Below are 53,475 nucleotides of genomic sequence, written 5' to 3' on the forward strand. Positions count from 1 at the left end.
TAATCTTGTTTCAGTTTCCAACCAGTTTCGTGTAATAATTTTTATCTAATGATATATTGAATGTTTAAAAGAAAAATTAACAAAAATGTTGAAGGATTCAATTTAGAAAATTAAGTTTTTCACTTGTACAAAGTTTTTGCAAGTATTATCAAGACTAACCATACAAAAGAATTGCATGGTAGGATGTTGTTAGATTAAAAATACTCGAGCAACCCCTGAAAATTCGGTGATCATACAATATAAAGCATGAGCCTACTGTGGTTTTATGTGATTAGGCCCAATAAAGCGGCTATAATCGGAATTCCTGTGATAAAGGTAACCGGGGATTACATGTGGCTATCATAGCTTGGAGTGTTTCTTTCTCCCACAGTAATGAGATGAATGTGGCTATCATTACGTATGTTATACATTCATTCCAACACATAGGACACATCCTTGGAAGTAAAACAAGAAAAACTGTCTTACAGGTTTCAATTTGGTAGGCTGTTGCACGTTGTTTAGCTCATCTTACGTCTATTTCTCTGAACACAGTTTGTAAATGAACTACAGTACTTGTACTTCGAAGAGGCGAATTTCGTTGAAGAATTAAGGAGTTTGGATAGATCATCCTTGTTTAACAGAGTAGAAATCAAAGATAAATAGTTACGTGTAGTTGTAGAAAGGCATCATTATCACGCATTAGTTTAACTATTTCCATCCGGATAATGCAGGTAATTCAATTAAGGGGGCATGCACACATGCATTTAAATTTCTTACATCTAACTTTCAGTCGGCTATTAACCCAATTCTAATGACACTCGCGGACCATCTCTTTTCAAGCCAGCGGGCCTAGTGTAGAACATCCCATATCTAGAGTTTTGTATTCTCCGAAAATGTTTTAGGATTAAAATTTCTTTTCTTATTTTCCAAGTTAAGGTAATTAGAGATTTAGAGTTATATTAGGATTATAATCTTATACTAAGTTTTATTGTTTTCTCTATAAATAGTAGATAAGTCCAATGTAATTTCTCACCTTATATTACGTTAATGTAATATTTAGTTTTCTCTGCAATCCGTTCTGCATTAGATGGATCCAAAACTTACAGAAGTCGCACAATCATTCGAGAGATTCAAAGCTTCTTTAGTGAGAAATGATTTGGAAACTTGCAACAATCTTCTCTCTCAGCTGAAGGTAATGTAGACAGGATTCAGAAGTCTTCCACCATTGCTAGAAGAAACACCAAACTCAGTTCATGAATTGACTACAGCATGGGATATATATGAGCATGCTGTTTTTCTAAATGTCAAAGCAGAAGATCAAGATGCATTTGAGAGAAATTTCTCTCAGTTAAAACCTTATTATATTGATACAGCTGGACGTCTCCCACCATCAGCGCAGGGGTATCCTATCTTGGGGCTTAACCTTCTAAAGCTTCTCGTCCAGAATAGGATTTCGGAATTTCATACTGAATTAGAGCAGATTCCGTCTGCTGGTGCTATGGAGAATCTTTGCGTCAAGCACGCCGTGGGATTGGAACAATCTTTCATGTAAGGGGCTTACAATCGTGTGTTGAGCGCTAGAGAAGCTATTCCAGAAGATACTTATGTATATTTCATGGATCTTCTAGCAAAGAAAGTCAGAGATGAAATAGCTGGATGTACCGAGAAGGCATACGACTATCTGTCACTTGCTGATGCCAAACAGATGTTGATGCTCTCTTCGGACAGAGAGTTATCTGAATACGTCATAGAGGAGCGTCCAGACTGCTGGGAGATCATTAAGAATGGGGCCGTATATTTCCAAAAGGCAAAAACTGAGCACCTTGCAGGGAGATCCCTTCCCAGCAACTCATTAGTCAAACCTCAGTTAAGCAAGAGAGTTGGAGCAAATCATATAAACCTAAATAGATGAAAAGATTACTCAGTTCCTTGTGTGAGCCATTATATGGATCTAACATACGTAGGATAACCACTGTTGTTAAATGATACCTGACATGTCTCATCAGAACTTCGATGTAGGTCGGTATAGACCGGGGTACGTGGTTTTACATAAACTGCCGTCTTATTTGATAGTGGTGGAGGGAACTTAGGTCTATATGCTGGTGGTTTTAGCTTATATATAATCTAATTCTGCTTCAAAGATAGTAGTGCTACAAGCCTACAAGAAGAACACTGGTACACAGCCATTCTTGATGCTTTCCTCCCTCCTTTGTTTTCCCATATTCATTTCTATTAATCTTTGGTGTGATCTCAACCATACTTCCTGTAGCAACTTCCTCAAGCTAGAGGAAGTGTGGAAAATTCAAAGATAGTAGAAAGTTACCGTTTCACCAACTCGGTAACTCGCTATATTTATCACTTTCCAATTACTCAAAAGAAGACAGATTAGATATTTGATATTGGATGACATTAGTTCGGCCATATATATAGATAAGTTGTTTGGTTAATTATTACTGCTCTCCTTAATTTAGTCCATTTCCATAGTATTATTTGAACAATGTAGGTTCTTAGAACTAGTTGGGATGAAGAATGAGGGTAATTTTGGCTCTGAATTGTTCCTAGCACGTACTTGTATGGTTTGGTGGTTCTACAAAACTCATTAAGATACTTCTTGTGATTTTTGAACATAAAAGTGATAATAGATGAATTCCAATAGACAAAAGAAAAACAGAGGAGAAGTTTAGATGACATGTCAACATACTTCTCCACATTCTTACAGATATTAAGATAAACATCTTCCACTCCGGACTAGGTATGGTTTAGATGATGACTTGAAAGAGACATACATATTACATGAGAAAGAAGGCCGACTCGATAACATTTCATATTTAATTAAAAGGAGATCATCACTGAACTGCATGCACCAAATATGCCAGGTCTTCTCTGCCATTTTTATTGACTCAAACTAAGTACTTAAGCCTTCGCTTAGTACTGTGGTGGAGGTTTCTTCTTTGGTGGTGGAGACTTTGTCTTTGGTGGCGGAGATTTTGCCTTTGGTGGTGGGGATTTAGGCTCTGGAGGTGGTGATTTTGGCTTTGGTGGTGGAGATTTCGGCTTTGGTTTTGCTTGTAGGGACAATTGGATCGCTCTGATACCAATTGTTGGTGCTAATCTTGCGGAAACATATTAGCTAACAAGAAACACTTGATCTCTTGGATTGCTCTATGAACCTTACTATGATCTAGGATAAGAAGAAGAGAAAGAAAACCACATAGATGCAAGCCACAAACAAAGCAACAAGAAGTAAAGTACTCACGGATTTAACGTGGTTCAACAATATATACAATGTGTGTAATATTTTCTACATCCACCAAATGGCTACGACCTCTTTATTCATTATAGAATCACCACTGAGAATTATACGATTGATTGACTAAATCAATCCATCGACTCACCACAACGTGACCGAACTTAAGAACTCTCACAAGCACCCTATAAGATCCAAAGTAGCATCTTCACCCATACGAGATAATGTTTACCACATTATCTACCACAACGAGACGATCTTCTCTGCACACCCTGATATAGATTATCATGGACGCCTTTAGATCAACACCAATAATCTAATCCAGCACCACCATGATGATCTTCTCCTCAACAAGATGCCTTACCAACATCTCCATACGAATACTCCATAACGACATATCTTCCAACATCGATAAGTATCCCATAAACACCATAATGATATACTCCTTCCACCATTAGGTCTCTCACATAACCACCTCAATAGGTGGGATGAATCCCTCACATATCTACGAGATTTACATTGAGGATTGCATGACTAAAACACTTAGCCTAGAGCTCCTTATATAGGAGTCACAAACTTGGTTCCCAAGTCATGGACTCCTTGAATTAGGAAACCAACTCATACTAGGAAACCGTGGTCCATTAGGAAACCCATATTATATATGGAAGTTGACCAAATTTTGGAAACCCACCGTTTCCTTACAATTCTCTAACTCGGATCATGCATTCATGCATGAGACGATCAACTGTTATCCCTCTATCTTCTGAACATCGATTGCACCATCATTGGTTTCCTACATATCCTCAATAGGAATTAAACCGAAATGTAGTTCATCCAAATTGTTCCATAGAACCTCCACCAGAAGAGAGCAAACCAAACTTGAACGTCACCAACTCAGACTCAACAATCCAACCTACCGGTGATTGTACAAATCTCCACCATGGTGAAAAATCTGACCATCTCAACAACTATCATCATATGATCATACGTTATGCAACATCTTGAGAAACACCTTACTCCTTTATGTTCACAACTCCACATTGATTGGCACCATTCTAGGTGTATTGCATGCCAACTCAATCAGACCATACGCGATCGTTGTCCATATGCTACCAATCGGACTTAGTTACAGTCAATATGCGCCTTTGAGCCTTCGCTACCTCTTGAAACTTGCTCCACCATGAGCGCAGCTCCATCTCATCCTACCTTTCTCCACCTAAGTTAATGTTCCACTATTCTGAGCCACTAACTCCAAGTTGCGCACCACATCCATTAGGGCTGACATCCATAACTACTCGATAAGCAAATGAAACTACCACATTAGCCTCCATGCGTCTTCCTAAGCATTATCTTAGCAGAACCATAGTCTTCATCTTCGTCTCTAAACTCCAGCCGAGTCAATTGCTTATTTAAACAAATGATCACATACTTGCTCCTTTCCACGGGCATGTCCACCAAAGCGAGTTAACGAGATACTTTGTATTAGTTTGTGATAAACCAACTTTTATGTTAGCTTCCAAGAAAATAACCATCTTGTATGTACCAAAGCATATCGAGCATGACCCTAACTGCGCACCAAATACAACCAATCCACGGATCATTGCCACTGCGTGCCAATCTCGAGCTCATCTCTATGAATCTTGCTTTACAAGCCTATCTCCGATTGGATCATGATTATACGACCATATTTCCCCAATTGATTTTTACTCCTTTTAAAAAAGCTCATTATATCTTCAACCATTGCATACATACCAAACACGTGTCCAGCTTCATATAGACTTCAACAACTAACACACCATCATTTTCTACATCACCTCAGTAAATTCAACGGGCTTTGACAACAATGTCCTTTTACAAGCATAATTGTCAAGATAGTCTTTTATCAATTTCTTAAGCAAGCATGTAGTTTCGACTTCATGACAGTCATACCACAACACAATCGGACTCGAATACAACTGTGACAATTGTCGAAGAATTCACTGATACCCTCGTAACAATGCATAAAGTCACACATTCTGTCTTATGCATATCCCTTTACCAATCTTGTTCCAAAAATGTACACCAACGTTCGAAATCTGATAATCCGTCCTCACACAAAGACCCAATCACACCCGGCCATAATCTGAAACCTTAGGTAACTTCCTCAAGCTCCAAGAAATTCAAGACGTTGTTGTTTTTATAACTTGACAAAAACTATATCGTTGCTGAACAAAATTTCTCAATAGAAATTTCTACCTTCATCTCTACAGGCTCTTTCACTATTGAAATCAATTTCAATAACTATGGCAGATGAGCAAACCCCCAAATATTATCATTGCTATAATGTTTCTCTCTCCAACAGAAAGTCTCACACTGATCATCGGGAAATCAAATAGCCAATACATAATAAAAGGTTGATGGAAAAACACGCCGAAATTGTAGCCCGCTCGAATTCATGCACCGTGTTTTCTCCAAGTAGTGTGCGCTAGCTCCCTTAGCCACACCACCATACACATTGTAGTATTGTATATTTATTCTTTAAACTCTTGAAGTGTCCAAGTGATACCTTTTTAATTCCTCATAATGGGTCTTCACCAAAGTAGGAACGCATCCGCAACACAAATAGACCAACCTGTTTCTCACAACGGTCTTGCACTTCAACTAGCTCCGATCGACTTCAAATGGTGTATAACAAAAACAACTCTTCGATTGAACGTCATCGACAAGAATCAAAAGATCACAAACTATCTAGCTTCTCCATCGGAAACAGTACGAGAGAAACTCCAGAAAACATTGTTCAGACCCTACTTTTTCAGTCTCTTAACACATTCACTTTGACTGAATGTATTGCACACTGCAACCTCATTGAACTAACAACCCATTGATAATAATATGGATAAGTAGATAAGATATACTGCAAGTTGTTTGCACATCACAGGAGCAACAGTCTTTAGTCTTTACACACCCTTGTGAGAATCAGATCTCACATTTCATATTTACATGGTCAGTTGGAGCCGTACTTTACACTTCACGAGGGTGAGATGAAATTAAAATCACAAGTCTACTAGTATTCATTTGCTAACAATAAGGCAAAGGGTAACTCTACCGTTTATGTTTTGGATGCAAGAGATTAAGAAACTTTCTGAATGTTCACTAGGAGAAACTATTTACACAAAATTGGTTAAAAAGACCAAAATCAACAATTCCTAGGTGAAAAGGACATTTAGATTTGATACTGTTTAAATGGACAAAAATGTAAAAATTAGCAGGACGTGAACAGTTTCATCCTACCCATTTTCAAATACTTTTTCTTATTTTTAATTTACATCAGGATACATCCAGTTTCATCCTTGTTATTTTTTAAGTTTAAGTCAGGATGAATCCAGTTTCATCCTTGCTATTTTTTTGGTGTCCATTTTACCCATACTAATTTTTACTCGTCCATTTGAACCATGTTCTCAAAATATTTGGACAAATAACCCATTTTCTGAACTATTTAGGCCCTCATGCCTCTTGGTACTGCCACGGTTCATGAGGCTACCGTAGAAGTAGGGGGAGAACACAGTAGAATGTACGAAAAATACGGAAGAGTTGTGGAAAATGAAGTCTTAATACAAAAACTCTGTTTGAACCGTGGAAACAGACTACGGCAAAACAACTACTCAAATAATTTTCTATGGCCCCACCATAAGCGGGCCCCCCTGCTATCCTCTGGCGGGGCCCACCGGGACCTACCAAGAAATCTGTGAGAGTTTTTTGAGATGTTGTTTTTGTGTGGTTCACACGCTCGGTCTGTTTAGAACCACTGGTCTTAATAATCATCTAAGTTGGGCATTTTCAAATTTCAAGCCCTGTTTCAAGGTTCTTTGGAAGATAACTTGGATTCCAACCTAAAAAGTCAGTTGTCGTGACGCTGACGTCAATTGTTTTGACGCTCAATTTGGCAGTTGTGGAGGCGGTTAGTTACTTGACCCTCCTCCTTCTCTTCTGATCGCTAATCTTGTAGTTTAAGGTCTCTACCATAAACTTGCATTACTGCTCATATACCATTTTGACAGAGAATACGACATTATCCATTAATATTGATAAATAAACTGTCTCCAACTTATTATAGCAGGCTTCAGTTTGGTAGGGCCGTTGCAAATTGCTTTGTTCAGGTCATGTCTATTTCTCTGCAAATTACCAACTTAATGAATGGCCAAGAACATGGAAAAAAAATAGTATTCATTCTTTCAGGATTTAGCATTTTCGTCCCCATTTCTTTTTTTTTAATGGTACTTGATTGTTTTCGGAACAATATTTACCTAGCTACGTACGGAGAAGAAACCACCACTACCGTGGATCACTGCCTGATTGACATGTCTATGTCTACGTGTTTAGCTAAGGGTGCACACGGTACGGTTTGGCTCGGTTCTTGCCGAGACCGAGTACCTGCACTTCCCTAGCCTCGGTTCCAAAATTTTGGACCGGTACCTGTACCTTGTACCTCGGTTCCGGTACCATTCGGTACACATACGATACCAGGTACGGTTCCAGTACCAATCGGTACTTTCTGTCAGAATTCCACACAGATTTTCCTGTCAGTTTTCCAGACAAATTAAGTACCTATTTTACCTGTTTTTCAATATATTAAGCAATATCTCAATCAAAGAACAAAGTAACAACTAACAAGTAGCAATAATACTAGCAAACCAAAGTGCCAAACAACCAAGTCTTGAAAATCTGAAAAAATAACAACTAACAAGTAGCAGTAGCACACAAACACACACACTGACCAACACAAACAATACTACAAAAATCTTAATTCTTAAGTTTTACTGTCTTAACAACTAATAGAAAGTTAGTTGAAGTTGAAGTTGTAGCATTGGTGGTGAAGTGGTTGTGGAGATCTACTCCATGGCTGCACTGGTGGTGGCATTATTTTTGATAGGACCCAGTAACTCTGCAATAAAAAGTAACAACAAGTTAGGCAGTAACTATTACTAAAAAAGTAACAAGGAAAAAGAAATTTGTGAATAGAATATGTTACCTTCTTTGACTTCGACATCGTCATCTGGTATGTAGTCACATAAAAGATCAAGTTGTATTGGCTTCCTTAGCCAGCTTTGTGTGCAAAAGCAATGCCTCAACTGTCCTTGTAGATAAAGAGCTTCTACAAGGACTTAACACTCGCTTTCCTGTGCTAAAAGTAGATTTAGAGGCAACAGAAGACACATGAATGGCTAGTATGTCCTTAGATGACAATCAAAAAGACAAAGATTACCTGCAAATTCAGCAACTAATCAACAAGCATAAATCAAGATTACCTGCAACAACAACCAAAGTGAATGATGAGAAAAGAAAGACAAAGATTACTTGCACTCTATTAGATAAACCTTATATGTTGATAGTATATATATCTAAGACTTTATAAAGCATAAATGATGAGAAAACAAAGACAAGTCTCAGTTATTTACATTTCTGCTACATATGGACACCCCTAATAGATTGCTAGAGATTTCAGTTCAATAACCTCTTCTCTACCCATCCAAATTGCAACTCCGAGTTTCAAAAATTCAACCCATTATATATACATTAACACAAAACATCCCAATTGCAAACAAAATCACTCTTGACTAATGCAGCTAATCAAATGCATAAGTAGGTCTGTCAATGGAAGAATATCCGTCGGATATTCAGAAATCCGATATCCAACAGGTTAAGCACTATAGGATATTCGATATCCGATAATATTCTATAGGATATCAAAATCAGATATCGATTCCGATATGCTAAGCTATCTGATATCGGATATATATCCGATATTATCCGGTTATGAAAAAAAATGCTAAAAACCCTTTAAAACATGTTCACAATTGAAATTTAAGTTCAATTTTTCAAACATTTCATATCGGATATTGGATATTAGGGTAAATCACAAATAAATCATAAATATGGTTAGCGTAAATCACAAATAAATCATAAATATGGTTAGCGTAAATCACAAATAAATCCATGTTCTATCGGATATCGGATATCGGATATTAACCAAACGGATAGAGCCTAATCCGATTCTGATAGGTTAAGGAAGAAATATCCGATAAATATCTGTATCCGATATCCGATAAAACGGATAAAATCCTATAGGATCCCGAATACTCGGAAACGGATTTCGGATATCGGACATATATTTACAGGCCTATGCATAAGATCAAATCAACTCTCCACTACTCCTAATTCAGTTGAATTGAATCCATCCAAGATTATCAACTTAATTGACTATTCAACACTCATTATAATTACAAACCAAACCAGTTTAATTGACTAATCAACTCCTAATGCAGTTCACAATTCACTATTCTATTAAACATGACAAAAAGCTATAAACTTACACAAAACTAAGCAGAATTGAACTGATTAAAAGCCTTCATGAATCATAATGGAAAAAAATAAGAAAAATCAATAAGATTACTGAAATCAGTCACAAAAGTTAGAAATCAATTAGAGGCAGAGAAAATCAATTTTAATATTCTCAAAATCAATTAGAGGAAGAACAAATTCAATTAAAAAAGGTAAGATTTTTCATTCATTTTCCAACATATCTAGATTGCATCTTACCAAATCAAGCTTAAATTAAAAGATTCAATGAACCTAGCAGTCCAAATCGAGAGGTGGTGTAATGAAGTTCGTGGAGTTGAAGTCTTGATACAACAGAACTCTGCACATAATGTAAATCCGTCAATCACAGGCATAAAAAAATTAAAAACAAATTAAACAAAAATGATGAAACTCGATATAAACAAATTAAAAGAAATGACGAACCTGGTTTCTAAGAGTAAGAAACTAAGAGATGGATCTAGACTCTAGAGAAATGATCGAAACAAAGAAGATGGATTTAGTCAGAGAATAACCCCAACTGGTGTAGTGTTCGCTTAGAGAGGGAGAAGGAGGAGCTGCAAAGAAGATGAAAAAAATAAAATAAAATAAGAAACCCTAGTAATTTTTCTATATATCCCGAAACCATCATATACTCAGATTAATCCCTAAATCTAACGGCTATTACTACTCGGTACATTCGGTCCGGGACGGTACGTGACTGGGATAGGATCGTGTACCTGTACCTCCCTAGTCTCGGTTCCTATTTTTTGGACCGATAGTTGTACCCCCTTCCTCGGTTCGGTACAAAATAGGTACGGTTCCACCAGTTCCGGGACGGTCCGTCGGTCCGACTCGGTTCCTGTGCATCCTTATGTTTAGCTATATATTGTAGTGTTCAAGTATACTTGTTCCTGCACCCTATGTTGTAAAAGGCGAGCTCCTTTGGAGCTTAAGGCGCACTAAGCGTAAGGCTGGCGCCTGGCAAAAGAAGACGCCCAGGCGCCAAATTATACTTAATTCTGTTTTTTTATAAATTTTAGGCGCTCGCCTGGGGCGCCTTAGGCGCTGGGATTAGTGCGTTGCCTTGCCTAGCGCCTTTTACAACATAGCGGCTGCAGCCTTTAACAGAACGAGATTTGAAATTCAAGAAAATTGATAAGAAAGTGTCGGCAAGCGCGCGTAATCAACATATAACCTAACTAGCCATTTAAGAAACCCCAACCTCCAAAAACATCTATACAAACACCTCAAATAATTAAGCTTATATTTTGCTAGAAGGTATTAGCTATGAAAATGCCAGACATTGGTATTCAACTTTTTTGTTCCACACAAAACATATTTATATTATAAGGGACAATGGTATTTTCCCGTATCGACAGTTCTCACCAGTTTGGACACATAAATGACGGTCAAGATGGAACAACTAATATGTGTTTCGAGATATACAGTTTAGGCACATAAAGGGCGGTCACGATGAGATCGCACAATTTTAAAATAAATTTTCTTCTTCTGGAGTTAATATTCAACTTTAATGCTAAAACCGTTACAAATTCCCATGTATTATGAGAACGGTTACATATTATGAGAACGGTCGACGGTTCTCACCAGTTTGGACACATAAAGGACGGTCAAGATGGAACAACTAATATGTGTTTTGAGATATACAGTTTAGGCACATCAAGGACGGTCACGATGAGATCGCACAATTTTAAAACAAATTTTCTTCTTCTGGAGTTAATATTCAACTTTAATGCTAAAACCGTTACAGATTCCCATGTATTATGAGAACAGTTACAAGTATTATGAGAACGGTTAAAAATTCACTAGCAGAAATCATTCATACCCATTAAAGATTCCTAAGATTTACTAAAATATTTACATTTATGATAATTGATAGCTAACTCCTAAGGTTTGGCTTGTATAAAACTTACGATAGTTTCCCTTATGATCACATCCGTTTCTCATATTTTCCATTCACAAACTAAAACAATACTATACCACTGTTATCTTTGGTGACCACACCTACTGCTGTGCTCTACGTCTTTTACTAAGACACCAAGTATTGTTTTTCAATCCCTACTTTAGGCTTATCCCACTTTGTTTGGTTCGGACTCAAGTAAGGGAGAAATTTCAAGTAACATCAGGGACATTCTGTATCAACAAAAAAAATTGCGAAACTGTGCCAATGGGAGAGAAGCACTCTCGATATTGATGTATTTTCTTCTAATCTGAGTAAATGGGATGTCTGTAGGGTTACACGTCCTCCTGATGTTACTTGAGATTTCTCCCTTGCACCCAAATGTATTTTAAAAATAACAAATTTCACTTCAGATTTGCGAGCATGGAGTGCTTTCTTCCACCTGCAATGGTTGTGAAGTTTGAAAATCACCCTATATTTGAAATCCATAAAAACTAGAATAACATTCCTATAGCAAATTAAACATCTCTAGCTCAAAAAATATCAAACCAGATCACAAGCTGTGTTTACCGTGCAGAGACATTATGCGAAAGTTACGTTGTAAAACCATCATCTGTTTATGGAGCAGAAAATACACAAAAGAGAAACATTATGGAGTTAGAGAAAGAAAAAGTTAGCTAGCAGGAGACTGAAATCTACAGTATACCGGCGAGAATATGGAAATTCGAAAACAAGTTCTGCCACACTTGCTGTGATATATGTTGCTCCGGAGTTCAGTACATGGATGCTGATCACTATAGTCTAATCTGCCAAGAAAATACATTATCAGTTGAGAGAAAATCCTAAACTAAAAGTACCCCATATTGCAGTTAGCACATTATAATTATAGACTTCAAGTATAACACTAACGATCACTTAATATATACAGATTATGGCTTGGATGGAGGTCGAGGACGACTATGGAAAAACATGGTTCGAGGCGTCTGGTGAACTGGTGTAGAATTTAGTCCACTGGACTTCAGAATCAATACTCAAAATAAAACAGATAATTGTATAATATTAGCTTAGAAGGTTTTTTGCTAGGTTGTTACGAAAATGTGCATTAGAAACTTATCATTAATAAAATGCAGGAAGGAACAGTCAAGATATATGGAATACTTTACCGAGTAGTAGACAAGAGACCGACTTCCATATTATGCTTGCCCCAAAAAATTATGATCGCACGTAGGATGTACACGGTACCGAGAGCTAACAGGCTCTTGATTGGTTGGGCTAGACAAGATACAACAACAAATTTTCCTCTAAGATGCATAAGTGAAATCAGGTACAAGTTACTCCCTTCGTTTTTTGGAAAACCGAAAAGAGATAGTATCATTTTTTGATTTTATCCTAAAAAAGCAAGATAAACTGATAGTATCTATGGAAACGGAAAAGAAATAATATCATTTTTTTTCTTCATTTTATCGTAAAACAAGCTGAATTGATAGTAACTCTTTTTTTGGAAATTGAAAAGAGATATTATCACTTTTCATTTTATCCTGAAAACAAGCCAAACTGATAGTATCTTTTTTCTAGAATAGTAGGACGTATAAAATTTAGATTCATTTAAGACGCATAAGTGAAACCAGGTAGCAAGAACATGCCGAAGCTCGTGCCATTACGGCACGAGTCATATCCTAGCATATACAAACATACAATGGTTGGCTCCTAACTCTGAAAGTGCTAAAATATAGAATTACCTAATTACAAAACGATCTGGCCATTCTTGAATGCTTTGCCGAATTTTAACAAAAATTGCAATATTATCAGCTTGCTGATGCTGATAGAAGTTCGTAGTTATCAGGCTATGATTGGTTGATCTCTAATTATAACTACTCATGCTAACCTTTGTTTGGAAGCGTATTCTAACTGTACAATTCTTTTCAGTTCAGTGTAAACTCCCATGAAACTATTGTTTCAATCCATGTTTTGATATTGGGAAACTTAGGCGCAGGTCCAAAAAAAATAATATTTTTATTATCAGGACCACAATTAATTTTAGGTATCGTGACACCAATAATTATATGAAATTATTAAAACTGTCTATATGACGGATTATGCATCCGTAAGATGGGTTATGCATCAAGGTTATAATTGACAACTCAACTTGGATATAACATATCTAAAAATCCGCACCTTGGAATTTTACAAATTTTATATCGTTGGAAATCTTTTAAGAGAGCTACGCAACGAGTACAAACAAAAATATCAAATTTTTGTTTTTCACAAAAAAATCGAGGTGATCATCATTTTAGGCAAAATTTTCGACAACTTGATACATAACTATTATGCAGCCACCAAAAAAGATGCATAACACATTCTGCAGACGCATAACGAATTATTCAACCATTTTCTCCACTGCATAACAAATTATGCATTTGGATAACAAATTTATGCATCTATAACAAGTTATGTAACCATTGTTTTGGTTGATTTTAGTGCGACCATAAAAAAATTGATGCATAATGCAGTATGCATCCATATTTACTGGATTCATATCAGGTTATGCATCTATTTTCTCGATGCATAAAAAATTTTGCAACAATTTTCTCGATGCATAATGCATTATCCAGTCATATTTTCGGATGCATAACAGATTATGCATCCATTTTCATGACTGCATAATATGTTATACATATATTATTGTAGGTGCATGCCAAGTTATGCAGTCTTTGTTTTTGTTGGTTTCAATAATAACAAAAATGTTGATGCATAGCACGTTATGCAACCATTTTCTGGATTGCATAACAAATTATGCATTAACTTTTATTGATGCATAACAGGTTATGCATCAATTCTCATAGTTACATTACATGTTATGTAGACATTTTATCGAACAACTAGTACCCGTCTTCACTTGTTTGAACACCACATGCAGGTTACATCCAATCTCCCGTATTGCTGGCAATCCCCATTAAGTCTAATTGAGCCCACACCATCTCCCATATTGCTGGCAATCAACACCATTTAGTCAACATGCAGACAACATTTATTCAACCGACAAACCACCACACCTGCCATGAGTATGGCACAAGTTTATCTTATGTGTGATAGGAATCTAATTAATCACAATACAATCTCACGTATATAGTAAAAAATACATCTTTACTTAAGCAATATATGAGTAGTTAAGAAAAGACATCAATCATGGTAAGTACCCAGTGGAATTGTGTCCTAGCTGGGTTATGCCCGTCCTTGGAATCTGGAAAAGACAAACCAATACATCATTTGATCAGCAATTTCATAACTAATCCGAAAATCAATCAATTTACTTTCATAATCAAAATTTGGAGCTTAATACATTTTACAACATCCTGAGTTTAATTAATTTTTACACTTAATTGATTATCCTATGGGAAGAAAGATAGAAGAATTATCAGGGAAACCCATACAATTTACATCAAAATCTAAACCACTTGTTCTCTTTTCTTTTCGTGATGACGACAAGTCCCTTATCCACAGCCTGTTCAATCAAGTACTCATTCGAGCTCATGCTTTCTAACACCTTCTTCAATCAAACACAACACCATATCGATTGTTTTGCTGTTGTAGAGCATCACTGAGAATCCAGCCTTCAAGTCTCCATCTCGATCTCAAATCGGTCCATTAATTCACATAAATCAACATCAGCAAAACCATTAATTTGATTCTTCCAGTGATGTATTCGATAAAAGAAGCCATGAAAAAAAAAACAGAGGAAGAATAAGGAAAGAAATAATTTAAGAAAATATGGATGTGAGGGAAATTTTGACGTAAAAATGGGTGCGAGCGTGACTTTCTGTAGGCGTGGGTTTATCAGTGAAAAAAACCAAAAAATGGGTGGCACCCTAAGTTTCACTTTGACAATTTGTTCATTCTCTTACTGATTCCCGCGAAACAGGTACATTGGACGCTCTTCTCAGTTTTCTCTTTATAAGACCCAACTGGTGGTTCGAACTCACGACATCTGTCTCAATTTCACACCAAAGGGGTATTTGGTCAATTCAAATAGAATATCAATATTATAAAATCTCACATTCTCAGTCTGGTAATCTCTTCGGAAATCCGACACTTGCATCATCATCATCTCCTTCTCTCGCACTCATCACTCACATATATTTTGAAGGTACGATTAATTCGAAACCCTAATTCTTCACTCCTATCTTTTTTTGGTATTTGATTGTGTAAGTTTGATTGTTTTTCTTAATTGGGTTTCTATTAAATCAAGGTGGTTTAGGGTTTATCTTGTGTTCAATTTTAGTTTGTGATTTTTTGGTTGGAATCCATCAAATGAAATTCTTGATTTGAAGTGGTAGTATTAGTTTTTATCTAGGTAGAATTCGTGCCTCCCATTGACACTAAGATAATCCATCACCTCTACTTCTATTGTCTAGACTTCTTTCATTACTAGGGTTTATAACTTTCTGTAACTGTGGAGATGATCATGTATAGTTGTTTGCAGAGGTTACCAAAATAACAATCACGATTCATGAACTAATGTTTATTGATATTAAACACTTACATTTTTGCACATTGCTCAACAACTGTTTGATAAAATGCAAGTGCCTTGAAATTGACTGTAGTTTAAGGATTCTAAAGAGATTTTGATTGGGTTTTATTTATACGCGGTTTTATAGTCGTGGGTCCTCATAATAATTGCTTTATTTAGAAGCTCACAAACTATTCATCTGAGAACAACCAGTACTAAAGACATGTTTATGTGTGGATATTCATTTATTGGTTAATTACTTAATTCTTCTAGGGTATTTTCCAGTTTTAATTTGCAAAGCGTTTTGTGTTTATTAGAGTAGAACCAGAAGATTAGTGATTTGGAGGTCAGGTAGTTATGTCACAAGCTTTCTTGCGTGCAATCATATACTGAACAAAGTAAACACAATCCAAGTACAAATACTGACTCAAAGATATTATGTTTGATGGTGTCTGTAGTGTAGGAGTGAGTGACTCGGTTGGTATCTAAAGGATTCTGTTACTAATTCAGTGAAAATCACATAGAATCCATCATAAAAAGAACTTATGGATTTTAGAACTGAACTGTACACTTTTCTTAAGAGTCAGACATGCATACTTTTCTTCTTTTGCATGTTTTTTACGATTCAGTTCTAGACCAATTCTTATATCTTAAGTTGTCAATCAGCTATTCTCCAGGACCTAAATATAAGCAAAAGAACTTTCAGATTACATGTAAATCAAGTGAGACTGAATTATGGTTGTTTTGAATGGAAGTGACAAATAACTAACTCATTTAACATGACAGCGTCTATTAAATAGTAGTACTTGGTTAAGATATGTCGTTGAATCATTCTTATATAATTCAGCCTCATTTCATGTTACGACCACTTCAAACTTAAATGAGGATGCATTACATTTCCATTTCTGACACTGGCTCTTTTCTTTCTTGTGATGAATTAAATGAGCTTCAAGTTTTTTGCAACTTTTGAATATGATGAACACCAGCATTTATAGTGCCAGTTTCAGGTAGAATAGTTTTTGCAGTTGCTTATATCTTCGCACCTTGATGTCCTTACCTATTCAATTTATTTAGCATGTTTAGGTTTGCTCAATTTTTTTTTGAAATATATACAAGAATCAGGTGTTGTTTGTTAGACGTTTTATTGGGAAAATTATGGTTGAAATGGTGTTTTTTAGGTGTTTGTCTGTGCAAGATTCCAAGTACTGTTTTATATATAACACATTGTCACACAAAGCACAATACAAGATTTGATATACCAAATAGAAGATACGAACTCTTCACATGAAGTTTGAAGTAGCTAACATTGTCTGTGATCGTTTTTCATAACTAAAACCATTATTCTTTGAATCACCTGCAGACCAAATGAAGATGCCGTGAAGTTTTTCTTGACTTCTGAGCTTACTGCAAGCAGTAAAACAACCATTTTTCTGGAGATAAACCACCTGAATCGTTGGTGTTGGAAGCTAGGTAAGATCTTATCTCCACTGAAATAGTCAAAAAACTGAGACACACTTAGGTCATCAGATGAAAAATAAAGACACTGTTGTGTCATGGAATGTGATGCCAATTTCGCAGATAACATACAGGCTGTAAAATCATTGCCAGGGATGCAATAAGTAGTTTTGTTTGAATCTGTCTGTTGATTCTGCTAGATCAAAACGTCGAGTGGGTACATTTCCTCATAGATGAGCCTTTTCCTGCAGTTATTTGTAATCGTTCGACAGGTCTACTTCTGTGTTTCCACTTCTGTATTGGTTTCTAGTCGTGTCTTTATTTCTCTTCGGTCGTCCTTCTCACCGCGCGGCCCGCTCGGTCATCTAGTATGCTTCTCATGGGTCTAAGAGGCCTTATCGACAAAATGGAGCACTTGCAATGGCTTGTTCATTTCTATTTCAATTTGATAACATAATTTAATAGTGTGTGAAAATCATATAAATTGATGGAGATTTGTTGTCAGATACTAATTTTTATTCTTACCAGATAACAATTATAATAATCAATTGTTATATCTCCATCGATTGCATTGATGATTTTACCTGCAAGAACAAAATCAGCTGTGTTTGAACTGGTTGACAATAGTAGTTCCAGTCATGCTACTACAAGTGTCGATTGCTGATTGATTCATATTTCTCATGGCTTAGTATTAGTGGTCCAGTAGGATCTACAATATCCAGAATCTTCTCTTTATCATCAGTGCTCAAGTACTCGTTTATCATGTTTCCAGCATTTTGGTACAGCAAGTAGTTTTAAATTTTGAGTTTTTCTGTGTGGATTATTATGACTTTTTTTTTTTTATGCTTTCTTGTTTTCAAGTTATCATTTATATGTAAAACCTGTAACTAAGATTTGCTGCAACTTGTTAATTAATTAGGTTTCATGGAGGGGAGTGAGAATCTATTAAAGGCCATCTATGAAGATGAAAGTCTAGAAGATTATCAAGATGATGACATGCTTGATTCAGAGACTTTAGAAGAAGGGGAGTGTAGAATACAAATTGGAAGTTTGCAATTGACTGAAACTAGTAAGTCTGAGGATGGAGAGTGCACGGGGAAGATTGGAGACTTAGGATTGACAGAAATGGGAACCAGGGGTGACGTTTCAGTAAACCAACCATCTAATAGCAAAATCCGCAAGCGCCAGGCGAAGAAGAAGAAGAATAAAAACAAGAAGACTGGTCCTGCCCCAGCTATCAACAACATGAATAAGTAAGTTTACCTATTTTACTATTTTTCCTTTTTTTAGTAAGATATATTGTCTAACTGACAATAATAAAGAATACTTATTCGTGCTGTTTCTGTATATACTTTTGATTAAACAATGAAAAAGGAAATAGATTTATCTTCTGGTTAGAGAAGAAGTTGGTTGCTCTTATTAAACTAAATTGGTTTCTATGTTTACCTTTTTTTAATTTTGTACAATACTGAGTTAGTTCTGACTTAGAGAAGAAGTTGGTTGCTCTTATTAAACTAAATTGGTTTTTCTGTGTCTGTAGGTTCGTTATTGATACTTGTAAACGCTTGAAGGAGAGAAAACCTTATCTGGTTTGGAATGCTGTGGGTATTCTTGGTGTCTCTGCTCTGGGCGATCTTGTAAATGAGGTGAGATGTTTTTTACTCTTCCACATATTGTGCTAGTGAATTGTGACCATGATGTTCTTTTTTGAGTGTCTCCTGGAATAATGCTATGAAAATGAGACTTCGCATAATGCGTTTTGTCTAGCTTAGAACCCCATAAGTACTGAACGAGTTAAAATTGCATTGTGCTATACTTTATTGTCATATATCAGCTTAAGTTATTATCCACATGTTTAATGTTCTTACTTTCCACCGGTTTAATGATGTAGGACAAGAATCATTAGTTTCATGGTTAACATAGATTTTTAGTACCAAAGTTGGTGGTGTACTTGTTTTCAGCTAGCTTGCTTTACATCTGGAATTTTTCATTATTAAGAAAAGATCAGTGATAATTAATTTATAGTGTGCTTTACGATTGGAGTTTTCTAGAGAGAGATCTTTGACAAAATCCTTGGAGTGTAAGAGAAGATATTTTGCTGATATATTCATACACGTTAGCAGGTTTGTACACAGATGCAAGGAATGAATGGTTTCAAACATGGTACGTCTATGTCTGTCATTGAGCTGAAAGCTGTAAAGTTGTTTTAAGTCTATATGTTGTGTCAATGATGGTTTCTGATGCAGACTCATTTTTGGTGTTATTATGGACTATATAGACTATCATTGGAAAGTTCGCTAAGGATTTTGTTTCCAAAAGCTGTATATAGAGAACTCAGCTGACTGTCGCAGCTATCTAGGTAAAATGGTAAAGTGGACCACACTTTCGACATGTAAGCTTACGTATGCAAGTTGAACATTAAGTTGAAAAGAAACCATGGAACAAGAAGGAACACGAAGAAATGCAAATGTAAAGATTAGGCCTTCTTAGTTATTTGTTCTCAAGAATGAAAGTAGAGAAGGAAGAATGGTGCATCTCAACTCAACCTGAATGTGCTACTTTCTGTTGCATAATCTTTTTTTCACTTTAATATCCAGAAAAGGAACTTACTTGTCATTATTCTGTCAGTATCTTTTTGGAATTTGTGAATTGACATTTTAAACTTGCAGGTTGATGCAATTCAGGCATGTGGAGGACAGATGACTGCTGATGGAAAGCGTCATCGCAATGGTGGTGGCATATTATGGGGGATTCTGAAGAAACGTGACCCTAATGCTTACAAAGAGATAATGGCCAAGGGCAGGGAAATTGAGGTTTGACTAAAATATTTTTGCCTTACATTTTGTTTCTCCAGGCTCTTACGTATTTTGAAATTTCAATGCATGTTCATTACTTCATTTTAATTTTTTTTTTTGGATTGTCATGTCTTTTTCTAATGCAGAGGCAATTCAAACAACAAGCGCCGAAAGAATTAAACCCTGTTAACCACGCATTAGATGGCTCTGCTCTTGCACCTCCTCTAAACAGCAGAACAAGACCTTCCAATATAAAAGGAGAACGTATTTCGGTTATGAATAGGATTCGGGTACCTGTAACTTATGATGACTTGCTTGTAGATGAAGTGGAGAGCCATGAGTGAACTTGATGATATATTTTTTCTAAACCTTGTGTAAAGAATGCAATCTAAATTTTCTTCCTTGGGAATTTTTTATATTTTCCTCTGGGAAAATTATGTTTCTCTAATAGAAGTGAAAACAATTGAGTCTCTCTAGCAGAAGCATGTTTTTTGAATGCCACAATTTTACACACTGGGAGACTAGGAACAATGTGGCAGCTTCGGAATGTGAAACATTTTGATCACATATATGAATTATGAAAGGACCGTGTTTTGATGTTTCCTAGTCGCTCTTCAGTAATAGCTCCTGAAACAGTGCTGTTTGTTAAGATGCTCCATAGACTCCTGGAACTGATAAAGAAAATTGCATTTGTTGTAGTATTACTGACTACAAAGAAAATTGCAGAAGAGGAGAAATAAAAACATGTACTTCAACCATTACAAGAAGATTAACTGCATACGAAAATACTAAAGAGGAAGCTCGAACCAGTTGAGCTCTTGAGGAGTGAATTTCGACCAATTAGGTTCGATCCAAGTGCAGTTTTCAAGCCAGCCCTGTGTCTTAGATTCTTAGAAGAATGCTGACCCCAAAAGAGTCATACCTACCAGTTTCCAGCGAATAGAACAGAATCCCTTCTCCATTGAAACATAGTCTAGGGAAATATATTTTGTTCTCCATTTCACTGTTTGGAGCAACGGCTGAGACACAAGAAGTGCGGCTGATGAACAACATAGGCTTTCCCAAACTTTCAACTTCAACCCAGTCCATCACGGGGATATTCAATTTATAGATTCTAACCAGCTTGGCTTCACATCCTAATTTCACTAATAAAAGATCATCTCCATTCTTCGCCAGGAAACTTGGATACCGATATGTATCATTATATATGTCACGGGGTGTCCCATGAACTTTCCAGATATTATCCTCCAAGCTAAATGTTCCTACAAGTCCGTTATAATCAACGCTATAGAAAGACCCTTGATGCAAAATTGGAGAATTACACAATGGTGTGTATTGCATGGCATTCTCGAAGTCGAAAATATCCCAAACCTGTTTTCCTCTGGTAATGAAGTAGACAGTAATTCTTCTTGGCCTACTAAAGTAACTTTCATCAATAGCAAAGACTATACAGTCTGCGGAAGTTGGCAATGAAGAAAAACAAAAGCTAGAAGAGAAATAATATTTTGGCAACTGGCGAAGATTGCTGCGCAAATCGTGCTCCGGCAAGTGCGGAAGATTGATGGTCTCCCTTGTGAATGGATTGTAGAAGAACAAGGTCTCCTCTCTGGACATTAATAACCATCCGTCCTTTTGAAAACCGATAGTAGCAGCACGTACCAACTCGGAAAACTTTATGAGATAGTTATTCTCATTATTATGCACAAGGATTCTGAAATTGTAGATGGTGTCATTGTTATCTCTACAAAACACCATCCAAGGATATGTATGTGAGTCTTCGTGATACTAGTTGTTGCGCATAATGTTGGCTTTGCTACAGGCATCGTGGCTCGAATCGGTTTACAAACTGAACGAAAAAGCACGTAATTCAATGGATGAAGATAACTAATGGCAACTGCAAGATGAAACTTAGCTTATATAAAGAAAACTCGCTTTATTGATGTTTACAAAATCTCTCAAAACTAAACACAAGCTCTAATCTTGCTTATATGATCAAACCACAACTTTGGTGATCATATATATATAGAACTATGAATTCCTTTTCCTAGTCCTATTACCTTATTACATGTCTTACCTTTTCTTAGAACTAGATGACTTCTAATTCCCTTAGGATTACATCAATTTCCTAATCTTGTCCTAACCAGCTTGTTAGTGACTTCTATGTTGAAGTTAATCCAACATTCTCGCCGTTAAGCTTCAACCTTACCCGTGACATATCTTGTACTCCAATCAGTTGTCTTATTTCTTCAAACTTGATCCGAGCTAATGCCTTTGTCAATATATCTGCTTTCTTCTCAGCTCCTGGTATGTGTTCAACGTTGATGACCTCCTTCTCGATGCATTCTCGTATGAAATGATACCTTTTGTGAATGTGTTTCGTCTTCCCATGAAACACTGGATTTTTAGTGAGTGCAATTGCAGATTTATTATCAATCTTGATGAGAACTTTTTCAGGTTCTCTTCCTTTGATTTCACCCAACAGTTCTTGAAGGCATATTGATTGTTTAGTTGTTTCTGTTGCAGCCACAAACTCAGCTTCTCAGGATGAGAGGGCAACAGTGTCTTGCTTCTGTGAACATCATGTAATAGGTGCTTCTCCTAGATAAAATATATGACCAGTTGTACTTTTTCCATCATCTTGGTCAATATTATGACTGCTGTCACTATACCCAACAATTCCTTTTAATCCTCCTCGACCATACTTCAATCCACAGCTGATTGTTCCTCTTAGATATCTCAATATCTGCTTTATTACATCACCATGAGACTTGCGTGGACTCTGCATATAACGGCTTGCTACTCCCACAGAGAAAGCCAAGTCTGGTCTTGTGTGTAACAAGTATCTAAGGCATCCAACATTTCTTCTATAACTCGTTGGATCAATCTCAGCTTCTTCTTGTGCCTTTGAAACTTTAAGTCCAAACTCCATTGGTATCTTAGTTGGATTACAAGTTTCAAGTTCTGCTTCTTTCAGAATTCTCCTTGCATGAGATTCTTGTTTAATCTGAATCCCATCTACTCCTTGATGGACTCCTATGCCAAGGTAATAAGTTAGTTTTCCGAGGTCTGACATCTCAAATTTTGATGACATTTATCTCTTGAACTCATTGATCACCTTAAGGGAGTTGCCAGTCAAAAATAGATCATCTACATATACTGCAATCAAAAGAAGCGTTCCCTTTTCTTCTCTTCTGTATACTAATGTTTCTTTAGAGCACTTAGCAAATCTGATTTCTCTTAAGATTTGATCTAACTTTGTATTCCAGGCTCGAGGAGCTTGTCTTAGACCATATAGATCTTTTGATAACTTATAAACCTTATGCTCTTGTCCTTTTACTTCAAAACCTTCTGGTTGTTCAACATACACATCTTCTCGCAATTCACCATGTAAGAATGTTGTCTCTGGCTTATCAACTAGAAACCAAATCTTGTTTCTGTTGATTGAAATAATTTCTTCTCTACATGCTTGTGTCCATTTAGTCGAGACCTTTGCTTCCTGAAAATTCCTTGGTTCATTATTAACAGAAAGTAGCATAATCTCACATTCTTCTGCAGCTTGAAAAACATAATCCTCCAGATACTGTGGCTTTTGTATCTGTCTTGTTGATTTTCGCAGTGGAATGAGTTGAGTTATTTCATTGTTTAGCTGTGGTATCCCTCGAACCATCTTGTTCTGAGACATAGTTTTTAAGGTTCTGAAATTTATGTGTCCTAACCTTGCGTGCCACTTCCATGTCTGATCTTCCAGTCTCATATTCAGACACAATGGCCTTCTAATCATGAGACTTATCTTGTAGAGTCTATTCTGTGAGCGTGTGACTATAACTAAAAGTCTTCCACTTGGGTCATGAACTGTTAGATAATCTTGTCGCATTCTAACATCACATCCAACTTCTGTAGCTTGTCCTAAACTTAGAATGTTGCTTTGTAAGTTTGGGATGAAGTAGATGTTTGTGACAAGCTTCTGTTCTCCGGTCTTGCTCTGAAATAGAATTGATCCTTTCCCTTCAATTTCTACAGAAGATCCATCCCCAAACTTCACTTGTCCTTTGATTTTCTCATTGAGTTCAGAAAAGTAGTGTCTCTTACCAGTCATGTGATTGTTGGCTCCATTATCTAAATACCAGATTCCTTCTTCACCATCCTTTGATTCGTAGTTCTTTGGTATTAGTTTCCCTTCGTTTAAGAATACAACTTCGTGCATGAAAAGAGTTGTATATGCTTCTCTTGTTTCATTCTTGTTTGCTTCTTCCATCTTTTGTATTCTTTCAGGGCATTCAGAGGAGAAGTGTCCTAGTTTATCACATATGTAACAAATAATGTTTGATCTATCCTTCTTTTCTTTCCCTTGGTTTTGATCATTCTGACTTGTTGTTCTATCTTGTGAGTTAAACCTTCCTCCCCTTCCTCGGCCTCTGTTTACTCTACCACCTCTTCCACGACCTCTTCCTCTTGTCGCAGAGTTTTGTTGGTAAGAGTTTGTGTACAAGAGTTTTCCTTGAGTTTCTCCATTGTTTTCTTCATCGAGGATTCTCTCTTTATATGCTTTCAATCTTCCAATTATATCTTCATAGCTAGTCTTCTTTAAATCTAAGACTTGTTCGAGAGAAGCTATGATATGAATATACTTGGATCTTGGTAAACTATTGAGAAACTTCTTTACCAGTTTATCTTCATCAATGGATTGTCCAAGTGACGCAGCTTTTGAGGCTATCTCTGATAGCTTTCCTGCAAAGCTATCAATAGTATCAGTGTCTTTCATCTTCACTCTTTCAAATTCAGACATTAAGGTTTGCAGACGGGCTTCTTTAACTCGATCAACTCCGAGATTACGTGCCTTTATTGCATCCCAAATTTTCTTTGAAGTTTCCTGTTCACCAACTTGTAGAACAAGACATTCTGGTATTGCTTGAAAGAGTAAACCTATAGCGATGTTGTTCTTATCTGCATCATCTGTCCCTGGTTCAATTGTATCTCACACCTTGTAGATTTTCATCAGTACCTTCATTCTCATGGCCCATACTGTGTAGTTTGTGCGTTGAGGATTGGAACTTGTATTGATGGTGGCGTGAACTGTTTTGCACCCACAATGGTGGTTTCGTTTTCCATGGCTCAGAAACAAGCTCTGATACCAATTAATGGCAACTGCAAGATGAAACTTAGCTTATATAAAGACAACTCTCTTTATTGATGTTTAGAAAATCTCTCAAAACTAAACACAAGCTCTAATCTTTCTTATATGATCAAACCACAACTTTGGTGATCATATATATATAGAACTATGAATTCCTTTTCCTAGTCCTATTACCTTATTACATCTCTTACCTTTTCTTAGAACTAGATGACTTCTAATTCCCTTAGGATTACATCAATTTCCTAATCTTGTCCTAACCAGCTTGTTAGTGACTTCTATGTTGAAGTTAATCCAACAATAACTTGCTATCAACTCTTTGGAATCATCATTAAGAATATCCCAAGGAGTATTTGTTTCTTGAAATTCCCAGTCCTTGTCATTATCATTCTTTTCATAAGGAAAAATACTTAATTTTCTTTCCACTGCCTTTCCCATGCAATCTTCTTCATCCTTCTGTTTCCCTCCATCAAGAATCATGATCCAACCCAATGAGAACCATGGGTTTGGTAGCTTTAAACACGGCAAAATAACAGAATTACAGCTACTATGCACTTCAAATTTTTATAAACCCCGATCTTCTTCCAATGTGTAATACAGACAACCACTTGGGAGTCCCAAGCTGGACGCCGAGCAACAAGTCCTTGTTTTCTTGCTGATAAACAGAACATGATCTCCCAAACAAGTCACCACCTTCCACTCCAATGGAGAGAAATCCAACCTCTACACAACTACTGAGTTGAATACCTTCATGTTTTGTTTTTCATTAAAATGTTTTGAACGTTGAAGAGTTCATCAGAAGATTCCACACGGAACTCTCTGTAATCAATTTGGTCCCCACTCCCTCTCGAAGGAAATCCGGTGTTGTTAGTTGTCTCAAATGGCCTTACAGTGAGGGATTCATCATCGTCATCCCATAGCTTTCCCTTATCAATATCTTAAGTGCTTATCTCTAAGTGCAGACATAAGATATAACCTATCTTTAAAACAACAGAGATAATGAATGAAGAATGCGTCTTTCGTATCTTCAGGACAAACCCGTTTTGTTCTCCATTGTTTGTCTTCAGGGTAACAAAACACCAAGAAGATATCACTATTCTCTCCCCAGCGAAGACAGAAAAGCAATAAAACCATTGGCTCATCAGCACTATCAGGATAAGCAATTGTTCTTGGAGGGGATGACAAAACACAGTCTATCAGTTCATATTTATATGGTGTATGATACCAAGATAGTAAACTAGGCAACTGAACGGTCTCTAATGATGCAGGATTCCATAGAAAACAATCACCAAATCCCAGTTGGGTGCATAGTTGTAGTTACGATCATCACAAATAATAACTAGCCATCCTTGATTAGAATTCTTTTGATAATTATAAGATTTACCACTCAATTCATGTATGAATTTTCTGCATGTTCTGTTATTAGGTTCGCAAATATTATAAAAAGCTTGGTTTTGTTTGTTACCTTTTACTTGATAAGGAAAAACAAGCCACGGTGCTGCCTTTGGTAATGGTGAACAAGGACGTTTGTTGAGGGGTGAATTTTGGTTCTACAAGTCTGTCTTAGCCACAACACACCCAATTCGGTTCGCAAATTATGATAATCAAAATGATTTGGATCAAAACCATTTAGGTTATCAAAAAAAAGTCGAAATTGTATTTAAACAAAAAAAATTGAGTTTGAATTTCAGTAGCAGGTTAACTGGCGGTATTGCTTTGTCGGATGAATACAATAACGAAAGTACCATCGGCATTTTTGTTGTTGGATGAACACAATACCGAAAGTACTGTCGGCATTGTTTTTTCGGATGAATACAATACCGACTGTGGATTTGTAAATGCTAAATTTGAATGACTTACCGTTTGAATTGGGATATGGTTTGGGGTTTTTTCGTAAAGGAAAGTTTGATTTCCAACAAAATATTTCAATCAAGAGTCACTAAAATCAATTTACGTACCTTCTCATAACACACAAATCTTCCAAAATCCTTCTTCTTTTTCATCTAATCAAAATATATTATTTTAAGCATCACCCAAACACACTTGGATAAGGGGTATTTCAATTACTTCCTAATGATTTTTTTTCTTATTTTCTTTTGAGTATCCCTTATCCCCAATTTGTGGAGGTATCCCCAGTTGTGCCTTCATCGATATTAAACAAAAGTATCACTTTTCCTTGATCAAAAATGATTTTTTTTTTTTGACTAACCCTATGGGCTATGGTGTTCCAAATATAGGAATTACCAATAGGTACTAATATAGTAGTCTTAGTTAGTGGCAGGTCCACCCACTAAAGCCCAGTAACCAGAGGTCCATAATTAAAACAAAAAAAGAAAATGGACCCAATTTTTTAAGCCTAGGTCCTGTACACGTGCGGAACACATGAAACGTATTATTATAATTCCCAAAACACCCTCGAGTTTATAAAACACAATAATGTGATTCATTTATGTAAAACACTAAAATAATCAAAACCCTCTTTTCATTTTCCTTTAAACCTTTTCTTTTAGAAACATCTCCTCCTCCTTCTCGAGGGTTTTCCTTCCCAGTTCTCAGATTTTCTCTTTAATGGAGGCCCGTTAAACATTGTGATTCCAGATATAAGCTGTTTCTACACTAAACAAGTCTCTCGATCTTCACTGCTGCTTTTCTTTCTACTAGTACTTCCAATTAATCGCTCTGTCTTGGTAAGTCAACACTTCAGTTTAGTAATCTTTGCTTGAATGTACAATTTTTACATAATCACTTGAATTATCTTGATCTTGAATTGTTTGGTGATTTTTTCGATCTGTACACATATATGGTCCTTTTTGATGTTTGATTTTTCGATCTCCATGCTTTATTAGTTTATTTTCATGAAAATAGGTCAGATCTAGATGGATCCTCACATTTTTTGTTTATTTCGTTATGAGATTTGCCTATACTAGTTTTTTTTGTTAGTTTTAGATTTTTTCACTTTGTTTTTCTTTATGAACCATCAATACATATATGATGTACTGGTAGTTTTTGATCAAAATAGTTCAGATCATGCTTGTTTGTTGTTACAAATTGTTTGGATCAGCAGTACATATATGGAATACTGATAAAAATTGCTTTAATTTTGTTGTATTTATAGTTTTTTAATTTTTTTTTGCTTGATCTAGAAGTACATATATGCAATACTGAGATATAACTATTTTGATTTTGTTGTATTTGTAGATTTATAATTTTTTTTGACATGCAGTTGATTTTAACTTATGAATCATAGGTACATATATGGAATACTGAAAAGAACTTCCTTAATTTGATTATCTTTTTGTTTTTCGCTTCAAAACCACGCTTGTTTGTAGATTCAGATGTTATTATCCACAAGTACATATGTCAGATACTGATATGAAGTGCTCTTTGTTGTGTTTGATTCATAGTTTTGTCACCTTTTTAGTCTTATCCTTCAGTAAGTATGTTAAATACGGTAATATGTCTTTCGATTCTCTTATTTTTCATAGATCTGTCACCTATTCTTGTCATGCAGTTGATTTGTAATTCAAGAATCTTTAGTACATATGTCACATAGTGATAGTAAGTGCTTTTTGTTGTGTTTGATTCAGTACGTGTGTGAAATACTGAAATAGATTCTAGTTTTTGATGTGTTTTACGCGGTACGTATTCATATACAGGTTTGTACTCGCCATTTTGCAGGTACAACCATGGTTTAATTTCTCTCCTTTTGGTATTGCTTCTTTTTCTCCCGCTGATGTACCTATGAAATCCATGAAAAGTAGATTACTGTGTAGAATAGGCTTTCATTGGTGTTTCCTTTTGCCGTGTGTTGTTTTTGCTGCTCAAAACCACCGTTACTCCATTGGTACTGCCTTTATAGTTCAGACATCAAATGATTCAAATTCTTGGTAGTGCTGAATGATCTGATAAAACTAATGTAGTGATCAACTTTTGGTGCTTTTAGGCAATTTAGATCTTCCTTTATAGTTCGTTATTATTAACCCATACTATTTAACTTCTCTGTAAGATATCATCATGTTGGTTAACTTGCAACTTTCGTTTCTTGGACATCAGGAAAATCCATATATGATCTTGTTTCTCCATAAAAATGACGTCTTTCTTCCTTCAGGAAAGTGATAAAATGACGTCTATTTGATATTTATTTGGTACCGTACCTATATACTGTATATGGTTTGTCCACACGTTTATTCGGATTACCAGCAAAGAGCCAGCCGAAGAGGTACATTTCTGGAGTTGAAGCCTGTGCATACATGTTTAATACGAAAGCTAGCTCTTGCTACCTTGCTTGGCATCACATTACATCCATGGATGATGGATATGGGCACAAATTACTAAGCATACAAACTACAGTGTTTGGACCGGAAAGTTAAGTTCGTTGTTGGAACAGATGTGTACTTTTCTCAGTAACACTCAAGGTTGGGGTTCCTTCATTGATCCACCGAATTGCAATCCCTGTGCTTGCTTAGAACCATTTTTATTTTAGATGTTAAATTAATGTCTCATGCGTTTCAGGTTCGGCTCTTCTTAGATTTGATTAAGCTACTGCTGATAAAAAATTTCTCATTATGTGGTAACAATCGACAGGTAAAATCATTGATAACCTCCCATGGTAATTTGAATTTAATTACACCCCTTTTAAATTCTTTATGGCTATGATTGAGGAAAACTATTAATGTTAGCTTCGGGGTAAAGCGCAGCTTATGCTGTAAATGTCTTCTCATTGTTGATACTAATGTTTTTTTTTTCTTTTTCTTAATGTATTAACTGTTGTGTATTAGATGCTTTGGATTAATGGAAGGGGCATCAAGAATGCCAATTATGTGCTTCCAGTTTAGTTTTTTGGTTGTCGATTAACTGTAAGAAACTAGCAAAAACAAAAAACATAGTTGCACGACTTATTTCAGCAGAAGTAATATAGTTTTTCAGTTATATTATGACTGGATTTCTATGAGATTGCTGCTTTTTTTGAACAGACTTCGATGTATTTCTGCAGGATTTATTGGTGGAGACCGCAACAGAGCAGGATGGCTCAGTCAGTAATATCACCGTGCAGCCCACAGTTTTTCAGGTTCATTAAATTCTGGATTTATTGGTGGAGACCATTTGTCGTGCATTATGAGTTTTATTTGCATTGGTTTGTATGGTTCCTCAAATTAGACTCTGTATGTTTGGGCATAAGTTATGGCCCCTATGATGAACGTTTTAATTTTTGTGTGTCTGCAGACATTGACACTAGCAGTACGTAAAGCGAGTCAATCTATATGCAGTTAAGAAGAAAACGATAATAGAAGATCCTTGCTTTTCCCCCAGAAGCATGGCAATACAGTCGAAGAAAAATTATAATCATCACAATGTATGTGATGTAATACGTTTTCTAATTTATTTATCATTGATTCTTACAGATTTGTACTCTACCTGGAAGCAGTGCAGCAAATATGTACTCGAATTTGTAAGCATTCAGATATATAATCGGATTTGTAAGCAGTACGACAGATATGTACTCAGATTTCTAAGCAGTGCGACAGATATGTACTCAAATTTGTAAGCAGTGTAGCAAATATGTACTCGAATTTTTAAGCAGTGTACCAGATATGTACTCAAATTTGTAAGCAGTGTAGACATACACGTTTGGTAGTGATGGACATTATGGACATTTCCATGTTTTAATTAAATTTGGACCTCCGGATAAAAAAAAATCCGATTGGACCCTACTATAAATAACTATATGGGCCTAGGACCAAACAAGAAATTTTCCGTTCCAAATACGAGAGCATGACTTAAGGCTTGGGCTTGGACGAGGATAACTAAAGATATCCAACCCGTCCAATTCCCCTGACCAAAACATATTAAGGTTTTGCGATTTAGGGTTTTTTCTTTAGTTCCTCTCTGTCTCTTGCGCCTTCAGGTCCTTTTTCTCTCTCAGCCTCTCCCTGTATCTTCTAGTTCTTAGATCCAGTCTATGATTCGATTTCTTAATCATATCTCTTGTAACTAAGTAATTTGTGTTTGATTTTGTAGATTTTTCTCTCTGAGATTTGTTAAAGAGGAGGAGATTGTGAAGAAAAGATGGTTGAAAAGACCAAGAGCAGAAAGGAGGAGGTTGTTACTAGGGAATACACCGTCAATCTTCACAAACGCCTTCATGGAGTGTAAGTAATCTCAACACACTCATGGAAATGATTTGTGGCTTCCTTTTTCAATTTAGGGTTCGTTATAATGAATGGATTAGAAGCTAGGTTTGAGTTTTTCTGGTTTTTGAATTGAGTGTATGTGTCTGATGCAATCATGTTATGTCTTATCTCATCATTGATTTGATTGATTGTGCAAATGAAAGAATCGCAAATATTTAACAAAAAAAAAAAATTGGGCACAAATGAACTACCATATTAGATCCAGGATGATAAATAAGATATGATTTCTCTTGAAAATTTTGATTCCGACAGGTTATGGGCTTGTAAAAAAGACTCAAGTGTCAACTCTTTAGATGCTATGCAGGCATTTGTTCTTTTTTTGGTATCTTATCAAAGCATAGTGAATCAGTGATATGAATTTCGATGTGTTAATTGTTTGCAATATTCTTCTTTTTTGTGGTTAAAGTAAGCCGGCTACAATCTAGCTCGATAGTTGGATTTAACTCTTATTTTATTTTTAAGCATAAATTTATGGTAAGTATGGCTTTTGTTGAGATGTTTAGAGGCCTAACTGCTATCTCATAAGTGTGGTCATAGGCCAGAAATTGAATTTTTTGCAAGCATGTTTCTTTTGATCTACCGTATGGCAGTTCGTTGTCATGTTATTATGAGTATTTTTGTGTAGTCGGCAAACTGAAAGTCATTTTGGGTTAGTTTTTGCTCTTCAAGTTGGTCATTGAGTTTGCTGGTTTTTGTAATTGTCTGAACATTCATGGTGATCAAATTAGTCTGTGAATGCTTCACTACTGCTTTAATTAATGGATCTTGAAGCTGAATAGTGTGAATGCGTACTCTGTCCTGATCAGGTTGTTTGTTTAATAAGCTTTGAAGGTTATTTGTTCACCAATATCAGTAGAGCTATGGATGATTAGAAAATGTGTTTGATGCTTTACATATGCAGGTGTTCTACTTTGTTGAAACACCTCTAAAGTTTGTCCATGTGACACTTAACTCTGATTGGTTTTTGAATATAACCAATCAGAATCGAGTGTCATGTGGACACACTTTATAGGCGTGTCCGCAAAGTTGACCTCCGTTTCCTGCAGTAACTATAAGGATGTTTTTTTTTTTTAATGTCGGACCATCTTGATTCAATCGCCTCTCTAGGCTGCACCTAATGTTCAAATATTTAGAATTTTGTACCTCGTACTTCAGTCTCTAGCATAACTTGATATGTTTATATCCACTGTTCATCTACATAACCTAAAATTCCAATGTATGGTAAAAGACTCTTGACTATTTGGTTGGGTGGGTAGGTCCTCAACATCTTCCTGACCTGTAACTTGATACCCAAACCCAAGTCTATGAAAGTTGGGACTGGTTTTTATCAGGAAGTAGTTTTGATTTTCCAATACAGTTTTTCTTTTAAAATTTTCAGTTAAGAAGAAGGATGTTGCATTAGAATTGTGTTGACATACGTCATTGTGCAAACTATAATTTTATTTATATGCTCCTCGAAAAGTAATAAATGGTGTTTGATATTGGTATCTGACTACCTTTTTGAACTACAGCACCTTCAAGAAGATGGCACCAAAGGCCATAAAGGAGATTAGGAAGTTTGCCCAGAACGCCATGGGGACAAAGGATGTTAGAGTAGACGTCAAGTTGAACAAACACATCTGGAGCAAGGGTATCCGCAGTGTCCCAAGAAGAGTTAGGGTTCGCATTGCTCGCAAGAGAAATGATGATGAAGATGCCAAGGAAGAGCTCTACTCACTCGTCACTGTAGCAGAAATTCCCGCGGAAGGTCTCAAAGGTTTGGGTACTAAGGTCGTTGAAGAAGCTGATGATTAGACTTTTCATTGAGATACCAGTGTTTATTTTGTCTAGCTATTAGTATAACTGGAAGGAAGTTTTGGGAATATTAAGATTTTAGTTCTTTCAGATTGATTTTCATTTTGGATTGAATTCTTAGTTTCAAGCTTGTAGCAAGACGACGCTTCTTTTCTTCCCTATCGTTAACTATGTGGTTTGCAGTTATAATGTCAACCATAGAAACTGTATTTGTCAAGTAAGATCAAGATTACAGTCTACCAGGGAAAATCTGGCACGCTAGAGAATGCTGAAAGGTCATGTAAGTGCTAAACATCTGGTACATCATTTAGCTATTAGTTTACAGATTCTGTGGTATCTCATGGAAGAACATGCAAGATACAGAGATATCATCCATTTTAAGATGCGGAAATCGCTTCCATCCAGCAACAGCGGCTTCTACTACTGCTTTGGCCGCTGTTTCTGGCCTTGACGAGGACATGATGGACACAACTTGATCGTTACTTAGCATATCCCACACCTACGATCATAGAACACAAACAATCAATACCTTTAAACAGAAACAGACCACAACAAGAACAAGGAGAGGCTTACCCCATCAGATGCAAGAACAACGAACTTGTCCTTGATGTTTAAATGATGATGTGAGATTTGTGGAGTGGCTATTATTCCATAATCCTTGAGCTCGAAATCTCCAAAAGCTCTTGTCATGGCAAGTCCAGGGTAATCCTCGTTAGGTAACCATACACGTTCAATATGAGCTTCTCTTTGAAGTGCGAATACTCGACCTCTACGGCTCCGTATTCTTTCAGCTTCCTCTATTACACTAGGCTTTAGATCAGTTGTCAGCTGAACAGCCATAAATTCACCATTGTCAGAACTAGTCCCTAATACGGCCCTCGAATCACCAAGATTAGCAATAACAAGATCTTCACCCTGTTTCATAATTCATAAGTTAGTCCAAGCACAAAAACAATTTACAAAATTATGATTCTGAAACAAGAATTGCAGCCAATTACCTGTTTTATGACGGTAACAGAAGTAGTTCCACTGCAAGAAAAATCCAAGTTCTCTCGACGACTTTTAAGTTCATCGTCCATCACTTGGTAAGCACCAACACAAGCTTTACTCCACTCCTCGACATAATCATTCCCATCAGTCGACGAAGAAATCGATTTCTTTTGGTCTAACAATAAACTGGGCAACAATTCTCTGACTAATATACTCGCGACATGACCATTCATTCCATGTTCGTCAAATACTCCACATAAAGCTCCATCATTCATAGCAAAACCCTTCAAAATACACACAGACACAAAGCATTAACAAAATGTCCAAACCATAATTTAACTCACAGCAAAAAGTGCATCAGAAAATGGCTATGTGCTTCAATGAAATTCACTATGTACCTGTTGAAGTATGGAAGAATCTTGGTTTGTTGCTTTATCACCTTTCTGCGAATAAACAGAACCAATCAAACTTGGGGTTCTGTCAGACCTGGAATCTATAATAACTGCATTTTCATATGTATCATGGATAATGCTTTCGTCAGGATTACTATAAGATGCACAAGACATACAGATTCCCATGGTGCTCTGCTCGAATATACTTTTTCGTCGCTTAATGTTTGAAAATTGATTGATTTTGGATTCTTTTCTTCTTCTTCTCTTTGTTGAATTTATAACAAAAAATCGGTAGAAAATGAGAAGATGTCGTATGTGTCTATAGTTTGATATTCTTATAGTCAGGTGCAGAAATGTTCTTTGTAGTGTGTTGAAAATGTACTCTTCTCAACAAATTTAGAAATCTCTTTATTTGGTTTAGTATAAAATTTGGATTACCTCAAAAGTTCCTTGACAAATTGCAAATGAGGTGTACAGATGAAAATTTCTTTTTTTGAGTATTTTTACACCATCATGGTCCATGGAAGAAAAAGTTGTATGTCAAATTGTTTGAAAACAATTTGTAAAGTTGGCATTGGCCATTTCCCTATCAATCTATTGGGTTTAAATGTGGAGAATATAATTCTTTTAACAGGAATGAGAAGAATAACTTGCACAAGTTTGAATATTCAAATAAGCAAGCGTGGGAAGCAGTCGTCATCTGACAAAGTATCTACTATAGTTTAATGCGATTTCCGGGACACACAAGCGTGACATTTAAACACAACGTAGAAATACATGTTGCCAATTATCAATGAGAAAATGCGAAAAGCTGAATCATGAGCAGTTTTTTCTAGCTTTGGGGTACACAATGATTTGTTTCAAACATGGCATATTTAGAGACACACTGACTAATTCGTAAGTTTTGGGTCATGACCAGATTAATGAGCTCTTCTGTTTCGTCTCACTGTTTCCTCTATGTTGGGCAAGGCCAGGCGCCAAGCCCTTCACCTCACGTTTTTTGTGCTTAGGCGCACCTAAGGCGCCCGGGGAGACCAGAAAATTAAAAAAGAAAAGGTTAAAGGTAGTGCTCACGCCTTGGACGCCTAATTGGCGAGGCGATTAGGGGAGCTCGCCCTTCAGAACATAGGTTAATCTTATTAGCAAATCTCCAACAATCTTGTTACATGGTAATTTATTGGAGATAAAGATCAATTGGTCAAATTAGTACCTTAAACATATAAGTAGTCAACTGCACAATTGTACGCTTATTTTCTAGTCATCATGTCACAGTGAAGTTTGCAGATGTAAAGTCAATCAGAGAAACTGTATCTTTTTATTGTGGACTTTTTACAGATTCTGTGACCTCTCATGGAAGAACATGCAAGATACAGAGATGTCATCCATTTTAACATGCGGAAATCGTCTCCAACCAACAACAGCCGCATCTACCACTGCTTTGGCTGCTGTTTCTGGTCCTGCTGAGGACATGATCGACACCACTTGATCATTACTTAGCACATCCCACACCTTCATTCATTCATAGAACACAAAAAATCAATAACATGACTAAATCAAAACACTATATATAGTAAGCAGTACGTATATTGAGAGAAAGGGACAATCAAGATGAGTCTTACCCCATCACTTGCAAGAACAACAAATTTGTCATTGTTGCTTAAGCGATGATGAGACACTTGTGGAACTGCTATTACTCCGTACTCCTTGAGATCGAAATCTCCAAAGGCTCTTGCCATGGCAAGTCCAGGATAATACTGGTTAGGCAACCATACACGTTCAATGTGAGCTTCATTTACAAGTGCGAATATTCGACCCTTACTCTTTGTTATTCTTTCAGCTTCCTCTGGTACACTAGGCTTTAAATCAGTTGTTAACTGAACAGCCTTCATTTCTCCGTTATCAGAACTAGTCCCCAATACGGCCCTCGAATCACCAAGATTAGCAATAACAAGATCTTCACCCTGTTTCATAATTCATAAGTTAGTCCAAGCACAAAAACAATTTACAAAATTATGATTCTGAAACAAGAATTGCAGCCAATTACCTGTTTTATGACGGTAACAGAAGTAGTTCCACTGCAAGAAAAATCCAAGTTCTCTCGACGACTTTTAAGTTCATCGTCCATCACTTGGTAAGCACCAACACAAGCTTTACTCCACTCCTCGACATAATCATTCCCATCAGTCGACGAAGAAATCGATTTCTTTTGGTCTAACAATAAACTGGGCAACAATTCTCTGACTAATATACTCGCGACATGACCATTCATTCCATGTCCGTCAAATACTCCACAAAGAACCCCATCATCCATACCAAAACCCTTCAACAATTTCAACATACACACAAAGCATAATTTAAGTCGCAACAAAAAACTGCATCTAATTCTAAATTGCTTCAAAGAAATTCACTATATGCAACAGAAATATGTACCTGTTGAAGTATAGCGGAATCCTGGTTTATTCCTTTACCACCTTGTTGGGAATAAGCAGAACCAAGTAAACTTGGAGTTTTATTATCAGACCTTGAATCTATAATAACTGCATTTTCATAAGTACCAACACCAGAAGATGCACAAGACATGCAGATTCCCATGGTGCTCGAATATACTTTTTCGTTGCTTAATATTTGAAAGAAAATTGATTAATTTTGATTCTTTTCTTCGACTCTGTGCTGAATTTGTATTAAGATATCGGTAGAAAATGTTACGCGTAGCAGGAAATGTCGTATGTGTTTAGAATCTTTTCAACAAAGTTAGTTAGGTGCATAAGTTTCTTATCTTTTGACTATTTTTACACCATCATGGAAGAAAAACTTGCACACAGCTCAAGTCAAATTGTTTGAATATACTGTTGGCATTGTACTATCAATCTTTTGGTTTGAATGTGGAGAATAAAAATTTCTTTGATAATAATGTGGAGAATAATTTGCACAAGTTTGAATATTGTAATGTCAAATTTATTGTAATGTGAAATTTGCAATTATGAATGTTGAAGTAAGCGTGAGAAGCAGCAGGCATCAACTTACTAGTTTAATGCCATTTTATGGACTCACTTCTGAAAAGTATCCGCATGACATTTAATGAGAATTGATATGTTCTCATAGTATTGAAGAAAGATGATAATCAGATGTAAAAGATGAAGGAGAAGAATACTTATTATTACAGAGTTAATGTGTGTAGAAAAATAGATAAAGAAAATACAATAGAATTCAGACATATTTAATGTGTCTGAAATATAAAGACTATTGACTTGTATAGTCAAAGTCAATTGATTTGACTTTGACAATTCTAATATATCTAATAGCCTCCCTCAAATTGATAATGGCAGACACCTATCAGTTTGAAGAACAAAAAACAATTTTTACAGAAAAGTTACATGTTTGTCAGACAAAGCAACACTAGTACTTGGAAGATAATTGCTAGAGACATCCAACTGACACTTTGCAGTTGAAATATCTGTAACAATAGCAGTAGGAGATAAAGTAGAAACAGTAGCAGTATGTGTTGAAGTAGATGCTGAAGAAGCAGGCTGAGACAGACCATTAGAAGTATTTGTTGAAGTAAATGCATCACCATGAGTAGCAGCGTCCATAGAAGAACCCAATAATTGTTGAAGAAGTAAAGTAAACACAGGAGCACAGAAACACTTTGTAAATAAATTTGCTAATTGCTTCTCAGATGCTATATGCTGAACTTTTAGAAACCACTTTATATTAACTCCCTAACTGCATGATAATGAATTTTATATGTTTTTTCGTGTAATGAGAAACAAGATTAGCAGACAGATATATGGCACTTGTATTGTCACAATACAAAGAAATAAGCAATGACAGTGGAATATGCAGCTCACTAAAAAGAGATGATAACCATTCTAACTCAGCAGTAGCAAGAGACAAACATTTATATTCTGCTTCAGATGTAGACCTTGAAACAGTTGGATGCTTCTTACTAGACCAAGATATTAAAGAGTTACCCAAAAAAATAGCATATCCACCTGTAGACCTTGCAGTTTCTGGGAAATTACCCCAATCAGAATCAATGTAAGCAGTAAGCTGAGTAATATCTCCTTTTCTGAGAGCAATACCATATCCAATAGTTCCCTTTAAGTATCTTAAAATCCTTTTGACTAACAACATATGCACATCTGTGGGAGCATGCATAAACTGATTGACATAATTAACCCCAAAACAGATTTTTGGTCTTGTAAGACACAAGTATTGTAACATCCCAACAATAGTCCTGTATTCACTTACATCTGACAATAAAGTACCTTCATGAATGGAAATTCTTGGCCCTTTTGCTAATGGAGTACTACAAGGATGACATTCTATCATCTTAGCCTTCTCTAACAACTCAATAGTATATTTCTTTTGAGTAAGCATAATTTCATTTGATGTTCTCACAGCTTCTAAGCCTAAGAAGTAATGTAAATATCCTAATTGTTTCATTGCAAAAACTGAACTCAAGTACTGAACCAAATGATCAAGCAAGATATTTGAAGTACCAGTTAAGATGATATCATCAACATACAGTAAAAGAATCATCATATCTGAGCCAACATGATAGACAAACATAGAGAAATCTGAAACTATTCTGAGAAAACCATAAGAAATTAAAGCTGAGCTAAACTTCTGAAACCAAGCCCTTGGATCTTGTTTCAAACCATACAAAGTTTTCTTTAAATAACAAACTTTGTGAGGAAATTCTTCACTGACAAAACCTGGTGGCTGCTTCATGTACACATTTTCAGTTAAATCACCATGCAAGAATGCATTGGATACATCCAATTGTCTCACTGGCCAATCCTTAGTGACAACAATGCATAAAACAACCCTAATAGTAGTTGATTTAACTGTAGGACTAAAAGTCTCACCATAATCTATTTCATCTTGTTGGTTGTAACCCTGAGCAACTAACCTTGACTTCAATTTATCAACTGTACCATCTGAGTTCAATTTTACTATGTACACCCACTTACACCATAATATATCCATATGAGGCTCTGAGTCAGCTAAATCTCATGTACCATTCCTATGTAATGCATCATTCTCATCTGTCATAGAAACTTTCCAATTTGGATCTTGCATAGCAAATTTAAAACTCTTTGGAACAGAAGGAGTATTAAGTAAAAATGTAAAAGCAGAAGATAAAGGATGCTTAACAGAGTGATGTAAAATATGATCAGAAAAGATTTGGATTTTGAAATACCAGTTTTAGACCTTGTAACAATAGTGGAAGTAGGAACATGTATAAATGAGGCAGGAATTTCAAATATGATAGATGAAGAGGATTCAAGATGAAAATAAAACTCACTTTCAGAGAAAATAACAAGTCTAGAAATGTAAGTTCTTTTAGATAGAGGGTCATAACATTTATACCCTTTATGTAAAGTACTATATCCAATATAAACACATTTGACTGACTTTGGAGACAATATGTCATCTCTAGAATGTCCTAAAAAGGATAACAAATGCAACCAAAAACTCTCAAAGAAGAAGAATTTGGAGAAGCATCATATAAAACTTGATAAGGAGATTGATTATTAAGAACATGAGTAGGAGTTCTATTTATGAGATAAGTGGCAGCTAGAAATGCATCATACCAAAATTCTTTTGGACGAAAAGCATTAAAAAGTAGTGTATTACCCATTTCAGTGATACGCCTATGTTTTCTTTCAGCAATACCATTTTGCTCTGGGGTTTTATGACAAGAAATTTTAATCTGAATCCCATAAGACTCCAAGAAAGCTTTAAAAAGACCTTTAACAAGTTCACTAGCACCATCAGTTTGAAAAGCTACAATTTTTGTTTTAAAAAGATTCTCAGTTAAGTTTTTAAAATGCTGAAAATACAGCAAAGCATCAGTCTTAAGTTGCATTGGATAAATCCAATGAAACCTACTAAAATCATCAATAAAGAGTATATAGTATCTATGTCCTGCCAATGAGGTGACATGATAAGGACCCCACTCATCACAATGAACTAATGCAAGTGGAGAAGAAACATGAGAAGTAGATAACTGAAAAGATAGCCTTTTACTTTTTTCTAGTTGACAAGGATGACATAATGAAGAAGAATTTGATGATTTAAGAATAATATTCTTATTAGTATGAAGTTGTTGAACAATTTTTAAAGATGGATGTCCTAATCTACAATGCCAAATATCAGGAGAAGCCACAAGAGATGAGAAAGCAAATTGCATCACCGTAGAGGTAATGGGATATAAATTGTTAACCATTTTTCCTTTAGCTAACAAAATATGATCCTTTAAACTCCTTATCTCATACCCAAAAGGATCAAATGTAATGTAACAGGCATTATCCATTATAAACTTAGCTACTGATAAAAGATTATGTCTAATGTATGGCATACGCAACACATCATCTAATCTAAATCTAGTTCTTGAAGTATGAAGGACAAAATTACCAGTAAGAGAAATAATAAGTTTCTTACAATTACCAATCATAACATTGTAATTTCCTTTGTATGTAGATGTATTATGAAGTAATGCCTTGTCACCAATCATATGTTGAGAAGCTCCATTGTCAGTAATTCAAATGGTGTTTGAGGAAGATGAATCATCATTAATACCATTATTTGCAACATTCATAATTGTAAAAGCTTGTTGAATAGAACCAGAATTAGTATTTGCTCCATTTGAAAAACTTGTTCCATTATCAGAATTTGCAAATTTTGCTTGAGAAGTATTATTTGAAGAACCAGTAGATGGTGGATGATATCTGAAGAAACACCTAGTATCCACACGACCCTTTTTCTTGCATATTTGACAATACATTTTTGAATACTCTATATAAGGTCTTCCAGTAGAATTTGAGTGAGAACCAGTAGAACTTTGAGAACTAGAGACAGACTGATATTGACTATTTCTAAAATTTCCATCATTTCCATTTCTATCAGTATTTATTCTATTATTGTTATATCCATTTTAAATACTCCTTGCATACAAAGCAGTAGTATTCTGTTCATCATAGACATTAGAGTGTTAATGTTGTCTTTCAGCCAAAAATTTCTCATGAGATAGCAACGTTGCCTTTAACTCTCCAAAAGTATAAGGGGTTTCCCTATTCTGGGAATAAATGATAAAAATATCATAATCACTACTGAGCCCATTCATAACAAACATCATCAAATCCGCATCACTCACTTTCTCACCAATGGCTGCTAAAGAATCAGTTGTAGTTTTGATCTTCTGAAGATATACAACAATAGATTGGTTACCCTTTTTAATTCCATGTAACTGAGTTCTTAGCATATTCTTCCTAGCCAGAAATTGTGTTCTAAAACTACTTTCAAGAAACTCCCAAATATCTCTTGATGTAGATAAACCAAGAACATCACCACTAATAGTTGCAGTAAAGGTTGCTTTTAAACAAGTTGAAACAAATCTATCTAAGTTCCTCCAAGAAATCCATTCTGGGTTTACAATTTCAACCCCATCAATAATTACTTTTTGTGGTGGTTCAACCAACTCACGATTAACATAACCAAATAGGTCAGTAGAGATCAAAACACCCTCAAATTAAATCACGCCATAAGAGGTAATTTGATACATCTAATTTTATTGAAACAAAATTTGTGATATTTGTAAAAGGAAGAGAACAAGAAGTACCAGATCCAGCGGAAGTCAACATTTCTGCAGTTTCTTGTGTTACATTTTGATGAACTGTGTTGTTGTTTTTGGTATTAAGATTTTTGTTGTGATTGCTATTTCGATTTATTTGATATGAACCTTTTCTCGTTGTTACCATAAAATTGCAGAAGATGAATCCTAAAAACTGAAGTGGGAAAAGTTATTGAATCTTTATTTCCCAAGAAGCTGAAAATTGTTGTAAAAATTGTTAAGCTTTGTAGATTGAAGAATGTAAGATCGTTACTATATCTGATACCATGAGAATTGATATGTTCTCATAGTATTGAAGAAAAATGATAATCAGATGTAAAAGATGAAGGAGAAGAATACTTGTTATTACAGAGTTAATGTGTGTAGAAAAACAGATAAGGAAAATACAATAGAATTCAGATATACTTAATGTGTCTGAAATATAAAGACTATTGACTTCTATAGTCAAAGTCAATTGACTTGACTTTGACAATTATAATATTCCTAATACTTACACTATGTGTAATAATTCCAACCATCAATGAATGTGATATCCAAGGTTCTGCACGGCTTAGTATGAGTCTAGTGGTCATTCTGGATGAGTGTTCAACTAAAAACATCACGGTCGATCCTCTTTATTCATGTTGTTATTCAGGAAAAGTTTGAAGCAGATTTGAAGAAAGGAAGATGTGAGGGTTTAGCACAAATGAATTCCGGCCACTAGATAGACGGTCGCCGCCGCCGCCACCACCACCACCACACAAACATTTTTTTTTTTTGCATAATCATATAAATACACTTAATTTTGTCATGTAATTAGTGATTAGTCCACCAAAAATTTGAATTTAGCTCCCCATATTTATATAAAAAAAATTACCCCTTTCATAGATTTTTTGGCTCCGCCACCATCCATTTCCCCTACTTTCTTTCGAACCCACATGACTCTCCAGAATTTTGAGCAGTTCTACACCAACCGTGCTTTTGCACTGTGAGATGTCCCGAGCGGAACATGTCCTTGGGACCCACCATCCAGGGATTTATAGGGGGACTTTTTATGTTTCACCATGAGAGTACTTTGAGTTCAAGAGACTAATCTATAGGACTCTGGCCTAAACCAATAAAATGATCGTTCCGTATTCAAATTCGCTCACAAGGAAAGAAAAGGGTCGGTCTGTAGGGAGGGAAATCTGAGAATCTGTAGAGATGATTGATTGATGAATAATGTGTTGAACTGCTTTTAATATGATTTCTCTGTGTAAGATAGAGACAAAACTTCTGCAAGTGCTTGATAATTGACTGTCGTACATTTGGTTAGTTGAGTGTTTTTAATTTTTCTTATCAAGTCATAAGTTGAGGAACCTATTTATTCCATAAATAGTTAATACATTGATCTCTTGTAAGTGGTGACACTTGAAGAGGAGTGGAAGAATGGGGAAGTGGGAAATCGCGTGTAAAAGAAATCCACTTTGCCTGAAGAGTTGGTTGATTGTCCATCCACTATTCAATTTACTCCTTCAACTTCCATCACGAATTACTCACATTTCTCATCATGGATGTATTGCTACATCACACGTGTTGTAGACCTCCATACCAAAACCCTAGTTAATACCCCTCCCCCTACTCCCCATGTGACACGAATTGGTGTCTCTTGTGAAAGTATGATTTGCAAAAAAAAATAAAAAAATTAAATGGTCAATCGTTGACCTAGTTAGACTACGAGTCTTAACAGATGAATGAACATGGTTCATAATTCATGGTCATGATGGATGAAGTATGAAGTGCCAGTTGAGATGACAACAATGCTTTGTGGACCATAAACAATGAGTCTGATGGGTCACTGATGATTGTGACATATCATTGTGCTAGCTAAAGCAGCGTTAATAGTCGAATGATTTGGATTAATGAGTATAAGTATAATGAGATTGTTGAATGGATCATAAACTAGTATATATGTATTTTTGATGCGTCAAGCATTTGACAGGAAGTCATATGAGGATGAACAATGGACAAGAAGGTTCGTCCTCGAGCCACCATTTCATGAGAAATTCTAATGACGAAGCAGAGAGATTACTGTAATAAAACATATTGGTTGACAATCCAATTTTGACTAATGAGCCAACTAAATATTGGTTGATGAATCGATGAAATATTGATTGCTGGATCAGTATGGAATATTGCTTCTCGAACATAGATAGTTGAATCAATATGAGAAATATTGCTTTGCAGATCAATTACATATTGAAAGTTGAATTAATAAAATATTAATCAAAATATTGATAGCTGGATCAATATGAAAACTATTGGTATTTGAACCTGTTCAGAATTATCCTTTCTAGAGCATTAGGTTCAAAATCCTAATTTCGATAATGAATGAACCAATGATTGGTTGAGAGAGGCACGACCAATGGATAGAGGGAAATGGACATTAGTGGCAATGGGACCAGCCATGTGGTTTCCAAGGGCTTTGCATAGGATTCACCAAAGTCAGTTGTAGAGGATCTGGTGTAAAGATGATAATAAATGTTTAATTAATCATAATCAAAATTTTGCTCTGCAGAGCATTAGGTAGAAAACTTAATTATGGTAGAGAGAATTGTAAAGACTAGCCATTGGTGATGGTGGGACCGGCTAGGCGGTCATTGGATGATAATCCAAGTTGGTGGGACGAGAATGAACCAAATATGGACTGCAGAGGATTAATTTGGATGATTAGTCAATGAATGGAGTCGAACCGGATTACGGTGACCAGGGGACCTACCATGAGTGGCCATGCTGGTGCACGTGCCACCATGTTGTCCGCGGACAATTCCTGAGCATTTTAGTACTTTCTAATGGTCCATCGAGCATTATTTCGTATTTTCAGAAGAGTTTGATCTTGACTGGAACTCTTGATTTTTCTCTAAGGATGTAGTATATTTTTTGCTTTGAAGACCAATATCTGGAGATATTAAAATAATATTATTTTAATATTTTATGGTGTAAAGACATAATGGTTGTGGGACGACTTTTTTTGTAAACCATATGGTCTAATGAGCAATATTTGATAAGATATGGAAATACGAAAGAGTTTGATTGAAAGAGGAAGTCTTTGATAAAGGAGTGGACAAATAATAATAAAATAATAGGAAAATAAGGGAGTGGGGACCAACCACGGCATCAGCTGCATGGCCGGCCGACCGATGGGCCCGGTCCCACAAGCTCTTCTTTTATTTCATTATATATTCTCTCTCTGCTTTCCTCTTTTTATGAGTATTTCATATCCTCTTTCATCCATGTTTTTGGGTGCTCTTCGGAGCACTATTACTAAGAACACATGTCTTTTTTTCTCGGGGCTTATTCGGTGGTGGCCCTTATGTCCTAAATGTGAATATTCATTACGAATTCATGGAATTCAACAAGAAAAGCCATGAATTGAAGTAATGAAATATTTAGGATGAAAATGGAATATTTTCTAGGAATTCATCCGATGAACAAAACACTACAATTAATTAATTAGTCTCTCTATAATAGCAGGCAATTTGTTTAGGAGCATTTAATTGTTTGGAAAATTGAATTATGAAAAGGAAGCACCAAATTTGTTCTGGATATTATTATGAACATCAGGGAAGAGTTACAACACCAGATATGAATTTTGAATGAATTCCGAATCCAGAAAGAGATGCTAAGCCTCTTAATAAATGAAATTTTGAAAGTTCTGCCTCAGTGACTATAATATTGGTGTCATATATTATTTCTCTAATGAGGTTGCTGGACTGCAATTCACTTCTATTATAGAATGTTAAAACACGAATTTTTATGTTTCTGATATTGTCAGATATATATATTCCTTTTCTATGTGATTTTACGAATTTCGCCTTCGTCAAAAAACCAACACCAACATAAGTTTCCTCAGTTGTTAAACACTTCTTTCGGATCTTTCTGTTTTTTTTCAAAAAAAATATCAACTCTAAAACATTCAATCACAACCATCACAAGAAAAAAAAAATCGTACGTTTAACATAAATAGCTCGTTCGGATGTTAGTTTTATTACCTTCATCAAAAATTACTGAGCCATTTAGTATTTTAGTGATGATTGAAGCACGTCCATAACTCGTCAGAATCTCTTGATCTACACAACATTGTTTTAGTTTTGGATCCATATCTAGGTTTTTTTTTTCTAGAGAGATTATTATGTACATTCGATGTTTCATGTGTCCATCTATCCCGATCTTCAGCCAACCCTCTATTCTTATCTTCGAGAGCAGCAATCTCATCTTTTAGGTCAAAAATTGTTTTCTCTAGTGTTAATCCATTAGCCTTTTTACCACCAAGATTTTTGATGACAACCTCTTTCTCATTCTTACTCTTTCGACTTCACCTTCATGTGTAGAATTTTATACTTTTTAGTCAGATATTATTTTCTCTTGGATTAACACTTTATCCTTCTCTTCATTTAGATCTTTGATAAGACCGCTCTTCTCATTCATAATCCTTTCCACTTCACCTTCTAGTGTGGAATTTTTAGCTTTTAAATCGCATATAATTTTATCTTGTATTAATTCTTCGACATCTTCTTCCTATAGCTCTTTGATAATAGTGGTCTTCTCATTCTTTAACAATTTCATTTCATCTTTAAGTGTTGAATTTTCTACTTTTAAGCCGGATATTAATTTTTCTTGGATTAATCTTTAAGAGTGGAATTTTTCGTAAATCAAAGTAACCAAGGCTAAAGTAATCTATTCTAAAGTACACAAGTCTTCTCTGTGACATAAGTCTTCATAGTAACACGGGTGTTCTGGATGTTTGAGTTAATCGTAATCTGTTTGAGTCAGCCAAGTCGGCATTGGAGTCTTAATAACCATTGTAGAATCAATCGATCAAAGTGTATACGGGGTTGTTGATGTTAATACTAATGAAGATGTTGATGATGTTGCTATATTCATTCTTTTTGGTGTTCATGTTATCTTCATCCATTGAAGAAGATTTTCTAGCGGGAAATAAAATCACACTCATTGTTGTTAACACAAAAACCAACACTTGGTAACTTGCTGATAAAACAACAACAACAACAACAAAAAACACTCAAATATAAGAGGAACAACCTAGATATAGAAATAAAAAGCGGAGAAAACAAGTATCTAAGATCAAATAAACTAAAAAAACGAGATTAAAAGAGAAGATAAGAACTAAGAGAAGTTGTTAAAAAGGATGATTTGCTAGCCGAAATGAAAATTCATGTTTTTAGGGTTTCTGGTATTTTTTCAAGGAGAGAGAGCATAAAAACTATACCATTATTTTTACTTACACTTTTTTTGTTTAAGCTTCATTTCTATTGATTAGGAAGTTCCTTTGAGAATGGACAGATAAATTCTTTTGTCAATCCACGTGGATGACCAAACCAGATTTTTGACATGGAAACTAAGGTTGAAATGATCGAATTTAATTTAGTGGAACTGCAGATGTTAGAGCCTTGCTCGGTCGAACTTGCATGCGTTGCTCTCTCAAGCATGTTTGTCAATGTTAGTGATCAAAACTATAAGTCTTGATTTTTAGTCTACTATAGCTAAGGTCTCAGACTAGGATAGAAAGTGTAGTTGAGCTCAAGAACTCCATGGAAATCATCATACAAGACTAAGGACTACTCAAGGAACTGGTGGATCTTCATTGACTAAAAGGTATGTGAAGACTTGAATTTATCTATCACTCAAAAGTCTATCTACTCTATATCCTACTCTTTGAGACAAGAAGTCGTATGCTATATATATAGACTTGGATTATACACATTTGGTATTTCGAGCCGAGTATACCTCGCATATATATATCTCGAAATATGTGTTGGTAAGCTTTTCGGTTCGATCAAGTTTATCTTTACCATGTGACGAAAGTCATGATATGTTTCAATCATCTTGAAAATTGCTTTGACGAGAAATGGTGTAATAACTATATAACATCCTCTAAGAATGTTTCAATGATTGAAATGAGAGTTTAGATTATATAACCACTGGAGGATATAAGCATTGTCGTGGAAACACATATATGTATAAGTCCTTATTCCTTGAACCAAAGTTTGCGAACTTTTTTGATCAAGTGAACCGGAGTAGTGCATGAGCTACCGTAAAAATATCATCAATCCAAACATTATCAGAAACAAGATGTTGTAACGATAGAGCAAACCGTATATGAGAAGCAATCTGACAGTTAAAAAGCAGATGAAGAACCGTTTCTTCAGAAGACTTGCACAGAGGACAACAATCATCAATAGAAGGTTTGTAAAATTTCAGCAAAGAATCTACAGGAAGCATCTGAGCAAAAATCTTTCAAACAAAGAACTTAATTTTCGGCAGACAGTATAAATTCTACACTTTTTTTTCCAAAACGATGCTTCTTCAACTGAACTAGTATCATTCATATAAACTCTATAAGTTATCTTAATTGAATAATTTCCATTTTTTGTATAAGCCCACATACTTTTATCTCTTTTACTAAGATTAATCCTTAAAGTCCTAATTTTTATAACATCACCAGGAGAAAACAATTGATTCAACAACCCAACATTCCAACAGTTATTCTGTATATCTATAAGTTCACTAACAAAAGTGTAATCATTAAAGTTAGGATTAATAGAAACCGAAGGCGAATTACTGAGAGGTAACCAATTTAAAGACCAAATATTCGTTGAAGTACCATCATTAGTTTTACTAATTAATAATTTTGGATCTTAAGAAAACCAAACTATTAATTATGCCTTTCCAAATCCAGGAAGATGAATCAGCAGCCTTATCAATTTCCAGCAAATTTTGATTAGGGAAATACTTATCTTTTAAACATCTAGAGATCAACTGATCAGGACTTTGGATTATTCTCCAACCTAACTTTGCTTTAAAAACCCTGTTAGTTGCATAAGAATTTCTAATCCCTAAACCACCACTACTTTTGGACCTAACAATATCATTCCAAGATCGAAAATAAACAGCACGTCTAGGACTCTTTTTAGACCACCAAAAAGTTCTCTGAATTGAATCAATTTTAGAATTAATCTTTTTAGGAAAGGGAAAACATGACATATGATACACAGCTGAACTGGAGAGCACATGCTTAGTAACCACAGTCCTGCCAACAACATTTAGATTTGTTCTTCTACTGTTACTCAATATAGTATAAAACTTATTTATTAAAAATTGAAAAGTTTTGGTTTCATCTCTTTTAACATAAAAAGGAGTACCAAGATACTTTTCAGAAGAACTTAAGAATTTAATCCCAAGAGTTTTAGACAGTAACTTAATATGCTTATGATACATTTTAGCACTTGTAAAGAAACCAGATTTCTCAAGATTAATTGCTTGACCAGAGGCTTTGGCAAATTTATTTATAATCTTCATGAGGTTTCTAGCATAAGTCAAAGAGGCATTCGAAAAAAGCATACAATCATCAGCAAAAAATAAGTGCGAAATAGAAGGACTATTATTGTTAGAGCATTTCTCGGTCGAACTCGCATGCGTTGCTATCTCAAGCATGTTTGTCAATGTTAGTGATCAAAACTATAAGTATTGATTTCTAGTCTATTATAGCTAAGTCTCGGACTAGGATAGAAAGTGTAGTTGAGCTCAAGGACTTCATGGAGATTCATCATACAAGTAGAAGAACTACTCAAGGAACCGGTGGAACTTCTCGACAAAAAGGTATGTGAAGAATTGAACTTATCTATCACTCAAAAGTCTATCTACTCTATATCCTACTCTTTGAGACAAGAAGTCGTATGCTATATATATATATATACTTGGATTATACATATTTGGTATTTCGATACGAGTTACCTCACCTATCTATATTTCGAAATATGTGTTGGTAAGATTTTTGCTTCGATCAAGTTTATCTTTACCATGTGACGAAAGTCATGATATGTTTCAATCATCTTGAAAATTACTTTGACGAGAAAGGGTGTAACAACTGTATAACGTCCTCTAATAATGTTTCAATGATTGAAATGAGAGTTTAGATTACATAACCAATGGTGGACATAAGAATTATTATGGAAACACATTTATGTATAAGTCCTATTCCTTGAACCAAATTTTGCGAACTTTGTTGATCAAGAGAACCGGAAGAATGGCGTGAGCCAAGTCCGCGAACTTCCGAAGTTCTCAAACCCGAGAATTTCTGTTGGAGTTGAAAAACTACTTGCGTGAAGCTAAGTCCGCGAACCGGCGAAGTTCTCATACCCGAGAATTTCTGCTGGAGTTTGTAAACTCTGCCCAGTAACTTAAGTCCGCGAACCTAGTCTGCGAACTTGAGAAGGTTATATATCTGAAGATGATTTCTGAACTTAAACTTAAAAATACTAAGAAATGTAGTTTGCAAACCGTGGCTATAAAAGTTCATGAACCGATTCAAGTGAATCAAATCATATTTGCTTCAATGGTGTCTTGTGTAGTACATAAGATTTCCTTGCAATTGAACAACTCTCTAACTATTTCATTTGAAGTCATTTGAACTAGTTATGGTGAAGAAGAACATGGTTGATATGAAATGCTCATATGGCTAACCTTTTGGTTAACTATTGTTGAACCAACAAGTGCATATGTTTGGGTACGGTTAAGAAACCTAGAAGCGTGCATTGTCAAGTGTGTGTAATAAGCTATTTTTTCGATCTAACGGTTGAGAAATATTAGCTTGAATTTAAATTAGGTTTTATCTAACGGTGAATATTGATTGCTTTTTTACTAAGCTAACATTGATTGCAAACCCTGATTTGAAAGACTATATAAAGGACACATATAGTATTGTGAAAAACTAATCCCCACACCTTACTGTGATACTAGTTTGCCTGCTAGAGTCGATTCTCCTTTAACCTTTGGTTTTATTCTTCTAAAACCATGATAACGACTTAAAAACTTCATTGGGATTGTGAAGCCATACCGATACTAATTTTATCGTAGTTTTGTGATCTGATCTTGCATCTTCTATCGTACGAGTACAATCAGATTGATTGGCTTGAGATTGATATCTCCGATAGGAAAGATATAAAAATTAATCACAAACATCTTCGTCTCATTGTTTGTGATTCTGCAACATCTTGTTTCTCTACCATACGATTAATATTGTTGTGAGGTGATTGATAACTCTAGGTTGTTCTTCGGGAATATAAGACCGGATTATCAATTGGTTCCTGTTCACCTTGATTATTATCAAAAGGCTGAACAAAACCTTTAGGGTTTATCCCTTGGGAGACATATTGATCCTTTGATAGACTTGTATGTGTGAGACAGACTTGTTTGTTGTCAAAGCCTGCGATTTTGGGTCGTAGCAACTCTTAGTTGTGGGTGAGATCATCTAAGAGAATCAAGTGCGCAGTATCCTGTTGGGATCAGAGGCGTAGGAGCATAACTATACCTTGGATCAGTGGGAGATTGATTGGGGTACAACTACAGTCCAGTACGAAGTTATCTTGGAGTAGGCTAGTGTTTTTAGCGGCTTAATACAGTGTGTGTTCAATCTGGACTAGGTCCCGGAGTTTTTATGCATTTGCGTTTTCCTCGTTAACAAAATTTCTGGTGTCTGTGTTATTTCAATTTCCGCATTATATTGTTTTATCTTTATAATTAAAATAATACAGGTTGTGTGTTAGATCATCAATTAGAGTAATCCAACCTTTGGTTGTTGATTGTCATTGATTGATCCTTGGATATTGGTATTTGGTACCATCCAAGTTATTCCTTGCATTTGATTAGAATTCGCAGTTCCTGCTTGAGGAAATCAAATCAAGAGAGAGATATAAACTCGTTGATATACTTTTAATTGATTAAGTCTTGTTGATTCTCTTAAAAATATATTCGAGTTTGTCCATGCAGATTACTAAGCGAAATATTGGGTGGTGTTGTTAGACCCCCGCTTTTTCAATTGGTATCAGAGCAGGCAAACACCTCAAACCTTATAAGTTTGTGTTTGTTCGATCCTCAAAAGTCTATTCCTATGGGAAATCTTTTTGGGAGGCTTGCTCGTGGCATCTGTAACGCACACCAGAGTTCCTTAAAGGTTGTTCAGATATTATCACACTTCATTCCTATGGATGCACATGATAATCCTATACCATATAGCATGTCAGAAAATCTAGAGGTGAAGAAACGATCTAAGAAAAAGAATAAAAAGAATTGTCGAAGAAAACATGGTCAACGCTCAAGGGTATGGACTCTCATGAGAATTACTCTTAATCTCTTTGAGGAATACTACCATAAAGGTTCCATTGACAAGGAGCTGTTCAGAACGTTTGAAAGTGTTTTTCAATTCCTAGAAAAGCTTAATTCCATAGAGAATTTGAAGTATTCTGACAAAAGTGTTTTGCCTGTCAAATCATTTTCTAATGATGCACAAACTGTTATCAACACCGATTCATGTGAAACCGATAAAAAGGATTCGTATGAATTGAGTAGAGGAACCATTTGTCAGAAAAGTATTCTCTTTTTCATAAGAAAAATGACCCACATTACTCTAAGTATTATCATTACGATTATACTCCTGACTCTGGGTACAAATATCAACCAAAAAAATTGCATGGAAAATCCTATGCAGTTTCCAACACCTGACGCCATTTGTATATAACTTGAAATGGGGCAAGTAACAGGTTGATTTTTGTTTTCGTATGTTTTTGTGATAAGAGCTTTTCAGTAGGTACTTTTTCACTTGTTGTTTGTATTTTTAAAATCCTACTCCTCAAATGGGTCACGGTTCGTGCACGGGTCAAAGCCCATGTAGGGTATATAAAAGAAGTTCGCGGACGTCTTCATCACCTTAAACAGTCCGCGTACGTGAACCTCTAGGGTTTTGTGTGTTTCCACCATTAAAGCCTTCTTGAAAAAATTGAAAGAAAGGGTGTTCAAGATTCACTCCAAGTAAGTAAATTTCTCTTGATCTTTTCTTATTTCTAGACCTAATGAATCCTAGAAGCACAAAAAGGAGTTCCAAAAAGCTCAAAATCCTCTAGCTTGAATTCTCCTTGTGACCATAACTCTCTTAGAATTAGGTTTGTCGATGATTCTTGTGATAAAATGTTTGATAAGATTGCTTCAAAAGGTTTCATTCTAAAAAAGAAATTGGTTTTCTCTAGTCGGCATGAAGAGGATTTGGTATGCTTTCTAAAATTCAAGC

The 53,475-nt window shown here is 35.6% G+C and overlaps 5 protein-coding genes and 1 pseudogene across 5 annotated transcripts; 3 read left to right on the top strand and 3 right to left on the bottom strand.

Annotated features, from left to right (window-relative positions):
* The first annotated feature begins 1,066 nt into the window (after positions 1-1,066).
* LOC113353447 lies at positions 1,067-1,877 on the top strand (annotated as a pseudogene).
* Positions 1,878-14,832: 12,955 nt separating this feature from the next.
* On the top strand, positions 14,833-20,713 carry LOC113347916. Its single transcript, XM_026591608.1, has 6 exons — positions 14,833-15,624; positions 17,348-17,457; positions 18,362-18,695; positions 18,983-19,088; positions 20,112-20,255; positions 20,384-20,713. Exons 3-6 carry the CDS (start codon positions 18,367-18,369, stop codon positions 20,579-20,581), a joined length of 777 nt encoding a protein of 258 aa, XP_026447393.1. The 5' UTR covers positions 14,833-15,624; positions 17,348-17,457; positions 18,362-18,366; the 3' UTR covers positions 20,582-20,713.
* A 406-nt stretch (positions 20,714-21,119) lies between these two features.
* Positions 21,120-21,851, bottom strand: LOC113351267 (F-box/kelch-repeat protein At1g57790-like). Its single transcript, XM_026595283.1, has one exon. The coding sequence runs from the start codon at positions 21,849-21,851 to the stop codon at positions 21,120-21,122; it is 732 nt and encodes a 243-aa protein (XP_026451068.1).
* A 9,348-nt stretch (positions 21,852-31,199) lies between these two features.
* On the top strand, positions 31,200-33,590 carry LOC113347918 (60S ribosomal protein L31). The gene is made up of 3 exons (XM_026591610.1): positions 31,200-31,273; positions 31,387-31,517; positions 33,071-33,590. Exons 2-3 carry the CDS (start codon positions 31,435-31,437, stop codon positions 33,351-33,353), a joined length of 366 nt encoding a protein of 121 aa, XP_026447395.1. The 5' UTR covers positions 31,200-31,273; positions 31,387-31,434; the 3' UTR covers positions 33,354-33,590.
* On the bottom strand, positions 33,552-35,008 carry LOC113347917 (probable protein phosphatase 2C 72). The gene is made up of 4 exons (XM_026591609.1): positions 34,742-35,008; positions 34,352-34,627; positions 33,927-34,268; positions 33,552-33,852 (listed from the first exon to the last, which is right to left on the bottom strand). The coding sequence occupies exons 1-4, from the start codon at positions 34,919-34,921 to the stop codon at positions 33,673-33,675; spliced, it is 978 nt and encodes a 325-aa protein (XP_026447394.1). The 5' UTR covers positions 34,922-35,008; the 3' UTR covers positions 33,552-33,672.
* Positions 35,009-35,874: 866 nt separating this feature from the next.
* On the bottom strand, positions 35,875-37,566 carry LOC113353448 (probable protein phosphatase 2C 72). Its single transcript, XM_026597046.1, has 4 exons — positions 37,166-37,566; positions 36,780-37,055; positions 36,355-36,696; positions 35,875-36,244 (listed from the first exon to the last, which is right to left on the bottom strand). Exons 1-4 carry the CDS (start codon positions 37,325-37,327, stop codon positions 36,065-36,067), a joined length of 960 nt encoding a protein of 319 aa, XP_026452831.1. The 5' UTR covers positions 37,328-37,566; the 3' UTR covers positions 35,875-36,064.
* Between the last annotated feature and the right edge of the window lie 15,909 nt (positions 37,567-53,475).

The sequence above is a fragment of the Papaver somniferum genome, chromosome 2 (assembly GCF_003573695.1).
Source record: "Papaver somniferum cultivar HN1 chromosome 2, ASM357369v1, whole genome shotgun sequence".
NCBI classification, from domain to species: Eukaryota; Viridiplantae; Streptophyta; class Magnoliopsida; order Ranunculales; family Papaveraceae; genus Papaver; species Papaver somniferum.

What these genes read in the sequence shown, in the direction of transcription:
- LOC113351267 (XM_026595283.1), bottom strand. Translation starts at nt 21,851, where the DNA reads ATGTCCAGAGAGGAGACCTTGTTCTTCTACAATCCATTCACAAGGGAG.
- LOC113347918 (XM_026591610.1), top strand. Translation starts at nt 31,435, where the DNA reads ATGGTTGAAAAGACCAAGAGCAGAAAGGAGGAGGTTGTTACTAGGGAA. An exon ending in CACAAACGCCTTCATGGAGT is followed by an intron (nt 31,518 to 33,070) that starts GTAAGTAATCTC and finishes TTTGAACTACAG; the next exon opens with CACCTTCAAGAAGATGGCAC.
- LOC113347916 (XM_026591608.1), top strand. Translation starts at nt 18,367, where the DNA reads ATGGAGGGGAGTGAGAATCTATTAAAGGCCATCTATGAAGATGAAAGT. An exon ending in TGGGCGATCTTGTAAATGAG is followed by an intron (nt 19,089 to 20,111) that starts GTGAGATGTTTT and finishes TTAAACTTGCAG; the next exon opens with GTTGATGCAATTCAGGCATG. An exon ending in CCAAGGGCAGGGAAATTGAG is followed by an intron (nt 20,256 to 20,383) that starts GTTTGACTAAAA and finishes TTTCTAATGCAG; the next exon opens with AGGCAATTCAAACAACAAGC.
- LOC113347917 (XM_026591609.1), bottom strand. Translation starts at nt 34,921, where the DNA reads ATGGGAATCTGTATGTCTTGTGCATCTTATAGTAATCCTGACGAAAGC. An exon ending in ATTCTTCCATACTTCAACAG is followed by an intron (nt 34,628 to 34,741) that starts GTACATAGTGAA and finishes TGTATTTTGAAG; the next exon opens with GGTTTTGCTATGAATGATGG. An exon ending in CTGTTACCGTCATAAAACAG is followed by an intron (nt 34,269 to 34,351) that starts GTAATTGGCTGC and finishes ATTATGAAACAG; the next exon opens with GGTGAAGATCTTGTTATTGC.
- LOC113353448 (XM_026597046.1), bottom strand. Translation starts at nt 37,327, where the DNA reads ATGGGAATCTGCATGTCTTGTGCATCTTCTGGTGTTGGTACTTATGAA. An exon ending in ATTCCGCTATACTTCAACAG is followed by an intron (nt 37,056 to 37,165) that starts GTACATATTTCT and finishes AAATTGTTGAAG; the next exon opens with GGTTTTGGTATGGATGATGG. An exon ending in TTGTTCTTGCAAGTGATGGG is followed by an intron (nt 36,245 to 36,354) that starts GTAAGACTCATC and finishes GAATGAATGAAG; the next exon opens with GTGTGGGATGTGCTAAGTAA.